This window comes from Oryza brachyantha, chromosome 3 (assembly GCF_000231095.2).
Source record: "Oryza brachyantha chromosome 3, ObraRS2, whole genome shotgun sequence".
NCBI classification, from domain to species: domain Eukaryota; kingdom Viridiplantae; phylum Streptophyta; class Magnoliopsida; order Poales; family Poaceae; genus Oryza; species Oryza brachyantha.
The window spans coordinates 21,137,509-21,202,546 of NC_023165.2; the positions used below are offsets into that span (position 1 = coordinate 21,137,509).

General features: G+C 36.9%; 3 protein-coding genes, 1 long non-coding RNA gene and 3 pseudogenes across 5 annotated transcripts; 1 reads left to right on the forward strand and 6 right to left on the reverse strand.

Annotated features, from left to right (window-relative positions):
• Positions 1 to 12,671: 12,671 nt before the first annotated feature.
• LOC102707389 lies at positions 12,672 to 14,443 on the reverse strand (annotated as a pseudogene).
• A 5,613-nt stretch (positions 14,444 to 20,056) lies between these two features.
• On the reverse strand, positions 20,057 to 21,341 carry LOC121054013. The gene is made up of 5 exons (XM_040522877.1): positions 21,306 to 21,341; positions 21,139 to 21,225; positions 20,572 to 20,691; positions 20,230 to 20,475; positions 20,057 to 20,127 (listed from the first exon to the last, which is right to left on the reverse strand). The coding sequence occupies exons 3-5, from the start codon at positions 20,689 to 20,691 to the stop codon at positions 20,107 to 20,109; spliced, it is 387 nt and encodes a 128-aa protein (XP_040378811.1). The 5' UTR covers positions 21,139 to 21,225; positions 21,306 to 21,341; the 3' UTR covers positions 20,057 to 20,106.
• LOC121054014 lies at positions 21,338 to 21,838 on the reverse strand. Its single transcript, XR_005811480.1, has 4 exons — positions 21,802 to 21,838; positions 21,604 to 21,666; positions 21,467 to 21,529; positions 21,338 to 21,374 (listed from the first exon to the last, which is right to left on the reverse strand). It is a non-coding gene; the product is annotated as an uncharacterized LOC121054014 (long non-coding RNA).
• A 4-nt stretch (positions 21,839 to 21,842) lies between these two features.
• Positions 21,843 to 23,537, reverse strand: LOC121053826 (annotated as a pseudogene).
• A 6,468-nt stretch (positions 23,538 to 30,005) lies between these two features.
• On the forward strand, positions 30,006 to 32,839 carry LOC102707666. 2 transcript variants are annotated; one of them, XM_040522631.1, is made up of 5 exons: positions 30,006 to 30,228; positions 30,313 to 30,633; positions 30,712 to 30,817; positions 30,886 to 31,614; positions 32,313 to 32,839. In XM_040522631.1, exons 1-4 carry the CDS (start codon positions 30,095 to 30,097, stop codon positions 31,195 to 31,197), a joined length of 873 nt encoding a protein of 290 aa, XP_040378565.1. In that variant the 5' UTR covers positions 30,006 to 30,094; the 3' UTR covers positions 31,198 to 31,614; positions 32,313 to 32,839. The 2 variants fall into 2 exon arrangements, with proteins under 2 accessions (XP_040378565.1, XP_040378566.1); XM_040522632.1 differs by lacking the exon at positions 30,886 to 31,614.
• A 5,225-nt stretch (positions 32,840 to 38,064) lies between these two features.
• LOC102701066 (cytochrome P450 87A3-like) lies at positions 38,065 to 45,245 on the reverse strand. The gene is made up of 9 exons (XM_006650306.3): positions 45,002 to 45,245; positions 41,384 to 41,708; positions 41,130 to 41,279; positions 39,941 to 40,198; positions 39,639 to 39,728; positions 39,422 to 39,500; positions 39,174 to 39,280; positions 38,623 to 38,756; positions 38,065 to 38,357 (listed from the first exon to the last, which is right to left on the reverse strand). Exons 1-9 carry the CDS (start codon positions 45,232 to 45,234, stop codon positions 38,267 to 38,269), a joined length of 1,467 nt encoding a protein of 488 aa, XP_006650369.2. The 5' UTR covers positions 45,235 to 45,245; the 3' UTR covers positions 38,065 to 38,266.
• Positions 45,246 to 57,291: 12,046 nt separating this feature from the next.
• Positions 57,292 to 65,038, reverse strand: part of LOC102707951 — an 8,847-nt pseudogene continuing 1,100 nt past the window's right edge.

The following is a 65,038-nucleotide window of genomic DNA, read 5'->3' on the forward strand; positions in this document are numbered from 1 at the left end:
AGGCACCCTAAGGAAACTTTTCTACAGGATTTCAATCCTTTCAAATTCTACAAAAAAAAAATCCAAAGGACTACTAAGTATTTCTCTATTCAGGTTTGACAAGCACATATATTGTGAAGACCAAATTCTATATCTAATTCTTGACTATTTTAAATCGACATAGGGTACAGAGAGATTAAAATTCAAATGATTGGTTTATTATATGAAGAAGCAAATGCTGGAGATATAGGGTATGGCTTTTACCATTAAGGTTTCAAATCTCTTCTTAAAAAAAATCAGCGAATTTTCCAATGTAACTTTGTACAAAGCCAGATAAAAACAAAACCAATTTTAATATATACGTACACACACATTATATATATATATATATATATATATATATATATATATATATATATATATATATATATATATATATATCATGCATTTTTTCTTTGCACAATAGTTGTACTAAAGTCTTTACTATGAGAGAAATTATTCTTGAATATTTCATCCACAACTTTTAATTATGTGGTAGCGGTAGTAAAATCTTTGCAGAAAGAGAAATTACGTTAAATTTATGTGTAGATCAATACTTTTTATTTTTGTGTGTAGACCAATAGGTCGTGAGTTATTTATTTACTAAAGCTATCGAATAATTTATTTAGTTAGAGAAGAGAGAACGGGAGAGAACCACATATGTGGGAGGGAGATGGAGGGAACCCAAAAATTAGGGAAGAACGTAATTGTGAGACGCACACATGATGTTTTTTTTATTTCATCTGGTTACGTACGTACGTACGCATGTATGTATGTAGCAATTATATCGGTCAATCTAAACAGTATTAGTTTAGCCGGTTTTGACCCAAAAGAAGTGGTTGCAAACGCAAATGTGGGCTATTTTTTTCTTTTTTTCGCACGCTTATCAAACTGGTAATGATACATTTTTAAAGAAAAGTATATATATATATATATTAAAAATCAGATAAATTTATTTTTTAAATTTATAATAGCTAATACTTAATTAAACGTATACTAATAGTTTTATTTCTTTTACTTATGCTAATTAGCCAAATGCAAGTAGAATTTGCGAACGCCCCCATTATCTGTCTGCCTTGTAATCGAGGAAAGAACACATGGTTATGGCTTGCCGATATACTATTAATTGTCCCTTTTGTCTCCCGGACAAAGGGAAGAATGGAGCCAACTGAAGCACTAGGAATTGTATTAACATTCCCATATGGCCATATCGTTCACCATACATTTCTTCCTGTCGACAGAGAATGATCAACCCTACAGCGAAACGGTACATAAATTCATCTGTGTGTCGCTTAGCCGTTGACTGTCACACGGACGCGAGCCGTCGTCTCGTTGTCGCGTGATAAATTCGCAACGAAAATGTTGCTTTCTGTTGGATTGGATCACAGCACGAGAGAGAGGGGAACAAGTTAAGGCCATGTTCAGTTCACAAAAATTTTTCGCAAAAATATAACATCGAATCTCTGGACACCTAAATGAAGCATTAAATATACATGAATATTAAAACTAATTACACTGTTACGCGGAAAATCGTGAGACGAATCTTTTCAGCCTAATTAGTACGTGATTAGCTATAAGTGCTACAATAACCAACATGTACTAATGACGGATTAATTAGACTCAAAAGATTCGTCTCACGGTTTTCAGGCGAAATCTGAAATTTGTTTTGTAATTAGAGTATGTTTAATAATTCAAATGGTTGTCCAAAAACTTGATTTGATGTTTTGCAAACTAAACAAGCCCTAAGAACCCCGGCACCAATGTCATTGAAAATTTCTTCCCTCATTTTTTTTTGTTTCAAGGCTGCGTTTAGTTCCAAAATTTTTTGGAGATATATCACATCGACGCGTACGGTCATATATTTGAAGTATTAAACGTAGTCTAATCATAAAACAAATTTTAGATTCAGCCTAGAAACCGCGAGACGAATCTTTTGAGTCTAATTAATCCGCCATTAGCATATATTGGTTACTGTAGCACTTATAGCTAATCATGTACTAATTAGGCTTAAAAGATTTGTCTAAGGATTTAATTCTTTAATGTATATTTAATTCTTTAATGTTTATATATATTTAATTCTTTATTTAGGTGTCTAAGGATTCGACGTGATTTTTTGGAAAAAAAATTAGGAACTAAAGGGGGCTAACTCTAACGTATGCACTCGTCAATCAGCAGGTCGTGTGTGCTGCTGGAAGCGCCGGCTGGGCTGCTGCTGGCTTCCTGGTGGGTGCAGCTCCACTGCTTTGTGCGCACCGAGAATCAGCAGCCGAAGCTGAGTGATAGCTGGCTGCCGCCTCCGCGTTTGGCGAGACTTCTCAGAGTCAAGCAGAGAGCGAAGTGAGTCTGGTTGTTATTATCTTTTGGTTGTTTAAAGAAAGAAAAACAAACGACACATTTGTAATAAAATTAAATTCTGAATAAAACTTTTATAAACATGTTTTTAGCAATCTAAAAGCAAAAAAACAAATAAAAAATAAAATAGGAAAATAAATCTTAAAATCAACTTAAAATTTGAGATTAAGAGTAATTAAATTTTAACATAAATAGAAGAGCACCAAAATAGTTGTCACTCGTATCTGTTTGTGCTTGCTCCCAGATGCGGGACGCCTGTGCCGGGACAGGAGCGGCAAGAAGGCGATGGAAATTTCCTCCTCGTCTGGCCGCGCGCGTCTCGTCACAGTTGTTGGATCGGCACAAGAGGAGGGCGGAATTGTCGCCGCTACGCCGGTGGCGTCAGTCGCGCCTTGCGTCATTGTCGTGACGACTCACACACAGCACACGTTCAAGTGCATGCATTTTGACGAGCGACGGACCTGCTCTGCTTGTGGGTAAGAGCAAGTACAACCAACCAGCTCTAATCTATCTAAAGTTAATTTAATAGCCAATTCATATAATAATTATCTACAAAACATTAATACATGATCTCACATGTCATACACACTAAATATTTTGAAGCCCATGCTATAACTAGGTACAGATTAGTAGCTCATTGCTCTCTCTGCTCTCTTTTCTCTTTAAAATATATTTACAGCCAGCTTAGAGCAAGTGCAATAGTACAGCCAACTACTAGCTCTAATTCATCTATAGTCAATCTAATAGTCAATTCATACAATAGTTACCTACCAAATATCGATACATGGTTCCACATATCATACACATATTTTGTCTTAAAACTTGTATGCAGCTGGCTACAAATTAGTAGCGCGCCTCTCTTCTCTCTCCCTTATCTCTTTAAAATATGCCCTTGCCTTTTTGCCGAAAGATGTCGGTGTTTTACTTGGTTTTAGGACTTCTCTGGTTCCTCTGTTTTCTCCTGAAAATTTGGAATCAAGCTCAAGATTACAAGTTAATAATAATTTGATCGAGAGGGTATTAATTGCCTTGAGAGTTTGGCATTTGATTCTCTCTGTCACAGTTGCGTTCAGTCATCAGTCATCAAATATCTTAAACAACCTTTATGATGATCCCGTCAGTTAGCAAACTTACCAGAACAATACTACAGTATCATATGTTAGAAACAAAGGCACAAACGAGACACGAATTTAACGTGGAAAACCCTTGCGGGAAAAACCACGGGCGCCAACCGGCAATAATCACTATGAGGATATGATTACAATGCAGGGGAAACAATGAGAACTCTGCTCTTCCCGTGCAGACTACAAAAGTATATATAAGGGGAAAATCTAAGAGTCCTAGTAGGATTAGGCGAAAGAATCATATTAGGAAACTAATCCGACTCCTAGTAGGAAACAACTGGGAGAAACCTACTAGGAAACTAATCCGGATATAATTCCAGTTACAATTCGGATCACATATTTAACAATCTCCACCTTGAGACGAATTTCCTCTTGTAGCATCAAAAACATCAATCACCAATATACACCTCACAGGTCAAATTGATTGCGCGCCAAATAGTCTCTTGGACTATACCGTAACACCAACCAAGCTTGAGCAAAGCTCAAACTTAGTGGCAGGAACTGACTTTGTCATCATGTCAGCTGGATTATCATGAGTACTTATCTTGCATACCTTAACATCACCATCAGCAATAACACCTCGAATAAAGTGATATCTGACATCAATGTGCTTAGTTCTCTCATGAAACATCTGATCCTTTGTAAGGCAAATTGCACTTTGACTGTCACAAAATATATTTATGCAAGACGTAATTCCACAAAGCTCAGTATACAAGCCTCTGAGCCAAATAGCTTCTTTGCAAGCTTCAGAAATAGCCATGTACTCTGCTTCAGTAGTAGATAAGGCAACAGTTGCTTGCAAACTTGCCTTCCAACTAACAGCACAGCCTCCAATAGTGAAAACATAACCTGTAAGCGATCTTCTCCTATCCAAATCTCCAGCAAAATCTGAATCCACATAACCAACAAGTCCATCTCTAGACGTTCCAAACTGCAAACGAGCATTAGAAGTACCACGCAGATATCTGAAAATCCATTGAACTGCTTTCCAATGCTCTTTGCCAGGATTAGCCATGTATCTACTGACAACACTCAATGCATGTGATAAGTCAGGACGCGAACATACCATGGCATACATAAGTGAACCAACTGCTCTTGAATATGGAACTCCAGACATGTACTCAATATCAACTTCTGATTGTGGACAAAAATCTAAAGATAATCTGAAATGTGCAGCTAAAGGAGTGCTTACTGGCTTTGCATCATGCATATTGAAGCGACGAAGGACCTTTTCAATATAACCTTTCTGGCTAAGATACAACTTGCCAGACCGTCTTTCTCTGGTAATTTTCATACCGAGGATTTTCTTTGCTGCACCTAAATCCTTCATCTCAAACTCACTACTCAGTTGTGCCTTCAATTTTGCTATCTCTGATTTGTCTTTTGCAGCAATCAACATATCATCAACATAAAGAAGCAGATATATAATTGAACCATTAACCTCTTTAAGATAAACACAACTATCAAATTGTGATCTTTTGAAATTCTGAGAAAGCATGAAAGAGTCAAATCTCTTGTACCATTGCCGAGGTGATTGTTTCAACCCGTAAAGGGACTTATCCAACCTACAGACAAGGTTTTCTTTACCAGGAACAACAAAACCTTCCGGTTGCTCCATATAGATGTCTTCTTCTAACTCCCCATGTAAAAATGCAGTTTTCACATCTAATTGCTTTAGTTCATAATCATGTATTGCAACGATACCAAGTAAAGTGCGAATTGAACTATGCTTCACAACTGGGGAAAACACATCATTGAAATCAATACCTGGAATCTGGCTATATCCTTTAGCAACTAACCTTGTTTTATATCTTGCCTCATCAGTTGGAGATATACCTTCCTTTCTTTTGAAAATCCACTTGCAACGGATAGGTTTCTTCTCCTTTGGCAATTCCACCAATTTCCAAGTATGATTCTTTTCAAGTGACTCCATCTCGTCATGCATGGCAGCTATCCATCTATTGCTATCGGCAGAAACAATAGCCTCAGAATATGAAGAAGGTTCTGCATTACCTTCGATTTCTTGCGCCACACTCATAGCATAAGCAACTATGTTCGCTTCTTCGATCAATCTTTGAGGGGCTTTAATATTTCGCCTAGCTCTGCCTTGTGCAATAGAGTATTTTGGTGACTGCTCAACAACAGAAGAGTCTGACTCTTCAATAACCGGTGCATCTTGGTTACTAGCAATATTCTCTTTTTCTGGTACATGTCCTGAACTGATCAAGCGCTCCACCTGCACGCTTGCTTTCTGCTGACTCTTAACAGGAACATTAGTAGAAGATTTATCATTCAACATAACTGTTTCATTGAAGATGACATTTCTACTAATCACAACCTTTTGGGTTTCAGGACACCATAACTTGTAGGCTTTCACACCAGAAGGATAACCAAGAAATATGCACTTAATAGCTCTAGGCTCCAATTTACCGTTGTCAACGTGAGCATAAGCAGTACAACCAAATACTTTCAGGTCTGAATGATTAGCTGGGGAACCAGACCACATCTCAATTGGAGTCTTCTTATCGATGGCATAACTGGGTGAGCGATTAATAAGATAACAAGCAGTGGAAGCAGCTTCCGCCCAAAAACGTCTAGGTAAACCTGCATTTGACAGCATACAACGGGCCTTTGAAATAATTGTCCTGTTCATACGCTCAACTACGCCGTTCTGTTGAGGTGTATGAGAAACGGTGTAGTGGCGCACAATGCCTTCTGACCTACAATATGATTTAAATTGCCTAGAACAGAACTCCATCCCATTATCAGTACGAAGGACTTTCACCTTCCTTTCAGTCTGTCTTTCGACCATAGTCTTCCACTCCTTAAATACCAAAAAAGCTTCAAATTTGTGCTTTAGAAAATAGGGCCAAACTTTTCTCGAATAATCATCAACGATAGTCATCATATAACGAGCACCTCCAAATGACCTCTTACGAGCAGGACCCCATAAGTCAGAATGCACATAATCAAGAATACCTTCAGTAGTATGTGTGGATGTGGTAAACTTCACCCTCTTGTGTTTGCCAAAGATACAATGCTCACAAAATTTCAACTTTCCGATGTTTTGTCCATCTAGTAATCCTCTCTTGCTCAATTCTGCCAAACCAATTTCACTCATATGCCCGAGACGCATATGCCAAAGATCGGAATTTGATAATGAATCGGTAACTGCAGCAACATTACCTACTATCGTAGTACCTCGTAGATGGTACAAATCGGCAGTTTTAATATCAGCTTTCATCACAACAAGAGAGCCTTTTGTTACCTTCAAAATTCCGTCTCCACCGGAATATCTGTACCCTTTGCGATCAAGAGTAGATAAAGAGATGAGATTTCTCTTTAAACTGGGAATATGCCGCACATCAGATAATGTTCTAATGCAGCCATCAAACATCTTGATCTGTATAGTACCAACGCCCGCAACTTTGCAGGGCGTATTATCACCCATCAAAACATTACCACCTTGTATAGGTTCATAGGTGGTAAACCAATCCCTATTAGGGCACATATGATAGGTGCATCCAGTATCAAGAAGCCACTCGTCACTGGTTTGTACACAACCAGCATAAGCAACCAGTAATTCTGCATCTGGTTTATTATCAGTAGCAACTGCGGCTTTACCTTGCTCTTCTTGCTTACCTTTCGGTTTATAATTTCCCTTGTGCTTTTCTTTGTTCTGTAGCTTCCAACAATCGGAAATATCATGTCCACCTCTCTTGCAGTATTTGCATGACTTATACCTGCCTCTGGATTTTGATCTCCCGCGGTAGCCACTAGAACTTTTGTCTCTTGATTTGTTGTCTGTGTTCTTCTCTTGTTGCCTGCCCCGAACAACCAAGCTTTCTGGTTGTGAGTTAGATCCTTCAGAAGGTACCATCTTTTTCATCTTTTCTTTGGCTTGCAAAGCATCATAAACTTCTTGCAAAGTTAGAGTATCACGACTATACAAGATAGTATCTCTGAAATTTGCATATGAGCTAGGCAATGAGCACAACAGAATAAGGCCTAAATCCTCTTCATCATACTTTATCTCCATGGACTCAAGGTCAGCAACAATTTCCTTGAAAGTGGAGAGATGATCCATCACAGACTCATCATCTTGCAACTTGTGCAGAAATAACTTTTGCTTCAAGTGCATCTTGCTGGTTAGATCCTTTGTCATGCATATCTGTTCCAGCTTCAACCACAGCGCGGTAGCTGTCTTCTCCTTAAGCACTTCCTGCAAAATATTATTGGATAGATGAAGATGGATATATGCCATAGCCTTACGGTCTCTCTTCTTCTCATCGTTGGACCAATCATTTGTCCTTTTGTTGTTGAATCCATCAAGTGCATCATCCAGATCTTGCTGTGCAAGAATTGCACGCATCTTCACTTGCCACAATGAGAATCTTGTGTCTCGGTCCAAAAGAGGTAGATCATACTTTAAACTCGCCATTGGGAATAAATCCTGAATCTGTTGGTATTAATATGTTGAACCCAAGCAGATACGCGAAACTCCAGTGCTCGGAACGATGCACAATAGTTGATCTGACAACTTTTGGGCACACAAGATCGGGTAAATGTAGCAATTAAATCTGGAAAGAAAAACGATACTGTTACTGTAGCTGTACTATAGCTGCTACAGTAGCGCGGATTGGACGGCACGATCTGATGGCTTGTCCTTGGAACGATCAATTTTTCTCCTGCGTGCGTGCGTCTGCTCCTTTCCTTTTCTTCTGTGCGGACGCGACGTCGAGTCGGAGTCGCCGCCGATTCCGACCTGATCTCGACGGAACGGCGATTCTGTAGATCGCCGGAAAAAGCCCGGTCAGCGGTAGCAACGTAGCGTAGATTAATCTTCGCTGCTCTGATACCACTTGTTATAAACAAAGCACAAACGAGACACGAATTTAACGTGGAAAACCCTTGCGGGAAAAACCACGGGCGCCAACCGGCAATAATCACTATGAGGATATGATTACAATGCAGGGGAAACAATGAGAACTCTGCTCTTCCCGTGCAGACTACAAGAGTATATATAAGGGGAAAATCTAAGAGTCCTAGTAGGATTAGGCGAAAGAATCATATTAGGAAACTAATCCGACTCCTAGCAGGAAACAACTGGGAGAAATCTACTAGGAAACTAATCCGGATATAATTCCAGTTACAATTCGGATCACATATTTAACATCATATACGTAGTAGCAATTTATCTATTATAACCATGCTCCATGCACATTAATCATCTCACATAAAAATGATGAATACGTTCAACTAATGGGCGATGCTGGGTGTGATTGTGTGAAATCCTCAGAAATTCGCAGTCGGGTGTTTTTCATCGGAAACAAAAATTGGAGTGCTTGTGAACAATGCGGATACGGACTCACAACGCTCGTGGCCTCGCAGAGTCAACGGTGAAGTGGGCCGAAATGTATTGCTGGCTGTGGGCCTATTAGGCCCACCGCTAAACTAGGTATTCACCCATGCTGCATACATGTTCTTCATGAAATACACAACCATTTAATTGGTGTGAACAATCAAAATGACAGTGTATGGACGAACAACCATGGGATTCAATCTCTTGATTAATACACAGCGGAGTTGTATACTTGTATATTTATATAGGGGATTTGGGACGTCATTTGTGTCCGTTCAAAAAGGAACATGTTCTTTAGGCTGTCCACAATGTGCTAGTGCAGCCAAGAATTTTGTAGGACCCACTGCAACTAACAAGCATAGATCTCTCATGGTTACAATGTATAGAGAAAATAAGCATCAAAGCTATTTATTCATATAGAACCAACGTATAAATAAAATATAGTTATCCTTTGTCCTCTTGTCGGTTTGCTTCACAGGATGAAAAAATCCACTTCCTCCTTTCTACAGTGTATATATCATTATTTAATTTTTATGTGCCAATGTATATACATGCTCCGCTTCCATCTTTTCTAGCATCACTTATCACAATACGTAGAATGATGCCTAAACCTTCTCTTTCCTCTTTAGGCAGCACTAAGCACACGCTGTGGAGGGCCTTACTAGATAGATTCGATCATTGCATTACTACGTAACATTCCATAGGTGCTGGTTCGAAACCTCTGGTAGGTGCCGGTTTTCCTAACTGGTATCCTGAAGGCGACGTTAATAAAGGAGGTGATTGGTGCCGGTTTCACAACGGACACGCACCAGCCAGGAAAAAAATAAAACCTCTTGAGATGCATCAAGCGGGTGCTTTCAACGGCCTCCCATTGCCCTAGATCTGCCTCCCGTTGCCCATCCAAACACACCATCCAAATTTTTGCTGTGCTCAAGCTATAGCGAGCTCATTTTGTTCAGACCTCTGTATTATTGAACAAATCTTTTGTCTTTAATAAAATTTGCTCATGTTCCTCAAAAAAAAATCACATATTCATATTATCTTCTCCAAAAACATAGGGCCACCGTGCTGGTGGTGGGGATGTGGTCCAGGAGGAGGGCAACACTGGTGAGCTCAATATGATCATCACCGGAGGATATGAAAGGAGATGCGAGGATAACATTGACCATATATGCATAAATCTCAATGTGATCTTGACCGTCCAAATAATTGACTAAAATTTGGAGTATTTCCGAGCAACTGAAAACTGGATGGTTGCTTCTAGAAATTTCTTACCCAACTTCTAAGTAGATAAGATATTTCCAAACATTAATTCTAGTAAAATGTAAAAGCCATTCTATGCAACCGCACAACGTGCCGGCTATACGAACGTGGACAAAAACCCGCTATATGGTGTCACATGTTGAATATATGGTGTCACATGTTTAATAGTCGTACATTTTGGTTATGAAGAACAATGGACTTAATATATAAATTGGGGATCCAACGTCTAAGAGATCATATATAAACCTCCGCAAGACCCATATATCCAAGAGATCTATATCCGTTGGAAAAATTCCTTCAGTACACCTCAAAACTTACCCAATCTCTTCTAAGCACTTGAAAAATACCGAATCCCTAGGTGCCCTCGAAAATTTCTTTGAAACCCTTGCGTACCCCTCCTGTCAAGTCTGTGTAAATTTAGAGGTTAATTTTCTTAGAAATGTCAATTATACCCTTTGACATTTCTAAGAAAGTTAACCTCTAAATTGACATAGACTTGACGGGAGGGGTACGCAACGGTTTCAAATAAATTTTCGATAGCACACGGGGGATTCCTTATTTTTTAAGTGCATAGAAGAGATTGGGTGAGTTTTGAGGTACACTAAAGGAATTTTTCCATACCGGTTCGGCTCTTACAGGTAAGTTATGAGAGTAAAACTCGATCCGTATTTGAGGACCTCAAATGAACTTTTTCGTAGAGAATTCTCATATCATGGGCAGGGGAGGGGAGGGGGGAGCGGACTACAATGGGCGCCTGCGGTGCCCGTGAAGCCAATGCTACGTTACAGGGCTATTCTTCTCTCCTCGCTGGTTGGCCATTAGGGTCAGGATCTTTTTTGCTTCACTGGCAGACTAATTGTGATTTTGTCTAGGATGCGGCTTAGAGCAAGTATAATAGCAGGCTATAAGCTGGCTATATGCTTATATGGAGGAGAGAGGGGATGAGAGAGAGTGTAAGCAGGCTGTAAGCTTGTAGCTAGTTTGGGCACAGGAACCAAGAAACTCTATGAGAGTGACATGTGGGTCCTACATGTATAATGAAGAGCTAATTAGTATATGGGTGGGCTAAGAGAAGACTATAAAAAGTCTTATAGCCAGCTTGCTGGCTATATTATTAGCCTTGCTCAATTAGCTCACTAGTGGGCTGTAGCCTGAAAGATGCTACTAAGCAGTGAGCTAATACTCCTTCTATTTCGTATTATAAGACTTTATAGTCATACTTTGATTTATCTATTGACCAATATATATAATTTATATATGTGGTTTGATTTATTTAATATTCTTAGGAATCTAATCCACGTCAACGTCTCACAGGAGAGTACCAGCTATCAGACTGTCGTGCTCTTTTCTCACTATTGATTATGACTCTATGAGTATGATTTTCAAATTCTTAAACGATAAGCAATTTCGTGTTAAAAAATATATGCGAAGTTTCTCGCCGATCGTTCTATAATATTTTATTAATTTGTAGTATTTAATTAAGTTATTTAATTATATTCTCAAATAGTTATGACAAAATCAGTTAATCTAGGAAAAATAAAAATCTCGTGACAAGAGAACACAACCTAGCTAGGGGCTTCATGTGTGTGCGCTGCACAAAGAACCTACGCATGCCCATCATAATTTCGTTTTTAAGATCATATCCTTCATAATTTTGTTACATAAACAGATAATTAATTGAATATATGAGAACCGTAGTTGCACACGAATCACTCAACAGGCTTCACCCATATTTAACCCTTGATTGATGTGATCATGGACCTACCATGCACACACATCAATTGTATATCTTGACACTTCCACACATCCTTCAAATATATATCTTTAGAATATATGTTATAATCGTCCTCTACATGCATACACACACACACACAATCTACTATACTAGCTAGGACCCAATCATACACTACGGTATTTATACATTTATTCATATACGCTACTTGTTTCAGGTACAGCCTGCATTGCATGCAGTAAATAATTAATATCATAGTCCACACAAGCACAAATTGAAATTACATATTCATATATGTACGGAGCAAGCCACAGTACGTACGTACATGCGTGCTTCCGTCATATATAGCTTATTTATTTACAGTGCATATATCATTATAGTGCCCAGATATAGATCACTTCAAGCTTTTGCGCACGAATCTGGACGTGAAAACCATAAGGGAGATCGAAGTATCGAAGTCCATGAGAAAGCACCATTAATCCCCTCCTTTTTCGTTTCCCATCTGCAGTACATATATTTAGGGTTAATTTTATCACTAATACAAATATTCAGACCACTCACGTATATTTTAACTTGCTGTCCATAAATATATACCCTCTCTGTTTTTTTTACAATTTTTGATTATTTGTCTTATTCAAAAAATTATGAAAATATCATTTATTTTTCTTGTAACTTACTTTTATTATTAAAAGAATTTTAAGCGCGATTTGTTATTTTTTATATTTGTACTAAATTTTTAAATAAGACGAATGATTAAAAATTGTAAAAAAAAGTCAAACATGATAAGGAGGTAGTATATATCTAGGAGCAGTAATAATCTTTAGTTAGTAATTGCCTTGTAGAGATGCGCAGCCAGCCGTGGAGTAGCATGCAGAGTGAGCGGCTCAGCCAGTGCAAGATTGAACCGGCTCTCGTGGAGCATGACCCTGCAGTCCTCCATGCCAGGAGGCTTTGCCCAAGTGAATCCCTGTAATAGCCGTGCAAACAGCATCATGGTAATGGAGGTGCCAAGCGACGTCCCCGGGCAGCCCCTCCTCCCAGCGCCGAAAGAAACGAATCGCAGGTCCGGCTCACCCAGAGCTACACCTACGTCCCCGTCGCCGCTGAGATGCCTCTCTGGTCGGAACTCGTCTCGCTCGATCCAAATATTCTTGTTCCTGCCCAGGCCAATCCGGCAGAGAAGCATCTGGCTGTGCTTCGGGATCGCGTAGCCGGCGACGCTCGTGTCCGCCATGGCGACGCGGGGCGGTGTGAAGGCGTGGTACGGGTGCAGGCGGAAGGCCTCTCGTATGCACGATTTGAGATAGTTTAGACGCGAGATGTCGCATTCCTGGACGAGCCGGTCTTGGCCAACGACCGCGTCGAGCTCATCTACTGCCTTTTGCATTACCCTTGGCTTGTTCACCATCTCGGCGAGTGCCCACTCGACAGCGTTGGATGGGTTGTCAACTGTTGCAAACATGATTTCCTGTCAATGTTACGAGGAACAGTAGGGTTAGCTTCTAGTTGGAAATGATTAATCACAACAGAGATAATATCTGATAATAGTACTGATCACGACCCGTGATCAGAGACTTATTAATTTGCAACATGATTACTGCATATATAATCATTGAGTACTTCAAAGAAAAATCTTACTGCTGTCTGTGCTCTTATCTCTTCAAACGATAGCAATGGTTGCCCTTCCCCATCCTCGAGAGAAACTAGGACATCTAAGAAGTCTCTGACCTCTTTCTTTCGTTCATCTTTACTAGGGATGGACCTTTCACGGATCCTTTCCTCGATGATGGGATCATGTAGCCGGTTCAGGGTTCTCATCACCCCCTTGACAACCTTTTCATGGCCATCCAAGTCAAGGCCAACCAGCGAGGGAAAGTAGTCCGAAACACAGAAGCCGTAGACGAAGTTCAGCAGCGCGAACAGTGCACCGACATGCTCCTCCTCGTCGGTGCCCGGGCCGCCGCCGGCCAAGATATCAGCCGGTGGCGGCTCGGCGAAGCATCTCTTGCCGAACATTAGCGCTCGTATCTGTTCCCGCAGAAATGCTGGGCGACATGGCGCACGTCGATGGAGTTGCTACTAGATGCGATGTCGTCTGCGCTGCGAGTTTTACTGCAAATATACCTGACGAGGTGATCGCTCTCGGCCTCCCGGAGGTGGCGGAGCTGCCTCTCCGACGCGGGGGAGACGATCTCGCTGCTGATCACTCGCCGCATCTTCCTCCACTGCTCCCCATGCGGCGACAGGCTCGATGCCATGTACCCGAAGCTGAATGAGCCGGAGGCGAACGTGACGGGACGCGAGGCGAACACCGCGTCCTTCTTCCTCGCGACCTCGCAGGCCATCTCCGGGCACGCCACGACGACAACGTTGACGGCTCCGAGACGGAGGCGAAGGATGTCGGTGTCCATCTCTCTGAGCAGGTGGTGGATCCACCGGAACACCGCCGGCTTGTTCCAGATCATCTGGTGCATGTTGCCAATGACCGGCAATGTGGCTGGCCCTGGGGGAAGCTGGCAGTGCTGCCCCCGTTTTTTGGACATGGATGTGCTGTTTCTGTAGATGATAAATAAGAACATTAGAAAGGCCAGCAATGTTACCACCACACTAAGTATGGTATTTGGAGGAGACATTATTGTTGTGCCTCTGCTAGCTACTGCTTATGTGATTCACATAATCATGTGCTATTGGAGTGTCTTATATATGGTGCACGGCCTGAAAAAGTTGTGGTGTAGGATAGATAGGGCTTAGGAAGGATGAAATGCTGAAATTCCTTTGTGTTCTCTTGTGGCAACTTTCTAGCACAAATTATAGTAAATGATTAAGGCCGCGTTCGCCGGCAGGGTGTAAGTTATCTAACCTCCTCGTTTTTCACGCGCATGCTTTTTGAACTGTTAAACGGCGTATTTTTTTAAAAAAATTTCTATACGAAAGTTGTTTTAAAAAATCATACTAATTTATTTTCTATTTTTTAATAATTAATAATTAATTAATCATGTACTAATCTATTGCTACGTTTTCCGCGTCGGGTAACTAACCCTTCCCATCGCACAAACGAACGCGGCCATGGCCATGGAAGTATCAAACTGAGTCGGTTAGGATTTAGGAAGGATGAAAATGTTGAGAGGCTTGTTTTCCTGCTGTGGCAACTTTGCAGTACAATTTATAGCAAATGATTCCAGTGAATGGCCAGGAAACTGTCTAACAATCTCGCAGATGCATATGCATGCATGTGTTAATTGAAGGTTATTGAATGATTTGCAGCACTGTCTTTTCTCTTTTATTTATGCTTATAAGCTAAAATTTGAATTTTCAATCTTAAATTTGAAGAATGTTTTTTTTAAGATGGAAAAATCCACTAGCAACTGTTGTGGGAATTAATCTTCTTAGGCATCGAAAATAGGTGATAGGATATGATATTTTTATTTTTAAATTTTTTTAATAAACAATTTTATTACTAAATCTCAAAGGAGAATATTTTTAACGTATGAACATCCTTGGTCACACCACTAATACTAGGGTGGCATGACAACACTGTCCTACGGAGTGTTTGGCATCACATAACACTCGTATGGCAAGATAACGTTGCTACATCAGTGTCAATGGCGTGACAAGCGTGCCGCGACAACCAACTTATGTGGTAACATTGTCTTGCCATGCCACCAAGACTGGCATCATCAAAGGGTTTATACAGTAAAAATATTTTTCTTCGAGGTTTAATAATAAAATTATTTATTAAAAAGGTTTAAAAAATTCTAGGATATGATGAATTAATTACTTCCTCCATTTTTTTAATTTGATTCCGTTGACTTTTCGATTTACGTTTGACCGTTCATTTTACTTTAGTAAGAAATCAAATCATATAAAATAATTTTTAGTAATTATTATTTTTGAATACGGTGAATGATCAAACATAACTATAAAAGTTAACGATGTCAAATAAAAAAACAGAGGGAGTAGTATACATCTGGGAAAGTAAAAGCATACTTTAGAAGAACTACTTTTGTAAATATTTTTTGTATGTTTGTATTACTATTTATATGTTTAAGTATTATTTGTGAAAAATATCAAATTGTTCTCTCCTGTATTAAATATTGACTACCAGACAAAGAAATTGCATTAATATAAGTCAGGTCACCATTAAAATTCCAACCCGTTTGATAAGGCGCTTTGAATATTATCGCGGATGTGAGACGTTCTTGTGTTTAAGTTACGATTTGCCTTTTGTTTACTGTGCCTTGGGAGTTTCACTAAATTATAAGGCTGCCCAACTACTCCAATGAGGTTAATTTTGTAGGATGAAACTACATGGTAGGGCAATACCTTTTCAACCAAGGTTCAATATGATTGACTGAGTGTACATAACCGTAATATTCCTGTGCAAAAAAGAAACAATCAGAAAAGATAAGAACATTTAGTAAATAGAGTAACTATGAAGAAATGTACGCAACTAAGAGCATCCCCAAGAGCTCTTCTATCTTATCCTCTATCCTAAAAATAGAGAATAAAGGGTAAAAGTAGAGCTCCAACAAAATATCTATCACATTCTTTATTTTTAGATGTCATCTATATCATTAGGGAGAAATTCTATATTTAGACATTCTCTCGATCCTCCAAATAGATATGGAGGATGTTATATATAGATGATCTGCTGGAGCATAAAAAAATATAAATGATAAAACTATCATTCAAATAAAGATATAGATGACCAAATTTAGATGAGTTGTCGGGATGCTCTAAGCTTTTAAAATATGCCTAATACACTAGCAAAAACACCAATCCCTGATGGTCTATCAGTGGCACTATTAGTTTTGTTTTTCTAATTGAAAGACACTTGAAAAAAATAGCCATGCTACCGGGCCACAACTAAAACCGCAGCGTCACTGGAGGTTTGTTTTTAATAAAAAGCCAGTAAAGCCATCCGAACCTGCCTATAATCGGGTCACCCACGTAGGCGGGCTAAAAAAGAGAGTTATCTGATGAGAAAAACGTAGTAATATATAGATTAGTGTATGATTAATTAATTATTAATTATAAAAATATAAAATAGATTAATATGGTTTTTAAAACAACTTTTCTATAGAAAATTTTCGTAAAAAATATACGGTTTAGCAGTTCGAAAAGTGTGCTTACAACAAACAAGGGGATAAATAGACCGAAGTGCCGAACGGGACCACAGTCAATGATCTATCGCATACACACAAGTTTAATCCATTTTAGTTCACATACTAGAAATGTTAAATAATATTTGAGAAACTAAATAGAGTTGCAGAATATAATCCAGTATTTTGGGACAAACCGAAGGTAGAGAAACCTTAAAATACATCATTATAAACGTCAGAAAGGTATAAATCTAGATAGGTAGTGAAAACTAAAATCAACTTTCTTGTGGCCTCCAAATGGTTTTGGGGAAGTAATTAAACTTCGATCTTGTTTTGTGACCAAATAAAAGGTAGATTTAGAGAAAAGTTGAAAATAAATTGATTCAAACGATTAAATAAAAGATAGATATAGAGAGAATGGATTTACCCTTTGCAACGGAAAAGCAAAACACAAAATCATGGACAATCAATATTCTAACAGCCTCCAATGTCTTTGGGATAAAAAAGAATTGACACCAATATTATAACATATCACTAGCAATTAAAGCAGTCAACCGGCCATGATAAATCAAAGTAAACATCGGCTTACGGTATACACAACAACAGTGTTGTATGATTTCTAGTTTGTTCCACGATGGAAACCTTGTTTCGATCGAGCTGAACCGGCAGCGATGAGCCGGCAATAGAAGGTGTGTATCGGGGAGGAGCATATTTTTCCATTCTCAAAAAAGTATTTTATGAGATACCACTCTTTTCTACGTAAATTTTGATATCTCGTAATATCTTAAATACTAGAAGGTACCAAATTTTACATAGAAAACAGTGGTACCTCATGCTAACTTCTTAAGGATGGAAAAAATATGCATCATACAAAGTTTGCATGCCACTTCTAATAAATTTTCGTGTAAGTAGGTAAAACCCATGTGAATGCACATGTGTTACACAATGAGCTAGCTTTTGTGTCCCAAGGTAAGGGGTGACAAACTAAATGACATATTTGTAAATAAAAAATAATTTATAAATAAAATTTTATGTTGATCTAAAATCCAAGCCTAGAAAAAACTACAGTGAAGAAACCGTCAAAATCAGTTTCAAATTTAAAATTTATTTTATAAGCCTAAGCGAAAAGTTTGTAGTCTACTTATTCTAGCAAAATTAAACTTTATTTTTAATATATATCATATATATCAACACAAAGCTACAAAGATGAAAATATCCTTTTCTTTTTTATATCTCAATGCACATGTTCACTACCTTTTCCAATTCCAATTGATTTATGTCATATTTTATCAAACTCAAATAAAAAATTATACTAAAAATAAAATCTTTTTCTGGGATAAATAAGAAGAATTAAAAATGAAGTCTTCGTAGAACCGAGGTAGTAACATATATTTCAAACAAACAAATTCTAACCGATCACAAATCATGCCTTCCATATGTCGTGCTCATATACCTATCTTTGCAATTTGGGATCCCATGCAGTGGCTATAGCCACTCAAACTTAAGCAGTGCTACAGTATCTATTGGATTGAAAAGTGATGGATTAGATTATCCAAAGCATTATTAGCTAGGACTGTAGCAGCTTTATTAGTGTGTTTGGTTCGTGGACTAGTTCAGATGTGTTGGTTCCATCCCTGATTTTTAGAATGGGTTGGTTCTATTTTTATATTCAGTTGGTGGGATGGGTTGGACCTTATTTTTTATTTGGTTGGAGGGATAAGATGAGATGGAGTGAACTCATTCATTGTTTGGTTCAAAGGATGAAGGTGTGATGACCAGATATGATTACCTTTCACAATGAGTTGATGAAGTTATCTCCTATCTTTCAAATACAACATATAAGATATAGGATTAATATTTGAATAAACTAACATATTTTTGTCTTGTTTATACAAGTTATATTTAAAACCAATTTAATATATAAATATGGACATTTTATAATTAATAATACAATGGACTAGACATGTCATCATTACCTATAAGCACAGCAAGCAAATATAATTGCATGTCATTTCACACCTAATTAGAGGCACACAAGTGACAAGGCGACACCCAAACAAAATTGCATGTCATTTCTAACCTAATTAGAGGCACACAAGTGACAAGTCCACAAATTTGTCACTTCAAAGTCTCACATAATATTAGATATTTGCATAAAGTCTTACACGTAGCCCAAATTAATGGTGCACACACAATATAAAATGAGAGAGGATACAAATAGTCCATAATAACAAAATAAGCAATCTTTCCATGAAGATGGTATCGTAAGTAGCACCGAAAAAGTTCTCACTGATGTATATAGCACTAGATCAGCCTCCTAACCTACAAACAAATAACAGAAAAATCCCAAATTAGAGAAATATATATGTTCTGCATATTGATACTGTTTGGTTATGTGCAAGAGCCAAGAAGAAGCATATATGTATTGCTATATGAAGCATATTAGCCACAACCACAAACAAACAGAGAAAAAAAATTATAGCAGCAGCAGAACTTCCTCTTCGCCGTGCACTATGCCAGGACAAGCTTTTAGTAACACGATTTTGTGTTATTCTATCCCTAAAAAGATGTTACAATGGTCTATTGGAACACATTGGCAAACTGTTACTATAGACTATGTTATTATAGTTTAATCTGTTGTAACACATTGGACCGTTCTTGTAGGAAATAAAAGGTGTTACATTAGTGCTATAGCAACATGTATTTACGTGTTACCATACATCATAGTAACACCATTTCTCTAGTTGTACCGACACTATGTGTAATTTGTTTTTTCACTTGTAGCAACATATTCTATGACACCTTTTTTACATATTGCAACATAATTACATAAGACCCGTAATGCAGTTTGTAATATTAATACATTTAGTAAGAAAATGGTGTAAAAAGTAAATGCACATACACACAATAGGACAAATAATCATAAATGAAGTGATATAACCATAATATATTACTTTGCGATAAGAAAGTTTTGATGAGTACTCAAATTACATCATCCCAATTGAAAACAAATAAATTCAGAGAGTCATGTTCGTTGAAAAGGTAAATACATATTTCGAGCAACAAACTACTAGCCAAAAAATATAGAATATATCTTCATCAGCTCTGTATCTTGTTGATTCCATCTTGATGTGATCCTAAAACATGAGAATTTTAACTATTGATCTTTTGAACCTACACAACAAATTTATATATTAGCACTTACATTGCAATTATATATATATACATATATATATATGTATGTATATATATTACATGAAGGTATTATGAGCAAACACAAAATGAAGGCCAAGCAATCGACATTCCTTCATAATGGGCATCACCAATTGTCTTGCAATGCTTCACTGGCCTTACGAGCTTCTCATCTTCCTTAAGTGGATGATTGACAACCACTTTAGTGAACTCGTTACCAATCTCAACACCATCCACTTTGTCTCTTGGGTTACTACTCAAATAAGTAGCATATGCCACAGTTTCTTTGTTAGGATATTTTGCGGTGATCAAGATTATTATGGTACCAACCTACAATAGAAATAATGTATTCATTAAGAAATATACAATAGTTAGTTGTTAAGCAATAATTTAATTAGTAGTATCATTTTTGTATGTTTTTACTACCTTCATTGAAGAAGAATGCACCCTATTTTGGGCCATGTGATGTGCAGTCTTCTTCTTCATTTCTTGTTTTTCCGTAGTCTTTGCAAATTTCTCTAAATTCCGATGCTTCTTTTTATTCATCTATGTTGAGACATAATAACAAAGAGATCAAAACATATTATATTATAACAGAACTTTTGTACTTTGAAACCAAGTCTATCAATGCACATTAATCTTATAATTAGGAAAAATGGAAGGGCATGACATATAATAGTATTTAGAGCATGTAAATGGATATATATAAACCAATAGAGCAAATGAACAGGACCAACTTTATAAAGATGTGACAAATTGCTTTTCATAACCTTTCATGGATATCATTCAGTTGCCAACACTAAATGGCATAGATGAAGTGTCATCTTTAATTTTGTTTATGTTTCACACAGATTATGCATTCACAGATGTAGCATTGCCTAACTAGGAGTTCTCCCAACAACATATTTATGTTTCACTCTAATATCATAGTGAGATGGATAAAGCACATTGAGAAATAAGTACAATTAATTTTAATAGGCATTCAAGAACTACCTCCCGCCGAAGATCATGAACAAGGTGTGGTTGTGATGAGAAATCATCTTGATGTGGTGATCCTATGGTGTTATCAGCCTCCTGATGCTAGTTCCATGATATATAATCCAGGTAAAACCATGTATAAATTGAATTGCACCATATGAATGAAAACAACAAATCCTAACCTTTTTGCCACAAAGATCTAGAATATTATCATGTTGCATATTTCGCTGTTCCTCACATCTTCTTTTGTTCTGTAGTTGAATGGACAATAAAAATTTACTATACATTTTAGTATGTGTATTAAGTGTTCAAATAAAACTTATCAATTGAAACGACAAAATACCATTGATATAATTCTTTGATTACTCATTGAGTCGTCTTGATCAGGTGTACTGCATTGAACCCTCTGCATGTGCACATTTTTAAATATTGTTGCACAGAACATGGTGAGAAACATGGAATGCATTACTTTGACATTACCTTTCTATTAGTCCGTACTACTCCCTCTTCAATACCATCATCAAAAGTTCTTTGAGATGTTGCCTATAACAGTGAAATCGGAAAGGGGTAAAATTTTAGTATGAATCATAGAAATTTTTATTTTACAAGCATCTACAAAAATGAAATAGAAGTAATTAAAAATTCAATGTTAAGGACAAAGGTATTTATAACTTTTACCATAGGTGGTTCACTATTCCCATTGCTTGTTCCTTTGTTTTCTAGCTCATCAATATGCTGACCTAGCGTTTTGACTAATTTTTTTAATTCCCAAACTTCCCCTCTAACATGTGTCTCTTCATCCGATGATGAGTCATTCACCGTAGTGATGTTTATGTTCTTGAGATGATGTGATGTACGAGCATAAACCTGTTTAGGAACTGAAAGTAATCCCATTCCATGCACTTATCCATGTTTTTCTTTTCCCAATACTTTATTTAGTGCATCACCTTCTCATGCAACTCTTCCTTCCTCATTTTGTGCCAACTCTGGTTGTTCATCGATGAGATTCTCCAATGTGACCTGCAAGTGAAAAAAAATTATGCCCACTGTACAAGGTAGATAACATATATATTACATATTTATGGAAGGATTATGTGTGTATGGCATACCACATGTTGATTTTTATCTTTATCCTTTTTTTTGTGAGTTGCTAAGTAAACCTTTGCTCTATGTGGCTGCTTCTTATTTGGATCATCTTGTCTCTGAAAAGGTAATGTAAGAAAGTAAAGCGAACATGCATAGATGAATTTTTAGCAAAACAAATTGGCTTACCATGTCCTCGGACCAACGAGCATAACTCTTTGTCCCTGCTGAGTGAGGGTTCTGTAACATTGAACGACTTCTTTTGTTCTTTTCACTGAGGGCCTATTACAGAAGCAATGTATTCTCATTGAGTTCACACTTGCAATGTTGTTTATGGTAGGAACAACAATACAATATTTGTCAAAGAAACAATAGTACAGATTGTAGAGCATATTTAATACCTTTCCTTTTTCTGACTTCCAATATTTGATAAGTGGAATCCATTGGTCTTTTTCTACATCGTCTGGACACAATTTATACAGAGCAGAACGCTTCTTCTTTGGGTTAAAATATTTCTTTTTTAGTACAGCCTTGTATCGCCTCCAATCTCTTCTAATTGATTTCAGTATCCATTGAACGCATGATGGATGGTACAGGAACTTTGTCTGAAATACATAGGAATAATGAGAGTAGAAGAATTTTAATTTTCCATGATTGCATGAATGGTTAGGCAAGGGATAACAGTAATTAAGTAAGAAAACTCAGCATTGAATATGTGTAAAATACATATAGACATTGAATCAAAAACTTTTTGTTACCATGGATATTAATAGATGCATCAATGTGAGAGTAGGCAAAAGGTAATAACTAGTAACATAAACAGAGCATTATACTTATGCTATATTTTGCATTTGAGGTACCTGTACAAATTGTAGTATTGTTAAATCTCCTTCATCTGCTTTGATATTTCTCCATGTCATCTTATCTAATGGACAGTAAGCTCCATTCCTTGCTAATGTGCCCAAAAACTGTCCTAGCAATCCACCTTCTTCCCCGATAGGTTGCCCTAATTTGTTGCATTTTACAACTACGTGTCTTCCAGGTGGAAGATCCCAAACATATCGCAAGGTAGTCCCCTTGCGCTTCTTCACCTCTTCAGCGGTTAACCATATACTCTATGTAATGCAATCACAAACTATGTGGGATTTAGGTGTTAAAGTTTTACCAGACATGTTGAGGGGCTCATCATCTTGCTGCTCAACATGAATCACCTCATCTTCATATGGTTGAGGAGGCTCGACTTGTGGCAATGATTGTTCGCTGCTACTTCCCTCTCCATTTCCATGGTGACAGCTGCTATGTACTATGTTCAACCGTTTCTTTCTAGCCATTTTGCCAACAAAACTGGCTTCCTGTCTTTCAAGAGCACAAATAAATCATCAATTGTCTTCAATGTTAAAGCTAAAGCAGAGTGCAATATGGCAGCTACAAGAGAAAATAGATAAATATAAATTATAAATGGCTTAATATTACCTAACTGGATGCATATAATTCAGCTTAAATGTGGTCAGTACTATTAAACTTTTATTTAAGAGAGGGGCACCATATTCATTATAGACAAGAACATACATATGACCTGCTTGTTTGGATTTGGAAGTACAGCCAGAGATACGAGCATAACAAATTTTCAGTTCCACATGGTAGAGGTGGAGATAAAAGTGAGAATGAATGTAGTAACATAAAATTGACTATTTCACACAAGAGTCTTTCCCTGCTTCTGTACTTTGCATAAACATTGATTATTAGTCTGAGCATACTCTTTGATTCAGTACTTAGCATTATCAAGATATCTAAACAGAAATATTTTGCACACAACTAATTACACATATCTGGCAACATAAATCCAACTAATTCATTTCATAATAATGTAGGCAATGCACTGAACATATGCTATTAACCTGTACAGATTGTCTAGCAGATGTTAGCACGGTTCATCAAATAACTGCATGTTTTACCAGAACTTCAATAATCAACAGTGGGAACTAATTTTGTTTCTTGTACAGAAATAAACATGGAATCTAGATGGTGGTACCGGTGCTTTTCATCGAACACATGGTGTATATAGCTCTGACAGAGAGCAAGTCATCCAGTTCAATTCAACACCAATTGATCTAACTCTTAGAAATAAGCATCAGGAATTTTAGAGAGAAGGTACACAAACCGTAGATAAGAATCCTTTGGTTGAAATGTCGATTCTTGTGACCTGCCCTCACCAAGCGTAGGCGGAAAGGATGTAAAAGAAAGAGAGAAAAGGATGCAACAACGTAGGGGTGGTCTGGATCATCGAATCTGCAGATTCCACAACTCAAGAAATGTGGGAGAAAGCCTAGAGAGATGGCCAGTTGAGGGGGAGAGCCATGGCCGGAGGCCCTATGCAGCTGAGCAGTTGAGACTGCGATCTTGGAGGAGGCGATGGAGGCACTAGTGCTCTGGTGAGAGATTGTGGGAAGAAGAAGATCGACTGACTGATTCCAGGTCCAACGGGGATTATATATGGAGCTAATTCGCTCAGAGAGATGTGGAGAGAGATTAGCAGGATTGTTACTCTAATGTTGCGGTACTACGTGGAGGGAAAATTGATTTTGGCGGCAATATTTGGAGGCAAACAAAAAAAATTAAGGAATTTCCATATTGAAAAAAATATACATCACAATTGTTTTTTACAAAATTGGTTAATTACTATGTTAGTAATTTTCTACCTTATTGATAAAAATTAAGGAAATTCCTTATGTGATTAACGTGATCCCCTAATGACTGTGTCACTCTGCTAGCTCTCCCTTCTGTTTTATTTAGAACTATTATATTATTTTTAATGGGTAGGAATAGCATATAGTCCCTCCGTTTTTTTGACGCCGTTGAATTTTTTATCTATGTTTGACGCTACGTCTTATTTAAAAAAATTATATAATTAATCGACTATTTTATTGTGATTTAATTTATTACTAAAGTAACTTTAAGTATGATTTATAATTTTGTATATTTGCACAAAATTTTTGAATAAGACGAAGGATCAAACGTAAATAAAAGCCAATGACGTCATGAAAAAAACCAGAGGGAGTAATATGAAACTAATGTTTCTTTTTTCCTATTCTTTTTACCGGATTCTTTTTTTCCTATCATATAACACGAAACTAAGGGGGCCATGCATAGTTTGGACAAATATGCTTTCAGTTAATCACATTTCTAAATAGCGCCAAGCCTCTAATTACTAGGTACGGTCCAACGTCTATTATTGGTCAAACTTGGTTTGTAGGGTCCAATGCTGAGAGAATTTTTACTCCCTCCGGTTTTTTTTTTACGCCGTTGACTTTTTATCTACGTTTGACTCTTCGTCTTATTCAAAAAATTTATATAATTATTGACTATTTTGTTGTGATTTGATTTATTACTAAAGTAACTCTAATATGATTTATAATTTTGTATATTTGGACAAAATTTTTGAATAAGACGAAGGGTCAAACGTAAATAAAAATGTCAACGGCGTCAAAGGAGGGAGTAGTTTTTTTTGCTATTAATAGTCCAAGTAAGAAATGGTTGACTTTGCAATATGCTAAAAATGATTATATTTTGGAACGGAGGGAGTAGAATTCATATAAATAGACATGAGTAATTTTATAGTCCTTAAGGAGATACATGATATACTAGATATTAGGAGGTACCAAATAATCTAACCGTTGATTCATTAGGGGTAGGATTGGAAGGAAAAACAAATGGAATAAGAAAAAACTCATCTCTTTCTTCCCGTGCGCCGATGGCAGCTGCCGCCATATCACAGTCGACACCGCCGACGGCAAGGAGGAATGGCTTGGAGGGCCGGGGTGGTCACTACATTCCGTATATGCGAAATTCTTTTTCTGCTCTTCCAATCCAAATTACCACGTGTGGATTTCTCAGGGTACCAAGAGGGCTATGATTTGGTACCTCTTGGTATTTGATATTGCCTTAAGGACTATAAAATTGCTCAATAGACATATTTGCAATGAGCATGGATAAAATAGTTTACATGTGTTCTAGCACTTAAAAATGTGTACACGACATGTTACAAATAACATTATATAGGAAGTTGTATATAGTAAACTATTACTATATAAAATAGAGCATTTAATTTAATTTTACATGGTTTAAACTATTTTTTAATGTGTCTAAAAAATCTTTCGGCTTTAATGCGTTCAAAAGAGCCAACTAATATATTGCATCTCACCTATCTCTCCCATTCCTTAAAAAAATTCATCAATTTCCCTCGTTCCTATAAAGGCACTCATATACTCCATCTGTCCAAAAATAAACCAATTTTTTAGTTTTTACTTAAAATGTGTGACTCTTCTTCTTATTTAAAAAAATATGATTACTATTTTTATTTTTATTAGATGATAAAATATAAATAGTATATTATGTGTGAAAAAAGAAAAAAAAAACTCCCGGGTCATCAATTTCCTCTAGAAACATTTTTTGCACGTTTCTTTCATAATTTCCCTGGTTCACTTCTCCTTATCCGGAAGCAGTTGTGATACCGATTGAGAAACACGCTCATCTCCTCCGTGTAGACCTGTGCGCTCCCTTCCAATCCCCATCCAATCTAGTCTCTTCCCAGCGATCCACCATTAGGGGAGCCACCAAACCAGGCCCGAGCCCCTGCAGCCCGGCCACCGGTCGCCTTCACGCCGGTGCAGATGTGGAGCCGGGGAGTCGGGAGCGGCCATCGCGGACGCCGATCGTCGGGGAGCCGCCGGCCACCGAGGCTCCCAGGCCCGACGAGCGACCAGCCGAGGAAGCGAGGAAGCGCCACCACGGCCGAGCCACCGGCATCGAGGACGGGAGGAGGTGAGGCCTAGCGGCGAGCCGCCAAGGCCCGAGGCGGAGCAGCCAGCCGGCATCTGGCCGTCGGCACCGAGCGGCGAGGACTGTGCAGAGCAGAGGCCGGTGTTCGGCGAGCTGCAGTTGAGTGGTTAAAAGTGCTTTTCATATGTATTGAATATTCTTTTAGTAGTTATATATTAATGATTCCTGCCAATTTCTATAACAAAATAGTCATTTATATATATATATATATATATATATATATATTGCAAAGTTGAACATTGTTATTCACTTATGCTGTTATTAATTCAATGAGATATGACTTGTGCGTGCCACACATCTGCAGCAGCCACCTTACCATCACATTTTCATTTCGTGTTGGTGGTTCTGAGTGGTGATCAAGACGGTCAAGACCCTAAGGCAGTCAAGTGCACATGACGGCAGGTTAGCAAATTGGTTAGCACTATGTTTTACTATGCACACCAAGTGTTTGTCTTTTTCTTGTACGCAGATGGCCTTTTTAAAATTTACCCTGCATCTTTTTGTTTCAGATTTAATCTAGCTCAGGAACTCTTATACTAGTCATATAATTTAATCTGTACAACCAAAAACATTGGCTCATAGTGCAGTTTAATGCCTTAATTCTCATGTAAAGTCATTAATTCTTTATTCTGGTTGCTTTTGTCAGGCCGATCTGCACCAATATCTGATCCACTCATGTACGGCTTTGCTATTTTCTTATCAAGCCAATAGACAAGATGGTCGTTTTCGTTTTCTTCAATTAAGCAAGCATCAGGGCTACATCTACTCTCTATCTACTGGATCCTAATCCTAAGCCTCCAGGTATAGTTAACCTCACCTACACATGTTCGGTACACAAATTTCTTTTGGCTCGAAGGTATAATTATAGAATCAAATAGATTCAGTGGTTGTTGTCAATTAGGAACACTCATATATTAACTATATTTCTTATTTTAACACAGAAAATTGATGGATTTGAATAATATTAAGAAGTTATTGCTTTTCCCTAGAACAAGTGATGAGTACCTTGCTGGAATAGATGGTTTTCTTCAGTTTGCATATAGGGAAAAGAGTCTTGAAGATAAGATCCGATGCCCATGTAAGAAGTGTGTAAACAAGTGGTTATTAAGGCAGGATGAAGTGTATGATCATTTAGTATGTCATGGAATGTTACTTGGATATAGTCCTTGGGGTTGTCATGGTGAAACCGCATCCTTCATCTCTGCCAACAGTAGGGGAACACAGTCACAAAGTAGAGGGATGGATGGTAACATGCGCCAACTAGTACAAGATGCTTTTGGGAACACAAATAATGACCCTCTAGTGAATGAATATGATGCACAAAATTCTTTAAACAGTGGGCCAGACCATGAAACAAAAACATTCTATGACTTGCTCCGAGATGCTCATGACCCTTTGTGGGAAGGGTGTGAACTTACAAGGCTTTCATTTCTAGTTCTCTTGTTCCACATAAAATCAGTTAACAAGTGGAGTAATAAATCATTAAATGATTTGCTTGCAATCTTGCAACAAGCAATTCCAAATGGTAAGAATTTACCTACAACATTTGCTGAAGCAAAGAAGATAATAGGAAAGCTTGGACTTAATTATGTCAAAATTCATGTTTGTCCAAACAAACTGCCAACTTTATAGGAAATATAATGCAAACGATGACTTTTGCTCAAAATGTGGTACTTCAAGGTGGAAAAACAAAGAAGATAAAACAACCTTAACAAAGAAGGAAAGGAGAAGGGCAATACCAAGGAAAGTGTTACGGTACTTTCCAATTAAGCCAAGACTCAAGAGATTATTTATGCACAAGGAAACAGCTATAACATTAAGATGGCATGATGAGGGTCGTACAAAGGATGGTGTGTTGCGTCATCCAGCTGACTCAGAGGCTTGGAAGTCCATTGACTCTAGGAATCCGCAGTTTGCATCGGATTCTCGAAACATCAGGTTTGCAATGGCTAGTGATGGATTTAATCCATTTGGGACATTGAGTTCAACTTATAGTTGTTGGCCAGTTGTCTTGATTCCATATAACCTTCCTCCATGGTTATGCATGAAAGCATCTTCTATTATTCTTGCACTAATAATTCCTGGTCCATCTTACCCTGGAAAGGAGTTTCATGTATTTATGAAACCAGTTTATGAAGAGTTATTTGATTTATTTGAGGTTGGAACTCCTACATATGATGCATCTCGAAATGAGATGTTTCAGCTTCGTGCTACAGTATTGTTCACAATTAGTGACTATCCTGGGATTGGGATCTTTGCGAGATATAGTGTCAATGGTGAATTTGCTTGTATTTCGTGTCGTGAAGAAACATGCTCTAAACGTTTGAAGCATGGACACAAGTATTGTTTCATGGGACATCATCGATTTCTTCCTCTGGACCATGAATTGCGATATAATGAAAATTCTTTTGATGGAACTGAAGAACATAGACTAGAACCCCTTGCTTATTCTGAAACATCAGTTTTACAAAAGATTGAGACAATTAATAATTTTGAGAAGTCAAAAACATGGAAATGCCTTAGTGGTTTATTTTCGTTGCCTTACTGGGACTTGAATTTACTTCATCATAATCTCGATGTAATGCATATTGAGAAGAATGTGTGTGATAACATATATGGGACATTGTTAGGACTGGAAGGCAAATCAAAGGATAATTTACAAGCACGGTTGGACCTACAAGAAATGAATATAAGGCCAGATTTGCATCCCATAAGAAAAGCAAATAATAAGTATTATTTGCCTCCTGCTTCGTATACAATGTCTAAACGGGAGAAACAACAATTTTGCAAAGTTCTCCATGATATTAAGGTTCCAGATGGATATGCAGGAAACATCTCAAAATGTATAAATGTTACTCAAGGGAAAATTTCAGGTCTTAAAAGTCATGATTGTCATATTCTAATGCAAGAACTTCTACCAGTTGCTTTGCGGGGTGTGCTTCCTGATAATGTCACTTCTGTCTTATTTGATCTATGTGGATATTTTAGAGAACTAAGTTCAAAAGTACTCTACATTGATGTGCTTGAGAAGTTAGAGGAACAAATTAAAATGACATTGTGTCGTTTGGAGATGATATTTCCACCAGGTTTTTTTACCATTATGGTGCACTTGGTTGTTCATTTAGCCACTGAAGCAAAATTAGGAGGTCCCGTGTGTTACCGATCTATGTATTTTGTGGAAAGGTGCATTTCTCTCACAAGTATATTTTCATTTGTTATGTACTATAGAATTCTTAACATTTTTAATCTTTCTCTTTGTTTATGTAGATATTTGTGTGTATTGAAGTCATATGTGCGTAATAAGGCACATCCTGAAGGGTGTATTGCAGAAGCATATTTGGCAGATGAGTGTATGACATTTTGTTCAAGATATCTTGAAGGTTTTGAGACAAAGCATAACCAGCCTACACGAAATGATGATAGTGATGAGTCAGTTGCATGTTCAGATGATGAATGCACACCATATCTTTTTCCTCATGTTGGAAAACCACTTAGCAAGCCGAGAAGTTATATTATTAGGGGCATGACTAAAATGCAAGCACATAGATATGTGCTCTTCAACTATCCAGATATCAACTCATACCTTCGGTATTAGCTCAAGATCATACACTTTATCACTAATCATTTTCTTCAGAGCATACTTCATGACACTTTTTCCTTTTATAGAACTCATGCTGATGAGATTAGAAGAACATATCGGCAAGGCCGCGTCACCCCAAAGATTATCGAGCGTATCCAAAATGAAAAATTCCACGAATGGTTCAGAGCTCATGTAAGTTTTGTTTTATTATCATTTAGATGTGGAAATATAATCATGACTAAGCAATCGTATGTACACAGATAATGGATCTAGAGAGGAAAAATGGCATCTGTAGTGTCAATAATGATCATAGATGGCTGGCTCATGGTCCAATTGGTCCAGCAAAAAGATACCGTGCTTTTAATACCCGTGGCTTCCGGTTTAGGCCTAAACATTTGGATGGAGTGACACAGAATAGCGGAGTTGTCCTAAGTGCAAAAACATCCGGTTATACTAAATCAAATGACGCAAATCCAATATTGGGTGATCTAACATACTATGGTAGAGTCATCGATATTATTGAGCTAAACTACTATGGACAATTTTCAGTGGTATTGTTTAAATGTGAATGAGTTGATGTTGTTTCTGGAAAAGGAGTTAAAAAAGATAAGTATGGTTACACACTAGTTAACTTCTCACATCTCATACATACTGGAGAAAAGTTGAGCATGAGCCCTTTATTTTTTCCAATCAAGCAGATCAAGTTTATTATGCTGATGATCCAATTAATCCTGGGTGGTCTGTGGTTAGAAAGAACAAACCTAGAGATATATATGACATTGGTGAGGATGAATATGCAGGTGACATAGAAATTGAGCCATTCCATGTTTCACACCTTGGTGGAATGTCCAGTAATGCAAACAATTACAAGCAATGGGTTCGAACAGATGTTGAAGGAACAATAGTAGATGTTGATAATAATGCTTTCAATAATAAAGGATAACAGAGGAAAATTATTACTCTTTCATGATTTATTTCATTACTTCAAGGTATATGCAATTACTTGATCTGAATCCTTTTGATGGATTTATTTTTGTTAGCAAAGGTGCTTCCAGTTTTAGAACTATTGAAAACTCTATCCAACTGAATGCATCTAACTCCAACAATATTTATGGTCTTTAAATTACTTTTTTTACTTTTCTGTGTACGGTCCAACTATTAGGTCCACTGGTTAAGTATGATTTTATATTATGTTCTTATGGAAAAATGATTACAAGCGTAGTGGATGAATAATGTGTTGTTACCTTGGCTCCATATGTTATTCTACTGGCCCGTTTAAAAACTCTCATCAGTTGCAGTTCATGAATATCTTGATATTTCCATACTTGTATAGATCACAAACGACATGGTCTTGGATCTGATATCTAGAAACATTCCCTCTGATTTTCCCCTACCTTGCTTAGAAATTCAATCTTAGCTAATTCAGATGATAGGGAGCATGAAACCACATAAACTCCTTGTACACGTGCAAAGACAAATTAATATAAATGAGCCAAACTTTAGTTGAAATAATCATGCATATTGGTAATTTAACAAATCTATGTAACGAAGAAGGGTAAAATAAGGCGTGCAAATGTCTATATTTGAGATGGATCATATGTTATTCTACTGGCCCGTTTAAAAACTCTCATCAGTTGCAGTTCATGATTATCTTGATATTTCCATACTTAAAATAATAAGTTTTCAGGAAGATAATAATTATTCGGGCATCGGCGAACAGATCAGCACCAGGTTTGGATACCGGATAATGAATTTTGGGCCAGATGAATAACACATGGTAGCTGTGTCCGTGCAGCACCAACAGAACAGCACATGGCGCATGAGCGATTCTATTGGTCTTGTTCGTCTCTGTGTGCAGGCAGTGGGCATATTATGTCTGTAGATGCTTACTTTCAGATCCTGGACTGATTTTGTCCATGTTTTTATCCAATTATGGTGGTTTGAGCGTCTATCAGCTGCTTTGGGCCTTCCATGAAATCTGAAGATGTATGCAGTTGATTCTCATGCTCATGTAATCCGGTAAAGGATGTAATCGTTGTTAGGATTTTGGGATGCCCTTTGTGAAATGTGTCCTTTGCAGGGGAAAAGGGGTCAGAGATAAATTATCTTACTCTTAGCAGATTTTTCGAGAATATGCATCTTTTGTTGCTTTCAAAACAAGAATAAGAACATCAATTTCACATATATATACTCTGTATGTGTGCTTGTGTTTCTTGCCCACTAACTACATTACTGCGGTATGGGGACTTTGCTGAAATTGAGCTCCTTAAGTGTCATTTCAAACCGCCGCATCTGAATCTCTGAAATTATGGTTCAGGCTGAGGAGCTGTCAGATCTCTGATACTCCCTCCATATTTTTTTATATGACACCGTTACTTTTGAATTTATGGTTGATTGTTTATCTTATTTAAAATTTATATGCCCAAATATGTAAAATTATAAGATATATTACCTCCGTTTCATATTATAAGACTTTTTGGTCTTGCCTAAATTTATTCATTGATCAATGTATATAGTTTATATATGTGTCTATATTCATTAGCATCCATATGAATTTGGGCAATGTTAGAAAATCTTACATTACGAAATAGAGAGAGTACTTAAAGTTCTTATAATAATAAATAATATTATAACAAAATAATCAATAATTATATAATTTTTTCAAAAAGATGAATGATCAAACATGGATCTAAAAGTCAACGGCATCATATAAAAAAGAGAATGGACGTCCTCCGTTTCCCTGGGTTATGTAAGCCCATTAGACTAAATCTCAATATAACTTGCGCTTACGAGAGTACAAAACGAGGCTGTAGCTCAATGGATTAACGAGGCTGTAGCTCAATGGATTAGGCGCTATGCTATCAATGAACATTGCTAGCCATCGGATTCTCTCTTCTCTTCCTCCACTGCTATGGTCATTAAAGAAGTAACATAATTTAACTTTATTTTAAATATAAATACAATTAACATTAACATTAATTTTATTTAATTTATTTATGATGTTATTTTTAAAATAACTTGAGTCCAACCATCCTTTTTTTTATATAAAATGGGCATTGGTCAACCCAACGAATGCTTGGTTCAGTGATCAAACCACAATTCCTAAAAATAAAGTTACAAATGTGTGTATAAAATTAAATTTCTTAAATTTTGATAAATGCAGAAAAAATAAGTACAATCATTTACAACTAATGACACAAATGTTTGCTTACCCAGTTGGCTAGTCTAGTGCGATTGTTGTGTTTATACACACCAGGTTTGGAGTTCGACTCCTCCGTTAAATTTCTGTTTTAAACATGTAGCGCAACAACATAGTGTTACTATACGTATACCTACTGTAACATACTGAAATTGTGTTACAACGTGCTTCGTAACACATAACGTATCATTGCTATAGCAGCTATAGCATTCTCCAGTAACACATCTCCGAATATGTTACAAAATGTCGGTTCTGACGTGGTGGTGGCAACGAGCTCCCATCCCCTCCCCTGGAGCGGCGAGCTCCTCCCCCCGGCGGCCACGGCGAGCTCCCCTCCCCCTCCCGGCGCGGCACCGAGCTCTCCCCCTTGGCGGCCGTGGCAAGTTTCCCTCCTTCCCGGCGCAGCACCGAGCTGCCGAGCTCCCCCCTCGGCGCCCGTGACGAGCTCCCCTACCCTCCCCCCGGCGCGACGAGCTCTACCCCTTGGCGCGACACGACGAGCTCATCCAAGTCAAAGGCGCGGCCAGATCTACACTTCCCGGCGGCGGGCGTCGGCAACCCTAGTGCCCTTTCGACGGCGCCGACACAACCCAGAAGAAGGAGAGGAAGAGGAAGGAGAAGGGGACGCTGACCTCACATGCGTCTGCGTTGCCGGCCATCGTCTCCAGCGTTTGCGCCGTCGCCAGCAACCGAGAAAGGCAGCACCGTATGCGATGCCCTCACCATCTCCCTGTGCGACGCGATGCCAGCCTGTCTCGGGTTCGCCCCGTCCCACCCCGTCTGGCTAATTTGGTGTAACCATCCCACCCAAGAAAAAATATTTTTTACTGCGTCTAACCCAATCATCCATAAACCAAACACTACCAATACGTATGATACTATCTTATCATATTTTATCCTTGCAACCAAACACACTCTTAATTAATTGCATCAATTTAACCATGGATAAATTATCTAGTAACTGTTAAAACTGCTGCCCTTATTGTCAATCCTATCTTTTTTACTTTTGCATATTCTTATAAGCTGAAATTTAAATTTTTAATAGATTTTGAGAATTTTTTGCTATATTTTATTTTGCAGACTTGTCTATTAAATTGCTAACCATATATATATATATATATATATAAGTCTCTATCCTACTACCAGGTGTAGCTACTTTTTTCATGTGTAAGGTGCAGAAACACCTCTATACATATTTCTTCTCTCTTTCAATCGAAAGTACAAACTCAATCGAAAGTACAAACTCTATACATGTAGGTATATCATTCACATGAGATTTAATAGTGTCCAGATTTTCTGTAAGGTAGGAACAGAAATAATTATGAAAATGTTTTTCATCATGAGCGTGCAGGGGATAGCTACACCTGGTAGTAGAATCTAATTTTCCATATATATATATATATATTATTTATAAATATATTGTTTATCTTTTTTCTACATAAGTCAAAATCACCGTCTGTGACAGGAAATTTAACTTTTTGTCACTCTTACGATTGGTCAAAACAGATTTACCACTTATTATCTATAACACGTGGAGCCTCATAAGTTTATGACATATGAGTTCAGTGGTAAATCTATTATCAACATTTATAAAGAGTGGCAAAAAGTTAAATGCCTTGACAGAGGGTCGTTATCCCCCTATCTTTTGCCTTGTCACCCAGGAAAGATGACTGCAAGTGTCACTGTCAGCAGAGGAATCTGATCGTACAAATGATTGGCGGCACCACACTTAGGCTGCGTTTAGATAGCAAAATAAAAATTTTTGCTAGTCAGATCAAACGTTTGATCAGGTGTCGGAACGGGTTTTTGGATACGAATGAAAAAACGAATTTCACGGCTCACCTAAAAATCGCGAGACGAATCTTTTGAGCCTCATTAATCTGTCGTTAGTGCATGTGGGTCACTGTAGCACTTATGACTAATCATATACTAATTAGACTCAAAAGATTCGTCTCATGATTTCTCACGTAACTGTGTAATTAGTTTTTCATTTCATCTATATTTAATACTCTATTTAGGTGTCCAAAGATTCGATGTGATGTTTTGGGAGAAAAATTTTTGGGAACTAAACAGAGCCTTAAAACAATTCTCTCCTTGATGACAGTGGTCATCATTAGGGTTTTTAAAGAAAATGATAAATGATATATTTGTAAATAAAAAATAATTTATTAACAAAACTTTTATATACATATTTATAGTGATCTAATAGCCAAAACTATAAAATAAACTTAGCTCAAAAACCTCAGAATCGACTCAGGTTTAAGGTTGAAAATTCAAATTTTAAATCACATTAATCCATTATCACGGTTACAGTATCCTTAATAGCACGCTACTAAAATTTAAATAGTATACTAAAAATTTATTTAAAACTTTAGTAAAATATATTTCTAACTCATATATTTTAACGTGATATATGACACACAAATTTATCGCAACGTTATATGTTTTAGTTCTAATTTTACCGTTATAAAATTTTTTATTACACATAGTACGAGTGTAATATAATAAAATCAGATTTATTGGATAAAAAACCATGGATGTCTCAAAACTTTCGAGGGTATGCTAAAGGGGTGATCGTTTAGTTTTGAACATATTTAAGAAATATATATTTATAAATAAAATTTTTACGTACATGTTCTTATCGATCTAAAAGCAAAAGCTTAAAATAAACTAAGATGAAAATACCTCTAAAGTCATCTTTAAATTTAAAATTATAAGTTTAAATTTTAGCATATAAGTATAAATAGAAGTGAAAAGATAAGGATGAAAAATCTTACTATCAGTCAAGATCAAGACTGGCTTCGATTTCAAAACCAAACAACTCAAGACCTTTAATTTAATCTGCTGGATATATTTACATCAATATTTTGAAGCAAATCATTATCACCAACAGCTAATCAATATCTTGAACGAGTGGCCTAGTAAATGCCAACCAGCTCCACGCAACATTAATTAACTATATTGATTTTATCACTATACTATATCTTTGCATGCTATACTTAAAACAAAAGCTACGGGTGATCGCCAAATGGTATCTTTACAAATGAAGCATAATTTATATATATAACTTCTATGTTGTTACCGATTTAAAACCTAAGGCTAAGATAAACTATGATTAAAAACATAAAAATGAACGTCACCGTGGGCAGCAAACAGCACGGGATGAGTAGATACGCAAGAGACGACGGGCGTCCGTGGCGCAACACGCCGGAACCGGCATCGATGGTGGCGGCATGCAGGCGTTGCGACTAGGGCAGGGTGAGGCTGGATCAATCGATCAGATCCCCTTTCTTTTCTATTGCTTAAATAGGGGATATTAATGAAAATTTGACAATCCAAATTAATTCCATAACTATTAATTCATCCGGACTCCGATTAACATAAATATGTACTCTATTTTACACTATTCGATGTACCATACACGTCCACGGTCTCTAATCGTTTATCTGAGAAACAATTTATAAGTTAAATTTTCACACCTTCTATTAATTGTTAGTTAAAAGTAACCTTATTTAAACCTTGGGATATTACATTATATTGATGGGGAGCCATCTCAGTACCACCATTTGTATGTTGACAGGTTGCTCACAGGAACATGCCGTGAGAAGGGGGCCGACGAGGATAGCTTCCACCGGGCAGGGCATGCTCAAAATTAGCTAGGTGGTTGTTGCCTCTATGGGTGTAATTCCATCCTTTTTCCCATAGAGTAGTGCATGGATAGTTCACCTCTGTCCACCGGGAGGCCAGGCAATTTTTTTTGGAGCATTTGAGAATATTGCAACCTGTTGTCTACCAATGTTGCACCTTGGTATACTCAAATGTTTCACTCTGTTTTGATTGTATGTTTCATATATTAATTTTTTTTGTATTGCAACCAATTTATGTTGAATGTTGCATCAGCTTGAAACATTTTTTTCATAAGTGGTAAAACATTTTTCACCAAATATGAAAATATGTGGAAAAAAATTATTGAGGTTGAAACATCTTAAACATTTCTATCCATGGGATGAAACACCATCCGATAGTTTGTAATTAAGAGACATTCGGACATAGCTAGGCGCTTATAGTTCGCTAAACATCATTTTCGCAGATGTTGTGCATTGGCTACGTTGGGTTCAAAGCATTTTTGTAGGCCACCTACGAAAATGCTTACTAGTGTAGTGAGAGTGGACAATTGGACATGGGTGAACAATGAGTGATAGGCACACTTGCAAATCCCACTTACTTAGGAGGGATAAAACATATATAAATTAAATTTATTTATTAACAGTATTATGAAGGCTGGAGGCACACAGCATATATAGCAAAGTGAACAATAAGCGTAGCTCATAGAGCAGAAAACTAATGGGTATTACATCGAAGTACTGAGCTCAAACATTGCCTGTGGTCGTTGTATATTGTGTATAGGGCCGTAGGGGATAGAAGTAAATGGCCCAGGTACTTCATGCTTTTGGTAAAAGTTGGATGTGAAAACCTTCTGGGAATCGTAGTCCTGGAGCAAGCACCATTGTTCCTCCCTTGATTGCTTTCCATCTGGCCAAACATAATATATATCATTTTTTTAACAGAGTTAAACATCCATGTATATACTTAAAAGAGGTCTTATATTAACCTCAAATATACTCATACTTGCATAACAAAATATTTGCAAAAGGTGTACAAGTTTTGATACAGATCATGATGAAAATGATCTAGATGTTCTCAGATAGATTCTGAACGAAGTAATGTCTTTAAGAGAGTAAGTTTTAATACTACTTAAGTGATGATAGGTAAATGCAAGAGAGGCTGCATGTTTCACCTATACTTGGTGACTAAGCAGTGGAGGAAAATCGCCATCTGCAGCTTGGCGAAATCTGCACCAACGCACAACCGCAGCCCCCCTCCAAATGCCATAAAATCCTTGGAGGCACCGCCAGCTGGTTCAGCGGTATCCTGTAGATAGCAGTATGCAGAAACAAATCAGAACTTCAACTCTCATGAATTTCTCATATTGTTTTTCACTATGATATAGAAAATATATATACTCTCTTTGTTCAGTATTATAAGATGTATTTGACTATCCAATTTTAAGCTTTGACCAACTATTAATCCAACAATATTTAGGTTTTACCTAAAAAAGACTGCTGGATTCATGTTTGAAAGTATTTTTCTTATTATGCCTGTGATTTTGTAGCTGTGAGGAAAATAGTGTAAGAGAAGTTTACGGTTAAACCTATTATACACCCTATATTAGGGAATACATGGTATGCAAAAACATATTACAAATAAAATTTTCACAGGATCTCTATATAAAGATGGTTTATTATAATATATGATGGAAATCGATTCGTTATTATGAATATCACACACCTTCCATCTCCACGGATTGAATATATTAGGATCCTTATAAACCACAGGGTTTAGGTGAACACTGGAAGGACAAATCATAAGTTTTGATCCTTTTGGGATAGAAAAACCTGCACAGATTTGTCAAATAACTTTCAGAATAGACATTCTAAAAGTTTCTTTTCGAAAGAAATTCGTACTACCAATAAACATACTTCTTAAATCTATATATGTCCTCTACTAATTCTTGTTAATAACAATGGGATTTTTACCTTTTATATGAACATCCTCTGTGGCTTTTCTGAACACCATTGGAGCAATGTTAGCCAGCCTTAAAGCTTCATGTATAACCTACAAATAATTAAGGAGATGAGTGCACAAATGTATACTTGACGAGGATTTGGGATTAAACACATCTACATGTGTGGATGGCTGATATTTACTATAAATAATGCTTAAGGAATGTAACAATTCAAGGCATATATATACATGAGATGTAAATTTCATAGATTTGTATTCCTCCCAGGTGATTTCAGAGTTCGGATCGCCCCTTCTCTTCTGAATGTTTTCGTGTTCCTCCTGAAAACACCAAATATCATTTGTTCAACAAATGTATCCTGAAATATATATGTAAATTGCATTACCAAAATGACCTTTTTGAGGAAATTAGCTCCATGCAGTACAGCCTCTGGCCTAAACTAGTACTAACAATGAAAATTAAGCATCACATACTGCTACTAGATTTCTTAGAATTATGTGCAATGAAATGAGTTCATGACTTGTGTACTTACTGTTAGTTCTTGCAAGGCCTCAGGATTATCAGTAAGGAGCGTCAGCACTGCCGTTATTGCAGATGCCGTGGTCTCGAAGCTGGCAAATAGCAGCAAGAAGATCAAATTCAGTGCAGCCTTCTCACTTATTGTAGGCTTCTCCTCCTTCAGTTCCTCAATCATCACATCGATGAAGTCAATATTGCTTCCCTGGCGCCCTGTTGCCTTCTTCCTCTTGTCAAGCAATTCTTTCAACATCTTCATCACAATCTTTCGCCCCTGCAGGGATGACATTCATCTCCATTAGGGATCTTGAGTCATTAGCCTAGGTAGACAGTGGTCATGACTCCCAAACAACACTTTATATGTGTTATATATTCCCCGCAAAAAAAAATGTGTTATATATAACCTAGGCAATAACTTAGCTACTAACAGCGGCAGAGACAGAGGGTGGTCAACGGACCACCCAAAAAAAATCATAACTTAAGTGTACGTGTGTATATATATTGTAAATATAAAAGAAAATTATTATTTATTAACATACGTAAAATACAAACTGACTAATTTTAAATTTTTATTATATATATTATGTGTTATATTTGTGACAATTAAAAAATTATGTAAGTTGGACCACCTAAATAACAATCCCAGATACGCCACTGGCTACTAATTAAATTCATCTGCTTACTTATATATCCAAGTTGATTTAACTATTTTTGGAATAATTATCAGGGCCGGTCCTGACTTTTCAGGTCTTGCTACGAAACTAAACATAAAGGCTCTTATCATACTATATAATAATAATAAATAGAAATATATACTTTTTATATATGGTTTTTATCATTCTTTAGAAGTAATTTGAGGTACAAAACTTTTAGTGCAAAATTATAGTACATTAAGTTACATTGTACTTCAAGGTAATAAATTTTTACACTGAAAAATTATATGTAAATTATTATCATAAACATTTAAATTATATTTAAAAATAATATTTATATAGAAAATATTATACATGTTACTAAAAAATTTTGGAGGTGGGGGCCCTAAAATTTAGGGACCGGAGCGGCCGCACATCTCGACCCCCTAGGCTAGCCCCGATAATTATCTAGCTAGCTTTGTTGAGTATGCTTTTCGTTGTGCAACTCAACCTTATATGAGCATAACATATCTTTCTTCTCTGTGAAACTGCAAAAATCATCTATATATTTACCTGCATACATTTGTAGAATGCAGTGCCAGGAATGCAAAGTGGGAATGCAAGAAGTCCTCGAATGAAGGCATCATATTGTTTCCACATGTTTCCATCCGAGGTCACCGAGTCGTAGCTGATTAACTTCTTGGCTGTAACGCTGAATATCATCTGCGACACACAACAGTGGTTCCAAAATCGAGTCAGTTATGTGTGCGCAGAAGCAATTACAGAAGAGGCATGAATCTGTCTAAGCTAATTTTAGAGGATTTTACGCTCGAGATTGCTTCCTTGAATTCGATGCTTGGTCGATCGATCCAGGAGAGAAGGCTGGCCTGAGCCGTCCTCTGCACCTCCCTGAGCATGGTTTGCCTGAGATTTTCAGGGCCAAAGATCCGGAGGACCAAGTTCCTGATGTACTTGTGTGGTGACCCCAGCGTCGTGATGATGCTGTCGGCGCCAATGATCCTCATGAACGAATCCGGGTACCAGATCTGGAAAAGCCTCTCCTCTTGCTGGAACACGAAGTTGTTCAGCTCTCGATCGAGGGACACGATCAGGTCTTGCCCGACCATGTTCGTTCTGAAAACTGGACCGTACCTGGGAGATATCCAATTGAGTAGTAGTGTTAACGTGGAATAATTAACTTTTTGTCACTCGTATTAGTGGTTATAACAGATTTGTCACTGAATCCACATGTCATAGGCACATGTAGAGCCCACATGTCATAGACATGAGTGGCAAATCTATTATTATCTAATCTTAAAAGTGGCAAATAGTTAAATTAACATAGTCGTGAAATATTTGTAAACGAACAAGATATATTTACAAATAAAAAAATAATGTATAAATTACATATGTTATTTTGGCGATTGAGAAGTAAATGTTGAAAAATAACTACGACGAAAAACTTTAAAATCAATTCCAAATATATATTAAATTTAAATTTAAATTTTATTTTATAAACATAAGCAGAAAACAAAACTACAAGGCTTGTATTTCGTGGAATTGTTGACAGCCGGGCTTTGAAAAGATCAACCAAAAATCTGAAAACTTGAATCCCGCCCGCCAGCGCAAAACCAGAAAACCCCATAATTATGTCATATTGCTTTATCATTATTCCTCGTAGATACATACAAGTACTGATACTAAATTGACTTTTTGGATTGTTCATGCTTGGGTCCAGGCTATTGATAGTTCATGCTTTGGCCGGGCTCCCACTGAACAATTTAATTTGAGCATTTTTTTTCTATTTTTAAGAATGTACCACTGTTTTCACATAGAAAATAGTAATACCTCATAGTATCTTCTAAAAATGGGTAAAATGTCAGTTAATTTTGGCCTTGTCTGGCATGGTTCCAACTCAAGGATTTTTGTTGAAAATATAGGGTTTTTTTAATCTGATTTTAGACTAACCTGAAGTGTGAAAAAGATATCTTACACATCTTACTAACCTTAATTTATTTCTAAATATAATTGCAAGATTTTCTGAAAGCACCCATAGTATGCATATTCGATCAATCACATGCTAGATCCACCTCAACATACCAACAAGATCAATCTTTGTCTTTTTCTTGTCCTCAACAACTACTCTATCATTTTTTTTATTTAACACCGTTGACTTTTATATATATATATATATATGTTTCACCATTTGTATTGTTTAAAAAGTTAAAATAATTATTAGATGTTTTGTTATGCTTTTATTTATTACTAAATAAACTTTAAGACTAGCTTATAATCTTTCATATTTGCACAAAAAGTTTAAATAAAACAAACAGTTAAAATATAGATAAAAAATCAACAGGTTTAAAACAGAAAAACCGGAGTAAATATTTTTTCGCCTTTTAGAGTACTCCTATGTATGAATGACTACAAGAGAAACGTCTAGATCTAAGCTAACTATCCTGCAAAGCTGCAAAGATCGTATCGATCCCATTAGCCAGCGTTGATTTTTGGTTCTTCTAGACTACGGATGCATTTTTTTATTGACATGGTTGACTTTTGGTTCTATTTTGATCAAGAATTTTATATAGTATTACTTATGATTTATTACTAAAGATATTTTAAGTGTGACTTATAATTTTATATTTATATAAAATTTTTGAATATGAGAACTGTTCAAATATAGATAAAAAGTCCAACTATATTAAATAAAAAACCATATTTGTATGGAAATTGAATTACCCCTAGCTCGACTTATCCTATGGTTATGGTGGCAGGACCTATCCTTTGGACACTAATACGTTTATGAAGGGTATCGCTTTCCATGGTATCGTTTTTATTAAAATATCCAAGCAATATTAATTATTAGATATCCTGTTCGGCTTGTTGATGATTTTATTTCATTTTAATACTACTTTGGTGGGTCGCTCATCATGTTTCAATCGATGATACAAAAATTATCTAGGATATATAGAAGTTACCCACATAAGGCACAAGAACAAAGTTGTCTAGAATGGTTTTAAAATATCCTTTTAAATTCAAAATAATTTTAGCGTTTGGATAAAGTTTCATATCTAATTAAAACTATTCTCAATTCGGGTTGAACCTGAAATAGAAATAACTTTGATAGTGAACATGTGTATGGTTTGATGTTATCTACTCACTCTGTCCCAAAACAAATTAATTTTTTTTAGTTTTTAGATATAATGTTTGACTCTTCATCTTATTTAAATTTTTTTACGAATAATATTTTTAACTTTATTAGATGATAAAACATAAATAGTACTTTATTTGTGGCTATAATTGTTTTTAAAAAAAATTAAATAAGATGGATATTGAGTCGCTAAATCGATCGTACGTAGATTTGGTGATATATATTGCCCTGTTACATTCTTAGTGACGTTGAGTTACTGACATGTGGGATCCATATGTGTCTGGACTCATTTTTGATGACGTTAAATCACTGACATGTGAGATCCATATGTGCCTGGACTCACGTGGGTCCTACACATCAGTGACACAATATCGCCGAAAATGTCATGGGCATGTCATCGAATCCGATCCAGTGAGGTCTCCCTGTAGGCGACCGACAACGGGGACGTACAACTCGAAATGGCATTCTCTGCCAACGGACGTGCGCAAGAAGGTGTCGATACTGGATCGACCGATCGTCGTCGTTCGCCATGTGCCGTAGTCCCACCTATCTTTGAATGTTTTGCCAGACATTGACATGTGTAAATATTAAACCATCTTTACGTAGTAACTATGTTCATTGTATTATACATACATACGTACGTACATACATACACACACACATATATATATATATATATATATATATATATATATATATATATATATATAATGATGCAACGACTTTTCGCGCAGCAACTTAATTAATTGGGTAACTCTCCGGTGCATTTTACTTGTAGTATTATACTACTAGTAAAAAATGGTAGTTTTGTACTTTGTTAATTACTTAATTAGCAATATTTTGTAATTTTATTTTTTTGCAATACAGATCACAGAAAAAAGAACGATATTACTCCTTCAAATTTCTACTAATTTAATCACAGCCTGTCAGATGAAAATAGATCAACGATATGGATTAAATTCTACTAATAATAAAATACACGAGAGTCGACCACTAGTTAATTATATACCACGGCAAACTAGCATGAACATTCTGATCATGGTAGCCCAATTTCCATTCGCCCAAGGAAACCGGAGTAAAAAAAGCTAGCCATAGTGTATGTACGTACGTTCTTCATGGTTGCGTGAATCATTATATACGATATAAAGGGGTTTTTTTACGATGTTTGAAAAGTATTAAAAATTTCAGTGTCTTAATGTACGATGTATCTCAAAATACTAAATTTTTACATAAAAATATATTAGCTCAAGATACTTTTAAAAAATGATAAAAAAACTCTACAATATATGTTTACCTATCGAGACGTCGTTTGAAGAAGGCGGGCAGCTCAAGAGACGGGGTGGAGGTGAAGAACTCGAGCGACTCGCCGAGGAGAGGGAGGCCCCTCGACCCCGGCGGCAGCCTGCAGCTCTCGTCAGCTTTGCGTGGTTGCTGGCTGCTGCTGTTCCATTTCAATGACACCAAACGGATCAACGACCAAGCAGCCAGGACAGCCATGGCGGTAGCGAGGAGAACGGGCCACGCCATTGTCACCACCTGCACGGCCATGGATTCTATTGCTCACAGTATTGTTTGATGGCAAGTGTCAAGTGATCACCTATCTATATATAGAGAGAGAGAGAGATCAACTGGAAAGTGTTTTGGCTTTGAAGAGTGCTGCAAGATATTGTTTGACGTTTAACACTTGATCAACCATGCAATCAATTAACTTCCTGAGTACGATTTCTACTGTTTTGAACTGTAGCTACATGGTTCAAAGTCAGGCTACTGTAGCACCAGACTCAATTTACCGTGTGTTTCTATGACTAAGTCAGATAATTCAGATTACCTAAAGAGGTTTCTGGCAACCTGTTTTACTTAATTAACCCGACCGCATTTCTTTCTGCTCTCTTAATTTCTAGCTCTCTCCATGCGGCATGTATGCCATTTTATTTTGTTTCCCTTGATTGTGTCTTAGCTAGCTACCAGCTGCAGCCGTGATTTGCAGTGCTACAAAATTTCTGATCGGCGTAGGTGATGGCTCATAAGTACTGGTTCATTTAAAATCAGCACGTATTAAATCCTGCTCTATGGAAAAAATATAACACTTTTGAGCAACTTAAGGTCCCAGTTTTATTTTAAAAAAAACACAATCAATATATATTCGTATGGTTTTTAAAATAACCAATACATATAATTATAGCTACTATTTCTTAATTAACTGGCAACTATAACATACTATGGCTGTCGATTTTATACAAAATCTACACCCATATATAATGAATCGAGATAATCCGATCGAACCAATGGGCTCGCCTCTCTACCTCACTCTTTGATGTCTCTACCACTATCAACACCACCATCCTTCAAGCCACCACTCCGCTTCACCAGAGAGGAGAGTGATGAGCGAGGGGGAGGAGCTCATCTCCTCCTTCATGTGCTGCGCGCCCCCTCCCCTCCCCTCCCCTCCCAAACCCGCTTCCGCACCCTCACGCTACATCAATGTGACCTCCTTCATGTGTTGCCCCTTGCCTTCCCTTGGTAGATCCGACGATGTGTCATCATTCACTATGGTGACTCCGATCTAATAATGACATGAGCGATCGATCAAGCAACGGTTCAGCTAGGTGTGTTTCTGCCTCCTCCCTCCTCCTGGATCTCTTCCTCCCACTGACTGGTTGTGACGGGTGTCTCGGCCTCTGATGTGCAGCAAGCAATGACGGAAGCGTTGTGTTTAGATTTTTGATTCATTTCTTTTAGTTTTGTCACTCGAAGTATCAGCTTGATTCGACAAATCGAGTCGAGCTCACTCCTTTTTCTAGGCTCATGCACACCGTAGGGGTTCGTCCTAAAACCGGCACTAATAATGTAGCGTTATTGGTGGGAAACAATTTTTAGCTATAAAAAAATATAAAAAAATTTGACAAGATAGATTAATATGATTTATATTACAAACATGCGAGTCTAACTAGGAATAGGACTCTTATTCTAGCAGAACTCAACCCTCTAAAATTGTCTCCAATTACAATCCAATTTCACCTTCTGTGCTACCATAATCGTACGTTACAGTAACTCGATCCACTAACCCGTTGCTACAGTGCCGTGCAGTACAGTATTCCGACTACTGTAGCAGTTACATATTTCCTTTTCCTTATCCGATTTCCTTCACCAACACAGACGCTTACACACGTAACTTGTCAAGCCCGTTACGATTTCGTCTCACACTGTTTTTCTCCACCATATATCACTCATATTTAACATCGTCACCCGACGTCCTCGATTGTTCAGATCTTAGCTCCTTCCCGAGCCTAGTCACGATCAGACCGCCATAGACCGATATTAACCTCCAAGAATCATGACTCTAGTCCAACCATGTCACACGACATCCCAACCATCCATACCTAAATTCCTTTCTAAACCTAGTCATAGTTTTCACCATTGACCATAGCTGACCTCAAGTCACCTGCACACATAGAGACCAACCAACCGTTTCCGGGCACAGATCCACATTAGTCACACGCACTCACACCAACACATAAAATGTTTCCAAACCAAATTCTATCAATTTACAAACCAGTTGTTCATCACAAAATATTGATATGACTATGTTCTTACAATTTGTTTGAACTATGTGCGAAAATATTCATGTGTCCGTTAGCCTGCACGAACACTCTATATATACCAATTTCCTATATGTATATAAAATTTTTCTTGTTACTTTTTTATAATCGCTGTAGATACAACTTTCTAATATGATATTTTTAAAAGTACATATTTTTCTATTAGATACTTTATATGTGAAATTTGTTTCTATGTATAGATAAAGACTTTCTATGCAAACAAAATATAAAATTTCTTTATATATAAAGTTTCTAATCATATAAAGTGTCCGCGCGGGCTAACTGGTGGCAGGCATGCATTCGCCCATTACACCCACCCGCTAAAAACTGACTTCGAACCAACTTTGGACTGGCCGCGTCTCTCTTGGATAACTTACCACCCTAGTTTTTTACGCGCACGCTTCTCGAAGGGTTAAACGGTATATTTTTTACAAAAATTTTCTATAGGAAAGTTGTTTTAAAAAATTATATTAATTTATTTTATATTTTTTAATAATTAATAATTAATTAATTATATATTAATCTAGTGTTACATTTTCCGCACCAGGATAAGTTACCTTATCCCATCCAAACGAACGCGGCCTGAGTTAGTTCAAAAACTGGTCATACAATCGGAACACTAAAAATCATTATGAACCAGTCGAGTTTTTGGAACCGGTCGAGTTTTTGGAACCAATGAACCGGCCGGTTTTAACGGAACCAGTACGTAGACTTCTTACTTTTTGACAATGTAACCCCTTAATTTTGTCAAAATAATACAAACGTAAGCCCCAGCTAGTATTGTAAATTTGCTTCTTGCATTGTTACTGTTAGTTCGACGACTACGTACTCTCCCCATTTTCAAATCTATGTAACGTAAATTTGCTTCTTATAAATGAAAAGTAGGCCTCTGCCTTTTCTCAAAAAGCAAAGGTTTTATACTTGTAAAGCTAGGTTGTATACTTGTATGCCTACATATACTCGATAGTTATAGGAAATTCCCAGTTAATTGAGATAGCATGAAATTCTCGTCTTAATCATGAAATAAAATATCTTAATTGTCACATCTTGGTAATGTACATGACTGTGAGTAGGTAGTTGTGTTGCTGTCACCGTACCTATTCTGAACTACCTACCTCATCTTTATTAGTTTACCTACTGACCATCGTAATTAAATCTGTAAGTGTCAGCTCTTCTGTTTCAGCGAAGAAATTTTTATGAAATTGTCTCTAGATTGACCTAGTTTTTGATAGAATTTGGAGGTAATAATAAAAATCACGTGAAAACCGATCTAGAAAGTGACAATGGGAACAACTGAACCTTCAGGTATCACGAGCTGATGCCTCTCCATACTGTGCTAGGAATCGGCTGACATGTTTAATTATAGAAATATCATCTTGCCTCGAAAATCTAGAGAATTCTGGTATCCTATATCGGCGTGTCAATGGAACCCTATCGAAACACTCAGGATACGGTCGCCAATATAGATCTATTTGCCTTTTTGTCTGATCTCAAATTGTTCCCTCATTATCTCAACAACTTTATCGGTCAACTCATCTCCCCTTGCATTGTATTCACATGCCAATATTGATCAGGTCCTTCTGACCGATATTGCCCCCTAGAGTGAATTTCTTAGGCAATATATTCATCAATCATTGTCTTGATCAAATCTTGTAACGTATTCATCAAAACTCCGGACTGATCAGACAAGGCATGACAAATCGATTTATCAACTGTATCTTAAAGCATCTTGACCATCGATTTAGGAAATTGAATCTTTTGAATTGGTCCTTCTGGTGTCATGACGAAAGATTGAAAGCAACGCTTCTCAAGTCTGCCACATCTTGCTCCACCAGTCGCCTCTGTTACTTTGTCAGATCCTCCATTGCGACCAAGTTTTTGGCATTGACTCATTCGGAAGACATTTCTGACTTGTGATCAGACGATCGCTTATGAGTAAAAATAACACACGTGTCCCACCATACGTGCCAAAAGCAACAAACACATCAATGTGCCAAAAGGAACACATACAACCGCCCCCCACACCCTCCCCTCAAAACAACAAACACTTAGAAAGGCATAAACTCTGACCAACTCTGTCTGTAAAAATATTTACTCGTCAATTCCGAGTATTGCTTATGACATTCGCAAAACTCTGTGACCACAAAAGATATGTAAAAACTACTTATGAAGTTAAATTTTGACTCTATTTATGATTTAACAACTAATGTTATATGAACTAGCAACTTCAACAAAATATTCATAGGCATATAGACAGTTAAAATGTAACTAAACATACCCATCATTTTAAAATGTACATAGAGATGAATGAGTTAAAAATTAACTGAACATCAACTTCTGCAAAACACTTCGATCACACACAAAATGTGCAAAAACTACCAATGAAGCTAAATTTTGACTCTAATAAAGGTTTAACAACTATTGTTTGCTACTTCAAAAAAATATTTAGAGGCATATAGGTAGTTAATTTTAACTGAACATACTCAATAGTTAAAATGAATATAGATATATGAGTTATAATTTAACTAAACATTGTTACCAAGAACCCATGTTATAGCAAACAAAAATCAACCGGAGAAAAATGTTGCTTACATCATCGACAACCGCAGCATCGCCGGCCAACGATGCACGTGGTCTCCGTTTGGGTCTCCCCCGCGCTGCTCTGTCACCCGTCATTGATGAGGATTGTCCACCGCTATCCTGATTCTGGGAAAGCACGACCTCATACTTGTTTTGGAAGTCTGAGAACCTAATCTTCTTCACCTTTAATGACATTTTTTCGAAGACCTCCATGATCAGGCTTATGTGTTGTGTAAGATGTACTTAGCGATAAACCCTAGATATTACGGATGGGACGATATGAGTAATATATTATGAAGACGATGATGCTTGTACTTACCTGCTAGCCACCTGAGATTGAGGAGAAAAAGATCGCCGGGAAAGCGTTGCGCCGTCGCCAGATATCGCTTCAAGAACAAAACGCTGCGAAGAAAATGGGAGAGTCGTTCTCACACAATGGAAAAATGGAAATGAACATGCCGAGGAAAGGCATGCACAACGATAAACACACCGGTTTTGGGAGTCTGAGAACCTAATCTTCTTCACCTTTGACAACATTTTTTCAGAAACCTCCATGATTGGGCTTGTGTGCTATGTAAGATGCAGGTAGCGATAAACCCTATGTATTACGGACAGGATGATATGTGTAATATATTGCGAATACGATGATGCTTGGACATACCTACTGGCCGCCTGAGATTGAGGAGAAAAAGATCGCCGGGAAAGTGCTGCTTTGTCACCAGAGATCGCTTCAAGAACAAACGCTGTGAGAAAAATTAGGGAGTTGTTCTCACACAATGGGAAAAATAGAAAATGAATAGACCAGGAAAGGCATGCACGGCAATAACTGTACCGGTTTTGATGTGCCAACCGACAGAAGGTTCGCTGCCACGAATCACAGTAACTGACATATCAAAACAACTATATTTTAGTACCCCACGATGTTGTTGAGTTAAACTTTAACTCATACTTCACTTACATGATACACCTAAGAGTTAAAAATTAACTAGAAACAAGTGAAAAATATCAATGTTTGTGTGTCAGTTAAAATTTAACTGTATGTTACAGCTAGATGTTGCGCTTTTGCTTATCTGTTTGTGTATTCTTTCGTAAATTTTCAACTGCACTTAATGTAAATTGCTGTGCTAAAAAACAAGAAGTTAAAAATTAACTCAAGTTGGTTTAGGCTATTGGTGTGCTCGATGATTGGTGTGTTTCAATAAAATTTTGACTCAAATCGATATAAATTTCACTGGAGGTGTGGAGGTGGGGGCGATGTACAGTAGTATGTAGGGTCGGGGATACTGATGTTATATCACGCGCTGTTTATTACGTACCGCTCAAAGTGTTGTGTGTGTATATATATATATATATATATATATATATATATATATATATATATATATATATATATATATATATATATAGAGTAAAGTGTCCAAGTTATCTACATTTATTATATCACGTAGAAACGATAATTACTGTTCATTATTAAATGACTTGATCTTATTCAAGAAATTTCGATGCATTGACATTGAAACTCTAATATATTTTGAGTGCTCGCAAATTTAAATGCGTATGACATTTTTTTTCTTTCCTCTTATGGTGCATACAACGGTAAAGTAGACACTTCAATGTCGATTAACCATAGGATTGCCGGTCCAGATGGCACGTTTAATATATTAGACGGTAGTTCAAGATTTATTCATGTATTAGATTAATGAGCGCATATATTAGTTTAGATAAGACTAAAAATCTTATAACATGGAATAAAGAGAATATTTTTAGTAGGTCTAAGGACCATATTAAACTATAATACAAATTTGGAGGACATATCTGGACAAAACTTGATGGACTAAATAGGCTATACTTCCACGGAATGAATATAGGCTATATATGCTCTTAAATGATAGGGTTGACCTAGAATAAGCATAATCACGCATCCATGATTATTTGTCAAACACAACTTTGTGAACCAATTAATGTGTAATCCCAAAAGTATCTACATATCTGAAGCTCTACCCTAAGACACACTCGAAACAACTACTAACTAACTGGAAAGCTTATTACAAATTATCGTACGTAGTGTCCCCTGTAAATATATATGAGCACCCACCAGATGGATATATATGCAGAGTGGAACATCAACAATTTGACACTACAAACCAACTAGGCACGTACAAGTAGTGTCAATAATGTTTCGTTGAAACTACAAAAAGAGTGCAGATACACATATCGATCGCTTCTTAATTTAGCACATTACTTTCTACCTTCAGGACGTACAAAGGTGATGCGAGATGCTGCTTTCATTGATCAGCGCGCTAGCTAGCTGCTCCGTGAGAAATCGATCTGCAAGTGTCACGCTGCCATCAGATTCTTAAATGACCAGGCCCCGATCGAGAGGCCGAAAATCGACGCAGATAAAGGTACGGATACTTGTCCCTCCATCGAGCCACATGATCACTCGATCGGTATTTAGGTCCGTTTAGTTTCCCAAAAATATCATATCAAATCTTTGAACACTTAAATAAAATATTAAATGTATCTGAATATTAAAATTATTTATACAGTTATGGTCCTTATGGGAGAAATCATGAGATAAATCTTTTGAGTCTAATTAGTACATGATTAGTCATAAGTGCCACAATAACTAATATGTGCTAATGACGGATTAATTAGACTCAAAAAATTCATCTCGCGGTTTTCAGGCGAAATCTAAAATTTGTTTCGTAATTAGACTACGTTTAATACTTCAAATGTATGACCGTACGCGTTGATGTGACATCTCTTCTAAAAAATTTCTCTAACTAAACGCTGCCTTAGGCCCTATTTAGTTCACACCAACTTTTTTCAAAAACATCACATCAAATCTTTAGACACCTAAATAAAGTATTAAATATACATGAACATTAAAACTAATTACACAGTTATGTAAAAAATCGTGAGACGGAACTTTTAAGCCTAATTAGGACATGATTAGCCATAAGTGCTACGGTAACCAACATGTACTAATGACGAATTAATTAGACTCAAAAGATTTGTCTCGTGGTTTCCAGGCGAAATCTAAAAATTATTTTAATTAAAATACGTTTAATAAAAAACTTGACCTTGACGTTTTTGCAGCAACTTTTTACGAACTAGACAAGGCCTTAGTTCGCCTTGAGTCGTGGTCAGAGACGCACGTCCCAGACGTCTCAACATCAACTCAAAGTTGGCCGTGAGTCGGGGTCACGTACGGCTCGCTCTCAACACCCCAACCATTCAACGTTGAGACACTGTTGTGGAGACAAATTGAAGAGACGTGTAATTAAGACCATTAATTCAACGAAAACCTCGCGATTGCACTTTTGTCTGTAGAGACGAATCGAAAAACGACATAAAATTAAGACTCCTATATTCTAGGGACACTGTTTGGAGGTATTTTGTAAATTAACTATAATGTTTTTAACCTAGAGACACTTTAGAGGTATGTTTTTAACCTAATTTATTAAATTAGTCTTATATAGCTAACTTTGTGGTACTTTATAGTCTGCCTCATATGTATCAGCACTTTATTAAGACATTTTAACCTTCTTAAAACACTTAATTGGAGGTTAATATATACTTAAATAACTAAATATATATAAGACAAAATATTAACAAACTAGTAATCACTTAAGGTCAAGATGGTTAGGTGAGTGATAAATAAGGAACTCTCATATCAGTAGGTCTTGAGTTCAACGATTAGTGGATGCAAAGATATGATTTTTTCTATATTTCTATATTTCTATAGTGGTTTGTTACGGTGGTAGTATAATTTAATGTCTCTATAAAAATACCGCAAAGGCATAGAGACACTTTATAAATTGTCTCTTTTTTTAAAGTATAATGATTAAAGTTCAATGTATTTTAGTTACTACTCCGTCCAAAAAAAAAGAAGATTTCTCGGTGCTGTAGTTCGAGCGTTTGACCATTCGTCTTATTTAAAAAATTTATTAAAAAATTGAAAAAATTAGTTGCACGTAAAGTATTATTATATTTTATCATATAGTAGCAATAAAAATATTAATCATTAAAAAATTTTCAAATAAGATGAAGAGTTAAAAATTCCATCCAAAAACTCAAAAATTCGTTTATTTTGGGACGGAGGTCGTAATTTTGAAGCAAGAAAAAATCTCCATTGTATATGGATTTAAGAGACCCCTTGCCATAAAATAATGTTTATCTGCAACCAAACTCTGGGTGTCAGGAACAACGATTCTACCGGATAGATACACTGTTGAAAGAGTAGTCATTTTACATGAAACTATCCACAAGCTACATCGCAAAATGCTTGATATGTTTGATGGTGTTATTTTCAAAACTGAATTTGAAAAGACTTATGACAAAGTTAATTAAATTTCATTTTTAAAACAGACCTACACACACGAAGGGATTTTCAAAACAATAATGTGATTTGCTAGACAAATTTACCACTGGAGGATCTTGTAGCATCAATGTCAATGGAACTATAGGGCCATATATAATTTGCAACATTAGAAAAACCATGTCAATTCATTTAAATATTGTTGGTGACATGATACTATTGATAAAGAGAGCTAAGGCAGTAGACCAAACCAAAGGGGACGTTAATTACTGCGTTCGTTAGAGGGCCGAGTTGATCTATAATTTGATTTGATAGCCAGATTTACAATAGGACGATCATATCTGGTAGCATCAAGGTAAATGAAACTATAGGGCCACAATTTTCAACATTAGGAAGACCACACCAATTATTTTAGGCAAAATTGGCTACAGGGCATCGAAAAAATGTGTAATTAGCCGACGGGCACCGTAAGATCACGAATTTGCTGTAGGGTACCACCAAAATACGGTAATTAGCCGGTAGACACTCTGTCCATTATTTTATTAATTTTGGAGTCAAAAATTTTAAAAATGATGAGATTGTCCTTAGAGGCCGGGCCGCCGCCGCCCTCGCTGCGGTTAGGTCGTTACCGCTGCCACCTACTCAGTCACCGTATAGGTTAGGGTTCGGGTGTGGTGCGGCGCTTAGGCCGACTAGGTTTGGTTCAACCAACCCAGTCGGCATAATGGGTTGGCCACCGAGGGTAATCTCGTCATTTTAAAAAGTTTTGACTTCAGAATTAATAAAATAATGGCCGAAGTGTCTACCAGCTAATTACCATATTTTTATGGTGCTCCGCAGCAAATTCATGATCTTACAGTGTCTACCAGCTAATTACATATTTTTTGATGTCATGTAGCAAATTTTGCCATTATTTTAAATGTTGTTGGCGACATATGTGTTAGCTATTTTGAGAGAAAGAGCTAAGGCAGGAGGCCAAATCAAAGGGGTGATAGAACATTCATTAAAGGACGAGGTGATCTATATATCCTACAGTATGATGATGTCACAATTTATAGGTCATTACATTTTTGCATGTAAAAAAACTCAAACCGGTGTTGTGTTCATTTCAGCAACTATCACTTTTCCAAAGAAATTTTCACAAGAACAAACTTTACTGCTCAGGGAAAGGTGAAAGATTGTGAAAATGATTATTTATTAAATTTGACTAAAATTTAATGGGTTGATTTTATTATATATAAAAGCTACTTTGTGCAAATTTTGATCAATTTGTACACGTGGATCCCACATAAATCTTTTTCTTTTATCCATTGGTTACCCAACTAAGGCCGCGTTCATACCCCTCATGTAAGTTAACTTACTTTCTCGTTTCCATGCGCACGTTTCTCAAACTGCTAAACCGTGTATTTTTTGTAAAATTTTTCTATTTTTTTAGGAAAGTTGTTTTAAAAAATCATATTAATCTATTTTATATTTTTTAATAATTAATAATTAATTAATCATGTACTAATCTATTACTACGTTTTTCGTGCCGGGGTAAGTTAACTTACCCTCAAACCAACGAACACGGCCTAAAGGGATCAATTGCCCTCCGTAGGTCAAATATATTTAAAACCTGAAATCACCTAACAAATCCAGTCCATACCAATCCATTTATTCTTATAACTCAATGCAATCCAAACTATTTGAAGTAGCAACCTATTTGTACCCAACCAAAGCAATCCAAATTAGAAACCAGACCATTTAATCTATTCCCATCTATCCCACTAGAAGGCCTAGGTATGATACACTGAATTAGCAAATAATAATCTAGACTGGTTTACTGATAAAGACGGCACATATTTGTTTAAAGTGTCTTGAAATAGACACGAGGCATCCTTTTGATTAGGACCAATGGACTATAAGTTACTCCCTGTATCCTATAATATAGCATCGGTGCCTCGTGCGTCGCGTGGGCTTTAACTTGATCATGTGTGTCCTAATCGATCGACCCTGTCCTCTGCTCACTAACCTGCATTGCCTTGCAGCCAGGAGGGACGTGGGTCCTGACACGTGGGCCCCACCGCTCATGGGTCCACATGTCAGCCCCTCTAACTTTAAGTCAGAGGATCCCGTTTCCAGCCAGGAGACCCTGAACATCGATCGTCCTTGTCACGCCCAAACAGGGGGCAAGTAAAGCAGAAACATATATAGTTACATATGCATTTTGCTGAATATTATCCATGTGCTATACTACTTCTGTATTTTTGCTGTGAAAGGAAGTGATGATCGAGCATGGATCACTAGAGGTGATTGACACCGCTGTGGGCAATGGTTTCTGCCTTTTTCAGGTCTTTTGTCTAGTTCATGACCGTCGGTCGATTTGCTTTGCTGAATTTTTGGATACTGCATTATTCCTGTTTTTCTTCAAAAGAAATAGCATCTGTTGACTGTTGAGTTTCGCAGAGTGTAACATAGAATAAATAATAGGAGTGGAGAGTTTTATGGCCAGACTTGTTTGGCCGGTGAGCTTTTTTATCATCTTTAAGAAATTATCTTGAGTTAACATATTTTTTTATATAAGAATTTAGTACCCTGTACTACCAAAATTTTGCATTCGATTTATGTATCTCAAGGTAATTTTTAAGGATGGTAAAAAAATATCCTTCGATGAGAGTTAATATTGCCATATATTCTTGCCACATGGTTCATAGCCATCGTTGCTTTAACAACTATCACACCTGAACTGAAACTTGTTCCCTGTTCTTCGATCTGATCTGAAACAAGCTCAGAGCTCTACAATTTACCCGGTGATTTAACTACCGGATTTGTGCAATCCAATTAATCCGCTTACTCTGTTTTATCTTCACCTGTGATTAAATCTGAACTCTAGTGTTCAATCTCTTATTGAGGCAGTTTCTTGTTGCTTGCTTCTGATGTGTGCAAAAATTTTGGTCTCGGCTCTCAATTCCAGACGGTGGTATCGAAATTTAAGAAAAAGAGAGAGATTTGAACCCAATTACCATTGATTTAGATTTAGGTCTAAATGGAAATGGAATACATTCCTAGGGAACCAAACAGGTGTACGTTTGAGCAGGAGAAAGCATAGCAAATTAAGAGTAGAAAATGGAAATTACATCAAGTATCGAGCATCAACAAACAATACACATCTGAAACATGCATGCTTCTGAAACTTCATTATGGAGTACATATGTAATTGTATATGAGCTAGAAGTAATTGGCCCAATTACTTCAAGCTTTTGGAAAAAGTTGGATCTGAAAGCCTTCAGGGAATCGTAGTCCTGGAGAAAGCACCATTGTTCCTCCCTTGATCGTTTTCCAACTACCGTGTGTAAAGAGAAGATCATATTGACACGAGTTAAGGCGCCTTAAGCATCTATCTATCAATATATATTGAAGAGCTGGAATATGGAAGTTGAAAATACCCCTCAAGATAAAGGTTTGTTTATGGTACTTATTTAAGGGTGTAGTTTTGACAAAAGACAATTTAGCTAAGAGGAAATGGGATGGTGGTTTGAAGTGCAGTTTTTGTATTTATAATGAAACTATACAACATTTGTTCTTTGATTGTCATTATGCCAAATTTATATAGAAATATGTTTTCATATCTTAGGGGGTGAGAGCACCATATAGTTTTGATTATTTAGAAGGGAGCTGGTTGGATGGAAAGAGGGTGGAAGTTAAAAATCTGATGTTAATAGGAGCATCTGTAATTTGCTGGGCTCTTTGTCTGTCTAAGTAGGAATGAGGCAGTGTTTGACAAATCCCATCCAAAATCATATTTGTAGGTTCTTTTCAGAGTGATGTATTTGGTTGCTGTTTTGGGCGATCCTATAAAAGCATGATGAGAACAAGAAAGTCATCTCTATTGTCTGTCAGAACCTGGAGATTTTGGCTATACAAGTGTTTGGGCATTTGGTTGAAGATTTAGTAATAGAATTGAATAAATATATGTTGTTTTTGTCTTGCTTAGTAGATTTTTGCCTTTATGTATGGGCCAAGTTGAATTGTTCGGTAACTTTAAACTCTGTGATAAGTGGTTGTAGCTTCTTTGAAGTCAAGGCTAAATTTTAAACCATTATATATATATATTGAATTGAAGAGCTAGAAGCAGTTAGGTACTACTACCTTCATTTCATATTGCAAGACTTTTTAGCCTTACCAAAATTCATCGATTCATAAATACATATAATTTATATATATGTCTAGATTCATTAGCATTCATATGAATCTAAGCAAGGCTATAAAAGTTGAAACAGAGGGAGCAAATCTTAATATATGCTCCCTACTCGCAAATGAACAAAAGGTTTGCAAAATGGCTATGTTTTATTACACAGATGAACATGATATTAAAAGAGTTCTGTGGTTCTGAACTAAGCACTAATTTCTGCAACAGTGAGTTTGTGTGCTTAGGTAATTTAAGTACAGTAGAGGCTTACAATTGTAGTTACCTGTACTTGGTGACTAAGCAGTGAAGGAAGACTGAGATCTGCAGCTTAGCGAAATCTGCACCAACACACAACCGCAGCCCCCCTCCAAAGGCCATGAAATCCTTGGAGGCACCACTAGTTGGTTCAGCAGTATTCTGTCCACAGCAGTATGCAAGCAACAAATCAGAACATTCCTAACACAATGCTATAGACAGGTGACTCCTAAATTGTTCGATCGTATTGTTTTTCACCATGACATAGAAAACGTATACAAGATATGAAAATTTTGACGACAGATTAAAAGGTTGACTCTGTAGGTTAGTTGTGTAATATGCTTGAAATTAGCTCATTGTGGATTTTACAAACCTTCCATCTCCAAGGGTTGAAAATATTCGGGTCCTTGTAAACCACAGGGTCTAGGTGGACGGTGGACATACAAATCATAATTTTTGATCCCTTTGGGATAGAAAAACCTGCAGAACTTATGGAAACATATTTCAAAAAAAACATTAATTAGTTGTGATAGCATGCTAGGACATAGTAACACCAAGTTCTGGGGGCACCTCCTAAAAAGGGCACTCTCCTTTATTAAACTAAACTTAGCAACCATGTTTTTCGATGTATTAATTAATCCATCTGTAACCATTGATCTTACGTCATTGGTGCAAGATTTTTATTGTATGGTATTCAATAGCATGTGTCCTCGAAACATATTAGAGAGGACGAATGAAACAAGTTATGTCAACGTAAAATTTTATTTCATGGTTTTTTAGTCTAACATATCACTTAAATATTGCATCCAAGTAACTATTAAGAGTTAATTAAATGTATGGTAATGAAACAAATTGTTCTCACCGTAGGTTTCAATCCAGTTTAAGGGTATGCCATGTTTCATTCCCATAAAACCTATTTTACTCTCTCATCATAAATTCTACTTTCAGTTATTGTTTTTGTCTATATGATATGTCATTTATATTAATGATATTGAAATATTCATAAAACTTATATTGAGAATAAACTTTGTATATTTCGATCGACCAAGGTATATACTCTTAGCTTCCTTCAAATATACACTAAATTTTATAATCCGTGGGGCCAAAACATTCTAAAATGTTTTCTCAGAAACTTTCCCTGCTATGCATACTTCTGTGATATGTCTCGTTCTTGTTAAAAAGTTATATACATGTTTTTACCTTTTATATGAACATCCTCTGTGGCTTTTCTAAATACCACGGGGGCAATGTTAGCCAGCCTTAAAGTTTCATGTATGACCTACAATTAAATAATTGAGCAGGTTATTTATAATATAATGCATATTTGTCTTTTCTATTAAAATGCCAAGCAATTGAAAGACATGTACGTACATGAGATGTAAATTTCATAGATTTGTATTCCTCCCATGTGATTTCGTAGTTCGTTTCGCCCTTAGCTTTTTGGATGTGATCGTGCTCCTCCTGAAACAATGAAAATCCTTTGTTCAACAAAACGTATCCTTGTTTATTTGCAACAATATTGCACTGCTAGCTACAACACTAACTTTTCTAGGAACTAAGAGATATTTCATATCACCATATACACTGACATTCCCATAATTGTAATTCCAATGGTCCAATTAAATATGTTACTAGTCCAAAGTAGAGGGAGGGAAGACCAAAGAAGAAGAGAAGTAGCACTATCTGGTAGGTCCAGGGGCGGATGCACAGTATTACGAGTGGGTCGTAGGATTTCACATAAATTTAATTCTTAGTGTATTACTAATATGTACATATTAAGTAAAAAAATTTTGTAGCACATTAATAATTCTAATAAGGCGTCCCCACTTAATTTTTGGGCTAGAACCGCCCCTAGGTAGGTCCAATATTTTTTAAATTTATTAGTTAACTGGACATCACATGTTGGAGAAAACCACTTTGACTTGCACACGAGGGTTTCAATTAAACAGTTTTGAAAGACGAAGGACGTCACACATATAGAGTTAGGGGATGTTATATATAAACATAATAGTTCAACGGGGCGAACATTACTTTGTCTCTTAAATATATACGATACTATTAATTTTATTTGGTTGTTAATGCAACTTTGAATATAATGATAATATCTAAGAGAATTAAAATATTGTAAAGTGAATTCAACAGTTTTATATATTTTAATACGGAGAAAGTGCATCTCAGGTGGTGTTTAGATTGAGAAATTTTTTTGGAGAAGTGTCACGTCAAATGTTTGACCGGATGTCGGAAGGGGTTTTCGGACACAAATAAAAAAACGAATTTCACGGCTAGTCTAGAAACCGCGAGACGAATCTTTTGAGCCTAATTAATCCATCATTAGCACATGTTGGTTACTGTAGCACTTATGGCTAATCATGGGCTAATTAGGCTCAAACGATTCGTCTCAAGATTTCTTCCATAACTGTGCAATTAGTTTTTTAGTTCATCTATGCTTAATGTTTTATTTAGGTGTCCAAAAACTCGATGTGATGTTTTTAAAAAAGAAATTTGGAAACTAAAAATGGCCTCAGTCTACTAACTGTTAGCTCTTGCAAAGCCTTCGGACAATCCGTCAGAAAACTGAGCACTGCAGTAACGGCGGACGCTGTGGTCTCGAAACTGGCAAACAGCAGCAAGAACACCAAATCCAACGCTGCATGAGTTCTCGCTCAACGCAGGCTTCTCCTGCTTCAGCTCCTCGACGAGGACATCCATGAAGTCGTTGTTCTCCTTACGGCTCGCTTTCTTCTTCCTCTCGTCGAGCAGATCCTCAACATGTTCATGACGCTCCTTCTACCCTGCAATTTATAAATAAATTCGTGACGACATGTTTCGTATTTGTACGTTCATTTATTCATATAGGTAAGATTGAAAAGTTGAACGGTTTACAAAATTGTCTTGCGAATTAGTCCTCCTCCAGTAATATAGCACGGGCAATACGCATCCGATTTCGTACTCTTACCTATATATTTGGAGACAGGGGCAGACTCTGTGTAGGGGGTGCTAAGAATCTGGTTTAAAAATTTTTTAAGCTAAAGTTTATCAATTTTCACCGTATGCATCCACTCAATTCAAATTTAGGCACTTGTAACCGTCTTAACATAATTCAAAGTACTAAAATGCAAATCTCCGCTCCTCCTTGGAGAGCACAGAAATATATATGCACTGATTATGTATCTATTTACTCCTCGATGAGATGTTTTTCCAATAATGACTTTACGGTAAGATTCGCTTTGTATCAACCTATACATCTGGGGAAGCTGTGAAATAAACTCTTTATTTTACCTGCATACATTTGTAGAATGCAGTGCCAGGAATGTAAAGTGGAAATGCTACAAGACCGCGAACGAAAGCATCGTATTGTTTCCACATTTTTCCATCTGAGGCCGGGGAGTCATAGCTGATCAACTTCTTGGCTGTAACGCTGAATATCATCTGCATGCATTAATATGTGGAAGAGATCTGCGAAGAATTAATAGTTGCGTGTATGACAGAATCTTCAAGTAAATCAAATAATTAATAATTATATATATTGTTTTTTTGTTACTTTGTATAAGAAGATATTTAAACATTGAGTCCACGACTTCGAACAAAAACAATAGTGATAGTATTTAGTTATTTGGTTTAATTAGGCATTTTAAAAATGATTGACCTGTCAGGTTGGACTAGAGATAACAACGAAAACACGCGACCCGAGACTCGGTGGTATTGTGGTGTTTGTTTCTTGAGACTTATTTTATTTTTAGTCTCTAGTCATATTGGATGTTTAGATACTAATTTAAAGTATTAAACATAGACTAATAAAAAGCTAACTTTATAAATAAGAACTAATCTACGAGACGAATTTTTAAGCCTAATTAATCCATAATTAACAAATGTTTACGGTAGCATCACATAGGCTAATCATGGATTAATTAGGCTTATTAGATTCGTCTTGTGAATTAGTTCAAGATTATGGATGAGTTTTATTAATAGTCTATGTTTAATACTTCAAATTAGTATCCAAACATCCGATGTGACATGGGGCTAAAAAGTTTAGCCCCATCTAAACAACCCCTAAATATATCACCCGTAAGTAAGTAATCAGGCAAATACGTTCACTTGATGAGTACGCGAGTATGGAAACGTTCTTATGATCCTCATACATATTTACCCATGGGTAATAAATACCCGCAAGTTTAAATGCACGTCATTGTCCAATATCAAATTAGCCTAGCCCTATTAACTAAAATCCTAGGTATTTAAATCATCCATACATTTTCCACCGCGCTATATGAATGTGTGATGTTAAGTATCTAGTGTTTTTATTGTAATATACTATATGAAAACTATGTAATTTAGATTGTTTTAAACTGTAGTGGGTATATGGGTGACCCGACAGGTAAGGTTTACCCAAGCGGGTATGAGTATGGGTATGGGAAAATTTTCCTGTCCGTGATGGGTATGAGTATTTTGATAGTACTAAATTTTAATAGTGGGTATGAATCTAGGGTACCAATACCCGACGGGTATTTTCCCGTTGCCATCTCTAGGTTGGACGTACGTACGCTGCAGACAGCCTCCTTGAGTTGGACGGCTGGTTGGTGAAGCCACGAGAGCAGGCTGGCCTGCGCCGTTTCGTGCAGCTCGTGGAGCATGGCTCGCCGGAGGTTTTCGGGGCCGAAGAGCCGGAGGACGAGGCTCCTGATGTGCTTGTGCGACGACCCCAGCGCCGTGACGATGCTGTCGGCGCCGATGATCCTCATGAACGAATCCGGGTACCAGATCTGGAAGAGCTTCTCCTCCTGCTGGAACACCAGGTTGTTCAGCTCCGGGTCGAGGGAGACGATCAGCTCCTCGCCGACGATACTCGTCCTGAACACTGGTCCATACCTGACAAACATATTGTCGTGATCTATTTTACCATAGGTACCAGGAGATACCTGCTTTAGAATGAGAAAAATGTTCTATCGTGATTACATTAATTTTCGTTCTGATCAAACACAAGCTACGCCCCATTGTTTGGTTTTTTACGTGAAAAAGTTAAACGATATATTTGTAGATAAAAAGAAATTGGTGAATAAAAATTTTATAAATATGTTTTTAGCAATATAAAATCAAAGGCTGAAAAATAAACTTTGATAAAAAAAAACATCAGAATCAACTCTAAATCTAAGGCTAAATTCAAATTTTAGTTTATACATATAAGAAAAAAAACAAAAAGATAGGTAGGGTAGACGTATAGGTGACGTACACATCATTACGATTAAGACTATTTTAGCAAGATGTATAGGGCTATTGTGCTATAGTGAAAGAGACCTGTAGCAAATCCTCAGCCTACGGAAAGTGTATTCTTGATTTTTTTTCCTTATGTTATCAAATATATTTTGTTTTTGTTATACTAATTAATGGGTGAAATTGGATATGTTCCTTCTTTGCGACACTAATCGGAGTATTTGTTAAGATATTAATAAATTTTATACCAACGGAAGAACAAACTCGTAGCCCTGTATAGATACATAGTAAGAGCAAGTATAATAGTAGGCTATAAGCTGACTGAATGCTTATGTGGAGGAGAGAGAGAGGATATGAGAGAGTGTACGTAATCGGGTTGTAAGCTTATAGCCAGCTCGGACATAAGAACCAATAAATTCTATGAGTGCGACAGGTGGGTCCTGCATTAATGATGAATATCAAACTACTATATAGATAGGCTAAGAGAAGGCTACAAAGAAATCTTATAGCCAACTTGTTGGCTATATTATTAGCCTTGCTCTAATATATACGACAACTACACGCAAATAAACAGTGACAAGCCAACAACACTAGAGGTGCATGAATAAATTAAATAGAGTTTTAGTCTCTGTTTTATTTGATTTTTGACATAAATTTTTAGCGAGGTCTCAGTGAGAACTCTTATGGCTTTAACAGGATGGGGAGAGCTTGAGCCTCATCGTCCCTATGCTAAATTTGATCCTGCAAATAAATCTATAAGGTAAGATCATGTTAATTGAGAATGTTCTCAGCAAAAAGGTAAAAGAAAAGAAGTATTTTGGCCGATAGGGATGGACACAGATACGGGTGACCTGTTGGACCGCGCCGTTGCTACATCATGGTAAGAATAAACGTCCCTGGATGGGTTTCATTTCTAAGACTCGATATGGGCTTTTATTTCTACGCCTCAATCGGGCCATGGTCAAGAATCAAGAACCCAATCTATTATCTTGGTATGTTTCTATCATACTAGCTAAATACCCGTACTTTTGCTACGGAGAAATATAAATTATACGCATGTTAATGTTCAGAACTTGTATTTTGGAGATAAAAAATAGAACCAAACTACTAAGATCATCATGAGTTTTTAAATTATTAATAGTGGTAGGGATCTTGAGATGTGAAAAGACGTGGCTTGTAGCTGGGTCAGTCAACCCA

Coding starts and splice junctions, on each gene's coding strand:
- LOC121054013 (XM_040522877.1), bottom strand. CDS start 20,691: ATGAATAAAAAGAAGCATCGGAATTTAGAGAAATTTGCAAAGACTACG. Junction 20,476..20,571: donor TGCATTCTTCTTCAATGAAG/GTAGTAAAAACA, acceptor TTTCTATTGTAG/GTTGGTACCATAATAATCTT. Junction 20,128..20,229: donor TTGCTTGGCCTTCATTTTGT/GTTTGCTCATAA, acceptor TTTGTTGTGTAG/GTTCAAAAGATCAATAGTTA.
- LOC102707666 (XM_040522631.1), top strand. CDS start 30,095: ATGACATTGTGTCGTTTGGAGATGATATTTCCACCAGGTTTTTTTACC. Junction 30,229..30,312: donor TCTATGTATTTTGTGGAAAG/GTGCATTTCTCT, acceptor TTGTTTATGTAG/ATATTTGTGTGTATTGAAGT. Junction 30,818..30,885: donor ACGAATGGTTCAGAGCTCAT/GTAAGTTTTGTT, acceptor GTATGTACACAG/ATAATGGATCTAGAGAGGAA.
- LOC102701066 (XM_006650306.3), bottom strand. CDS start 45,234: ATGGCGTGGCCCGTTCTCCTCGCTACCGCCATGGCTGTCCTGGCTGCT. Junction 39,729..39,940: donor AGGCCTTGCAAGAACTAACA/GTAAGTACACAA, acceptor TGGTGTTTTCAG/GAGGAACACGAAAACATTCA. Junction 39,281..39,421: donor AGAGGATGTTCATATAAAAG/GTAAAAATCCCA, acceptor AAATCTGTGCAG/GTTTTTCTATCCCAAAAGGA.